This window comes from Pinus tabuliformis, chromosome J (genome assembly GCF_031772625.1).
Source record: "Pinus tabuliformis cultivar Carrire ecotype Pingquan chromosome J, CPIR1, whole genome shotgun sequence".
Taxonomy (NCBI): domain Eukaryota; kingdom Viridiplantae; phylum Streptophyta; class Pinopsida; order Pinales; family Pinaceae; genus Pinus; species Pinus tabuliformis.
Window position 1 is genome coordinate 1,158,770,601 of NC_142295.1, and position 72,089 is coordinate 1,158,842,689.

The 72,089-nt window shown below is 39.2% G+C and overlaps 1 protein-coding gene across 1 annotated transcript; it reads left to right on the top strand.

The window, feature by feature from the left end:
- The first annotated feature begins 5,145 nt into the window (after positions 1 to 5,145).
- Positions 5,146 to 40,909, top strand: LOC149231201 (GTP-binding nuclear protein Ran1B-like). The gene is made up of 5 exons (XM_089381571.1): positions 5,146 to 5,336; positions 40,187 to 40,276; positions 40,386 to 40,565; positions 40,655 to 40,732; positions 40,804 to 40,909. Exons 1-5 carry the CDS (start codon positions 5,146 to 5,148, stop codon positions 40,907 to 40,909), a joined length of 645 nt encoding a protein of 214 aa, XP_089237697.1.
- Positions 40,910 to 72,089: the final 31,180 nt, after the last annotated feature.

Sequence of the window (72,089 nt, forward strand, 5' to 3'; positions counted from 1 at the left end):
AAAAGCGGAATGTTCATCATACATATCCTCGTGAAATGCATCAACAAACGGACATGGTACGCATAGAGACGCGAGAATCTGCCCTCGCAACTGAAATATCGAATGATGAGTTTCATCAATGGTGCATACTCATCCCTTAGGAATCTGAAAGGAAAAACTGCGCTCAAGTGTCTCATATACCCGGGTTTGATATATGGCTCATAGTAGAATTTGTCTAACAGCTGGCGTTTACTCCATTCCTCCCCTACATTTGGTATCCTGGTGGCCTGAGCAACAGTCTCGGGTGACAAGGTGAAATTCACTCCAACAAGGTTTACATGACCATCCTGTAAATGTAGAACAAATAAACGGACTAGTTCCCGATGATGCTGGATTTGTGAGATCATCTCACAGTATTGGAAACATGATTGACGCCGAAAACAATCCATTGCAAGTGGGCAAGCTTGCAATTGGGCCAAAGAAGTAGGCTCCTCCCTGACATGCTGACCACTTTTGCCACTTCTGCGAGACCTCCGTGGCACATTTGGCACATTTACCTCCGGTGTAGAATCACTATCATACTCCTGCTCATAGACTGACTCGGTCTCTGACATGTCTTTGAAAACAAGATAGCTGGAATATATATGCTGATGTATAAACTGCGTGCACAATTGCCTGTAAACTGTTCTTTTGCTCTAAAAATGTTGTGACCAAGGGGACACAAATGCACAAGAGAATATTAGGAAAGGGGAAGCATTAGGGAATTTGGAAATAAAAACAAGGGACTTAGAGAAGGGAAGGGAAATGATAAGGATAACGTGTTTTGTAATAGAGGTGAGGGACTAGGATTTGAGGGATTATAGTGTAGGATGAAGGAGGGAATTAATGGGGAAAAATAAGGGTGAATTTGGCAATGGGAACAAAGGGAAATGGAGAAATAATGACAACCTTGGTTACACTCTGTTTTTGAAACCCTTACAGCAATTTCATTGACAAGGAGGGCTTTCCACCTGGATTTCTAAGGCAAACATATCATGAACTCATTACATTTATCTTTCAAAAACCAAGCACAAGTGGTGGATGTGAGCCTACCTGCAATTTTGTGTGGAGAGGAGGCCATGTGTTTCCAAGAAAATTTTGGGCTTAAACCCCAGTGCACCGTGCACCTCACCCAACGCGCTGCGCGCCTCTGATGCACCGCGCACATGTATTTTTACACTGCGATTTTTTGCCTGATGCGCCACGCGCCGCTGATGTGCCGCGTGCCTAGTCCAATGCGTCGCGCACCCCTGAAACTGCTCCAACTTCCTCACAAACTCACAATTTCGCTTTTGAATGATGTTCTTCACTCTTGGCATGCAAAATGAGTTGAAATTGTCATGAAATATCTTTATAAAGACTCCCTTTTGATTTTTGCTTGGTCCATGACCCATTTTGTAATGTTTTTTCGTTGACACTTTTTCAGGATTAATAGACTTCTGACCTTTTTGGTTTCCTCCTTAAATTTGGTTGAAATAATGATTTTCCTTGCAATTCTTTGCAGGGATAGCTGTGATATGATCTGGCAAAGGAGACCAAGGCTGCGCTTGGATGATTCAAGAACTGAAATTTTTGAAGATTTTTACAAAAATGAGATGACGACTTATCTTCAAAACAGAGTTTTGAAGAGAAGTCCTTTATCTGTATAATGATGAAAATTATTGAAGTAACCACCTATCGAGGACATCCCTTTGGCCTGCTGGTCTTCTTAGACTTTGCAAAACAAGACTGACTCAACCCAAGACCTAATGAGCAAGAACCATTGTTATGACCCAGAAATTTGAATACATGACCTTTGAAGACTTGTTTTTATGAATAGACTTGAACCAGCAGTGCCAAGCACGAGGGGAATGAGTAACACAAACCATTATGTCTGAGTTATGGCATGCCTAACAAAATGCAACTAATCGAAACTGATGGGACACCTGAACATGAAATGCAAAAAAGAGCTTTGATCTCTGACGGAGGGATAACTACACTGACTCTAACATATACAACTCACCACTGGTGGATGGACTCCCTAGGTATGTTAGTGATGAAGAATTTACCAAAATATGATTTTGTTTCCTTAGGTACTACCTGGGTTACAACCATATCTGAAAAAAATTAAATATAGAATTCAATTGTACTCATAATGGCAAGTGGAAGAGAGTCCACTTCATTGGAATTTTAAGCTAAGAGTACTAAATTTAAAGTATTCATATTAGATGGGAGGGGGCACACGAAGTGTATCATTCTTTTCTTAATATAACACAATGTTTAATAGACACATAATGCTTATACTAGAGGAGAAATATCATTAGATGGAAACCATTTGAGTTGATATGAAAGTAAACTTTAGACAAGGAAATAAACCTGAACCTTAGGAAATTGAGTAAAGTTGAAATATTCAGAAATTAGGATAAAATAAGAACACATAGCGATGCGACAACAACTTTCAAACTCGGCGAAATAATAGAAATAAATAATCTCCTTCATTGTTATTGTGTTATATATATTAGACTTCCAGATGAGCTTAATTCAATTGAAATGATGCATGTTAAATAAATACATCGGTACATTGTTTCTTTCATATTATCACTAACGCAAAATATATTTCATACATAAGGAAAGGGAAAAATGACAGAGAATTAACGTTTTTCTTCCTCCTAGGAAAACATTATGAGTATGAGTACTTTCTAAATTCAAGCACTTGTCAAAATAAAACAATTAATTTAAATGTTATCATAACTATTATGAACGCTTTTGCTATTAAAACTATAAACTCATTAGATAATACAGAGGGAAGATATTTTCGTGACATCCTCAAGTATGGAATATAAAATAAATAGAAATGGGCTCTGATTTGAAATTAAACCAACCTTGGCATACAGAAAAAACACCCATAACATTAACTATCCTTTTCTAGTCACATGACAATTCTGGAAACAAAATTAACAAAATGTATGAGGAATCATCATAAAACATGGATTTAGTAAAATATTAAATGATATTGAAGCAACCACGACAAGGAAAATTTATGGAAACACTTTTCTTCAAAATCTTCATGTTCATAGACTAAAAAATTTACAGATAGTGCATACTACTTAAAAGAATTGTTGAGCATGGAATCCCCAAACAGCAGGTTTTGGAGCTCAAAGCCCAAGTTTTGGTCAAAGGTTTTGTAAGACTCTGCGAAATGCAGGCGCGAAGCGTGAAGTAGAGGTTAAGTCATAGGGTTGTCCACCCTAAAGTAATGTAATGTAATGTAAAGTAATGTCGACCTACCCATGGTCCGTGGACCATGGGATTATATAAATAGAGCGAGGCTCTAAGTTGTAAAGGTAGTTGATGATAGAGTAAGTAGCAAAGGAATGGGTCGAGCTTAGAGTAGATTTTATGTGTATTGGGTCGTAGTAGTAGGAAGAGGCTCTGCAGCTCAGTGCGCAGGGCGGTGTCGAGTCTGTAATCAGGATTGAAGATTAATAGCGAGAAGTTGGTTCTTATTTTTGTGTAGTTGTTGTGCATTATCTTCTTTATGTTTATATTGGTTTATGTATTGCACGCACTGATATGATTGCTAAATATGTTGTAATAATCATAAATCTTACACACAAAAGTTAAGTAATCAGTTAATTAGCAAGGAACTTGGGTATTATATGGGTCGCGCCCAGAGTAGGGTTGCGCGGAAACAATAGCACGGGTTGCAAAGGACTAGCAAGTGCGCATAACGACGGGTCAAACCACAAACCTCCAAAAGCCCGACAAACATCCCTAGGGTGTGGAAACCTAGTTCTAGCACCCTCCCATACTACTTCGGGTGAGATCAGTCTGGGCTCCGCAGACTGTTGCTGAAAGGGCCAGTAGTACCGGGATTTGCTTGGCTAAATCACCTTTGAAACTGGGTCAGGCCCATACAAGCCAACAAATGGTTCCGTTGCCGGGACCAAGATATGCATAAAGGAAGTTTGATGTCATGCCACTGAAATCCTACAAAGAAATAAACTGAAGAATGGTTGGACAAGAAGATTCACAAGTTCACAACACAGGAAAATAGAAATCTGCGAGTATCTAAGGAACAATGGTTGGATCGCCTCTTGTACATTGAAATCCACAACATTTTCTTTGCATGTTTTCCATCTGAGTTATATGAGTGGATCGTTAAGTTAGCAGACAACCACCACTACTACACCAAGGGCACTTTTGAGACATTTTTTTAAGACAAAAGAAATCTTTTGTCTCAAAAACTCATTTTTTATTTTAGTTATTTTACATTAAAAATTAATATCAATTGATTTGTCTTAAATATAGACTTTAAGACAAAAATAGGTTGAGACAAAAAGATTTTAAGACAAAACTTTATATTTAAGACAAAAATAGTTTAAGACAAAAATATTTTAAGAAAAAAGTAGTTTGAGACAAAAATTTAAAGACAAAACTTTATATTTAAGACAAAAATTGTTTAAGACTAAATTATTTTAAGACAAAAACAATTTAAAACAAAAAAATTTTAAGACAAAACTTTATATTTAAGACAAAAATAGTTTGAGACAAAAATTTAAAGACAAAACTTTATATTTAAGACAAAAATAGTTTAAGACAAAATTATTTTAAGACAAAAACAATTTAAGACAAAATAATTTTAAGAGAAAACTTTATATTTAAGACAAAAGTATTTTGAGACAAAAATATTTTAAGACAAAACTTTATCTTTAATACAATGACCACTTTAGATCAAACCTATGTTTAATACGATATTTCACTTCAAATGAAAATGGAAGGCAACGCTGAGTTTCAGGGTGATTTGCGCGCGTGTTCTAAACTGGAGCTCCCGTGCCCCTACTTCCTCGGCCCTTACAGCCTTCCACAGGCCCCCTCCCTGGCAGCCCCTACTGCTAGGCTCTCAATCCTTCCCGACATCCCCGCAATCAGGCTCTACCTCCCTCCTCCTGCCAGTGTTGCTGCTGGCACAGTGTCCGCATCTGGGTTTTGCGATCACAGAGGAGCGTAGCCGCCACCATGAGTGCGCCAAGGGGTGGGGAGCCTTCTCCCACCCCACCAATCTCTTGAGAAGAAGCATTTAGAAGATTTCTCTCGCAGAAAGGGAAGAAACATTTGATTCCAAAAGTCCCGAAATTCATCAAAAAAATGGAGGAAATTCCTGAGATCGCCCTGCCAGAAGAGCAACCAATAAAAATCGCCCTAGCCCCGGCTAACAGAGGGTTGGTAGGACAATTTATGGGATGCTGGCCCTCTACAAAATCAACAGATGATTGGATCCAACACAACTGGAGGCCCCAGCTAGAAAGCAATGTGTTCTGCTATGTTGTTGGAAGAGGGTATTTCATTTTCTAGTTCACCTCCAAAGAAGATCAAGATTTGGTTTTCAGAAACAGTTTGTACTTTATGGGAAATCAGGGTCTGTATCTTAATGAGTGGACCCCTGACTTCGATCCCTTAATCGATACCCCTAAAGAGGTCCCAGTCTCGGTCTAGCTTCCCAATATTTCGATCCATTGTTGGAGCTATCACATCTTGCAGAAGACTGGAAATGGCCTAGGCCATTTCATTGACAAAGAAAATAACAAGGGCCAATATACCTGCACAAGAATCTGTGTGGAAGTTGATCTAGAAGCTGGACTACCCGAAGTGGTAAAACTTATAGTTAGAGAATGGCATCACTATCAAAAATTGGATTACGAGCAACTTCCTTTCAAATGCAGAACCTGTCACGAACATGGACACTTCCAACGAAATTGCCCAAAAGCTCTTGTTAGCCGGATAAATTGTTCTTGCGGACAAGACCGATCTCCCTAGTATCAACTGATATCTAGCGACAAGAAAAACAAGCAAATCTACCTTTCTCTAAATATTGCGATTTATAAATAAAAACCAAGAGGTGTTTTAGACCCTACCTTAAGTCCAACGCTGGTTTGTGGAAGTCGCGTTGTGACTATCCAAATGAGTTTCCTTTTAAGAACCTACAAACACAAACAAGCACACATCAAATAACACCTGCATAGCCAATATAATAAATCATATTCATCACGGTGATCAAGGAATCCATGAAATAAACCATAAGAGACAGCTTATTGAGAAAAATAAACTTGATTTTATTTACTTTAAACAAAGAAGAAATTTACAACCTTGGTGCCTTGATGTTGTACAAGCTCCTCCCAGGGTCCAAGCAAGAATCTCCTCTACTTTGACAAGCTTCACACTCTTCCCAATAAGGTCAAAAGGTATGTAATCTCTCCTCTCAAGGTCAATTAGGAAGTCTAAATTCCAACAGCATTTACCCTCAAAAATATTCATCTTTCAACCTCCTTAGTAACCAGCTCGATGCCTCATTTTATAGTGCAGAGGAAGGAAGTTACCACGTCCATCTATGAAGGGATAGAGTCCTCCTTCAAAGGGATAAGCTCCTCACATCAAGGGGTTAGCTCCTTTAGTTATGGGTTGCATGAACCACCAAGGAGCGAACTTGCCACCTCAAGATTCCCTCTAGAAGCTTCTAGAAATAACCCAAAGTGAGTTTTTAAGAATGTACTTGCGCCTTTTTGACTTTTACAGGGGTCCGCAACCATTACACAGAAACAGAGCAGGCAGGTCCATAGGGGACATGACCAGGGTGTGCGGGACTGCAGGTAATGCTAAGAGAAAGTGCATAACCAGAGATTTAGAGATTTTTATTGACTTTCTCTCATTTTTCAAGGCTTGACATGAAGAGTTGAGGTTTAAGACTTGCATAGGAGGAAAGTATGAGTGATGATAGACTCACACTGACTGCAGAATGTCATGGTGACAATATTTTGTGCAACAGATTGCCCACTAAAGTGCGAAGTCTGTAATAGATGAGGATTTCATTATCATCTAAGAAGAGTGAAGTACTTTATCATTTTGAGGATCATCTTGTGGAGAGCCTGGTTGGAACCTGTAAAAACATTCAATACAAAATATATATATGTTATCATATCATCACTGAGGTAGACATTCCCATACTCAGATAAAAACTGACTAGAAAACTAACTAAACTTCTCTGATATAGGAATAATCTTGTAATACATCACAAGTATAGACATATGTAGACACAGTATGGGCGCAACCATCTATTTATGAATAGTTTCCTGTATAATGAATAACAAAATTCCTCACAGCCTGGATGGTGGAAAGTAGATCCAGGGTATTGATTTCCACTTCCCGAAATAGTACGATTCTATCCATGTGAATGAATGTGTCGAAGTCGAACATGGTAGAAACCACTTGATTACCAGTCAATGATGTAAACTGTTAACAAGTGTGAGAGAAACCACCAGTAATGTCAATGGCTCTCAAAGTACTCAGTACAATCCATGAAATGTGAATAGATGAGTTGATGTCGAACATGTCACGGAATCCTTTGATCGAAGGTCAATGATGCAACCTGTCGTTGAAGGCGAGAAACCTGCCATTGAGGCATGCAAATTTCAAGGTACTGACGATTTCTAGATCATCTTTCTAGATAATGAGCTGAAGTTAATAGAAAGCGATATGTCGTAGGCAAGCCCACAACACGAAATAATAGATCAAGTTTGAAGAAATATGTTTGCAAGGACTGACTCAGGGATGGTCAAGATGAATGACAGATATTTTGTAGATGAATGGTTTATTTGCACTAACCTCTTGAACACATAACGACACTGCAGATGGTTTGGTGACAATTGACCCAAAGCTAATACCCAGAAACTGGCTGAAGACTTTCCATATGGTTTGATTAACTATTTAGGCAAAGGATTTCCCAACCCAGGTGAACAAAAAGTGTTGTGTTCAAGAGTGGTTGAATGCTTTTCTGAGACACAAAGTATAACAAACAAGTTCATTTTTCTCTCTTTTCCCCCACCATTTCTGGCAAGTACCTCTTTATTTTTGACAAGCTTGAGGAGGATAACATTTGCTTGGTTATAATCTCATCCTTCAAATGAGTCCAAAATAGTTTAAAATTCGAACCCTAAGAAGGAGTGGTCTATTCCTGTTTATAATTGAACAGGTCCTTTACTGTTAAATTTTAACGAGTCCAGTATAGGAGAAACTCGGTGTTTTTCAATTTTAGGGAGTCAGAAGAAAAACTTAAGAAAACTCCATAGTTGTCCTTTTTCATAAATTTGTGTCTCCCAAGCCCGAAAAAGTATAAAATAATACTTGAGAGAACCACTTGACCATTACGATCAAGGAGTACTTTTCGTAATTGGTAGTCCTGATCCGAAAAAGTAAAAAAGCGATCAAGGACACATCGTTTTATAACCAATATCGAATTTGAAACGACAAAAATCTGGCAATCTTTTCATGTTTATGCGGTCAGAAAAGAGCTGTAGGTGGACCGTCTTTTTAATTCCGTTTTAATGAGCTTAAAAAGAAAAACTCACCAATCTTTTCATATTTTAGGAGTCAAAAAAGAGCTTAAAGATGACTATAATGTTTTTTGTTGAAAATGATCAATTTTGCCTGAAAAATCTGATATTCTGCACAAAAACTCAAACATTACTCATACCTGTTTAAAAATAAAAATGCATCAAAAAGTTACCTCTTTAAAGTGAAAAATAAACAAATTAAAAATTCATTTATTCAAAAAAACTTATAAAAATGGCTTTTGTAAATTCATTTTTATCGTTTGACTTCAGAGTGAGACAAGAGAGCTTTTGGGTAAGAAATTTCCTGTGAAGATTGCGGAAAATCCGTCTGTTGGAATCGAAAACTGTCACCTCCAGGTAATCCACATCACTTTAATCTTGCATTTCAACTGTTTGAATTTTGTTTTTAGGTTTCTATTTTGATTTTTGGGAAAAATTTAGTTTAAAATACCGCTCACGGGGGTCCACAGGTTCAGCATGCGAAACCTGCGGACCCCGACTTTTCCCTTCAGAGGAAAAAGCCAGGGGCCCGAACCTGCTGCTTGGGCAGAGTGCGGACCCACGCACTGTCCCTAACTGGAGAGTGCGGACCCTGCGACATAGATTTTATAGCTAAATTTCTTCAATTTCTGCCCAAAAACTTTGAATTAAAATGTTCTAATCCGCCTTTTCCTTCAATGTAGGATATACACAATGCTCAGTTGGTGGGAATGGGAGCACAAAGATGTGGACCTTGCAGCAATTAATCATCAACCTTCAATAGATGCATTGAAGGCATGTGGGTTATTTAAATTCTGGGCCATACCTGGCATGAGGGCCCAAGTAGACTTTTTGCAGTGGCTGGTGGACAGATGGAATATACAGGACCAGTGTTTCATTATTGGTGGCCACCAACTCGAAATGGAGCTAGAGGAAATTTAATTCTTGACTGGCTTGCCCAAGAGAGGTGAACATTTGACTCTATTCGGGACTAGGCCAGGTGGCCAATCTGTCGATAGTCTCCAGCTAGAGTTTTGTAATGACCAAACAAAGGACAAAGGGATTTACATCAAAACCATCTCCCGTCCTGAACTCAAAGTGATTTCATTTGCTACCACTAGAATCTGTGGAAGCGCAGCACTGCATGTAGCCACTAGATCACAAATGCGAATGGCAGTAGACTGCTATTAAGGCACCATCTTCAACTGGTGCAAAGCTGTGTTGGAGAATGTAAAATGCCAACTGACCAGAGCAAAGAACGGACAGCTAAAAAACTTTGGATATGGTTTCTTAGTTGTGAGCTTTGGTCTAGAGAGCGTCCCGATGTTGGTGCCACAGCATCTTTCCGTTGGAGTTGGACTTCCCCAAGAGCCCAAATTGATGCATTGGGTTGCAGTTATGGCCTGTCATCCCGAGGAGGGTTCAGAGGTTGTTTGATTTCCTCCTGAGTATTTTCATTGGTTGGAGAACCAAGTTTTTGCGATTCAGGATTTTCCTTATGCTAGGATAGATTATCGTGGTGACCCAGACATGGCTCTTCCACTAGGAGAGCAATGGGATGACTCAGGTAAAATCATTCTTAACATTTTCTAATTTTTTTTTTTTTTAAATCATCCAAAACTGATAGTAAAAAGTTTCAAATGCAGATGTGGGTCCACGGCGACTAGCCACTCTCCAGCCCTATGAGAGGAGACACCCAGCTGCAGCAGTACTAGCCCCATGGGACGAATCTATAGAGACCCTGGCCGAATTGGAAAACCATCTAGAGTGCTTGACAACAGATATTCCAGAGACTAGCATAGATGTCATTCCTCTTAGGTTACAGCGCTATGTGATTGGGGTCTCAGGACCTTTCAGGAGGTTCCTTTGTAGGGTGGCCCGAGCAGTGGTTTCTTATCATGATCATCACCAGTGATAGGATGATTGCCTGTTGTAGACTCATATGACATTTTTTCTTTTTTTACTATCATTTTTTCCGATCATAAGGTGATTTTCAACCTATGATCGAAGACGATGTATATTTGACACACTTCTATGCTATGCTATATCACTATTCTTGTCTATCCTATAAAACATGTTATGGAATGTTTTTAAATTTACTGTTTGATTATTGCAAATGTCTACTTAACATTCGAGAAGAAATTGCATCTGCTAATGTATTTAAATATCTTGGAATATGTTGATATTCAATATAGTAAAATTCACGTTCCAAGAGACGAACTCTAAAAAAAAATCTTAATAACACTGGATTTCTAATGGCATAAACTCTATTAAGCTGCAACACAACGAGTTCAGAATCTAACCTCACAACCAAACTCCGAATCCCAAATGAGATGGATTCAGATAATAACTCAATCACTACACTATACTCTACAATGTTGTTCGTTGTTTGACTGAGGCTTACCCCATGCATAGATACCAACTCATCAGAGGGTGAATAGATAACCCAAGCTGCGGAAGAAGTGTTCCATGTATTACGACAAGCACCATCAGTGAAACCAATGTATGTTTGAAGAGACGTCGACATCTACAATATCAAGAGTAAAATCAAGATAAGCAGGAATAATGACCAAATCACTCTCTAAACTAAGCACACTTTTCTAATCTAAAACACATCAGCTAGAAAGAAAAACTAATTTAACTAAAATCTCCACACCTAGATTTAAGCATAATATCTCTTCAGATAAAGACCATTTCTGGGTTTACCTAAAGAGACACTGTCAAAATCTACCAATTCATAGGCCCCTTTCGCCATATTTCACTTAAAAATATAAGGACCATGCCACATAGGTATGAATTTTCGAACCCCTAACTTATCATTTGCCTGATCGTATAGTAAGACTAGGTCTCCTTTCAAAAAATTACGAGGTGTAACATTTCGATCATACTAAGCTTTAATTCATTTGGCATGAGTTTTGATTGCTAGTGCAACATCACGTCGATTCTCATCTAGCTGAGCCAAGTACAACGAACATTTCTCCTCTTCGGAAGTGGCTAGAAGTAATTCTATGGCTATTTGCAATGACAGGATTTCGCATTCAATGGGTAACACAACTTCCAAACCGTAAAATAGTTGGAAAGGAGTGAAACCAGTTGATGTTTTTATTGAGGTTCGATATACCCAAAGCACTGAAAATAACGTGTTATGCCAATTCGACCTATGAATCCCAATGATTCATCGGATCATAATGACTAGAACTTTGTTGATGGCTTCAACCAGACCATTAGCCTGCGGGTAATATGGAGTAGAACTATCATGACGCAAGCCAAGTTGATACGTTAGTTCAATCATCATGATGTTTCGAAAATGACGCCAATGATTAATGATAATCGCTTGTGGAACACCGAATCTAGCAATTATATGATTGAAAACGAAAATTGCAGCAGTTTTTCCATCTGCTGAAAATGTAGGCATCGCCTCGGCCCACTTGGTAAAATAATCTACCACAAGGATGATATACGCATGCCCCCTGACCAAGTGAGGGCTACATGTAATAAAGTCGATACCCCACTTCGCAAAAGGACCAACGACAACTATAGGGTGGAGAGGAGCAGGTGGAGCACGCATCTTTCGATCAAAAATTTGACAATTGTGGCATTTTCAGACTGCATAAATACAATCTTTAAACAAAGACGACCAAAAATAGCCAGCGCGCAATATCTTTTGGGCTGTGGCATACCCAGACATATGACCGTCACACGCTCCAGAGTGATAGTCATTTAAAACCTTTTCAGTTTTTTCATGCATTAAACAACGTCAGAAAATAGAGTCCATCCCACGACGATAGAGTGTATGTCCAATAATGTTGTATTGTTGGGATTGGAAATGTATTTTCCATGGTTGAGATCATGAAATTTCAGGCCAAAAAGATTGATATCTCCATACCATGGATCAAGAGTGCTGATAAGAAACAAGGATTCGTCTACAATGGGCTCTTCCGCCACAGTTTTAGTATCAGCACGCAGGAAGTCACACATTAACTCCGCAAAAACTAAAGATTTCTTTGACTTGGATTTTTCAAATTCCAAGTCAAATTCCTACAGGATAACAATCCATTTGGAATACTTGCCCCCTAGCAATTGTTTGGTAAATATAGATCAGAGTGTTACAGTAAAAAATTACGGTAGTTTTGCGTAGTAAGATGTAATGATGAAATCTTTGGGCAGCTTGAACAGTTGGCAAGGCCAATTTCTCCACATGTGAATATTTTAACTCAGTCGGATTCAAAGTTTGACTAAGGTAGTAAATCACATGTTCATTACCGAATTCATCTTCCTGAACTAGCACCATTCCGATGGTGGAATGAGAGGCGGCGAGATACAAGAAGTAATCCTGGTTGTAGTTGGGAGGATGCAATAATGGTGCATGGGTTAACGCGTGTTTAAGTGCACCAAAAGATTTGTCAGCTATCTCATCCCAAAAGAATGGAGTATTCTGTTTCAACAACCTGGTAATACCCTTTGTTATCTCGGTGTAGTTAGGAAGGAATCGACGTAAAAAATTTTCTTTCCTTTGCAAACTTTGGAGTTGGTGAAGAGTCGAAGGAGGAGGCAATTCGACAATAGCTTCAACCTTTGAGGGATCGACATGAATTCCGACTTTCGAAACAAGACATCCCAGTAAACGACCCATTTCTATACAGAAAACACACTTGTGTGGATTCAACCTAATTCGGTAATGCCTATATCTCATAAAGATTGCTCGTAAATGAGTGAGATGATCGGATATGTGTAATGAATGAGCAGGTAAATCATCGAGATAAGGTTGCACAATGTGCTTGATGTCATGAAACACGTAAGACATAGCTCTTTGAAAAGTTGCTCTGGCGTTCTTGAGTCCAAATGGTAATTTGCAATAAGCAAATGTCCCCCATGGACAAATGAAAGCCGTTTTTGGTTGATCAGCGGGTAGAATGTTGATTTGATTGTAACCGGAAAAACCATCCATAAAGGAGAACATTTCACTGCCAGCACAATCATCAATGATTTGATTGATATAGGGAGTTGGGTAATTATCTTTGGGATAGGCTCGATTAATATCCCTATAATCGATACATATTCTTATTGTTCCTTGCTTTTTGTTAACAGGAACAATATTTGATACCCAATCCGTTAAGGGAATTGGATAAATGAAACCTGCTTTAAGTAATTTCTCAATTTATGCTTTAATAGCAACAGCTTTTCATGGGTGGATCTGACGCAAACATTGCGGACAGGTTTAGCATCCAGGTAAGTTTTGATTTCATGAACAACAATTTCTAGATCAATTCCTAGCATTTCTTCATATGACCAGGCAAACACGTCGCAGAATTCTTGAAATAGGGCCTTATAAGTTTGGAGTTCATTTTCCGTACAGGAGGCACCTATATGAATGTTTTCAATAATTTCAGGTTTAACTGAAATGTCAATAGGAACAGTTTGAGAAATATTTCCCAAATTTAATTTAGAATCAGGATTTTGCAATGGATTTTGTGGTTGCTTGACATAATCAGTAGTAAAAATAGATGAAAAATCATTCTCAAAATGATCAATCTCAGGTAAGAACGAAGATCTATGATGAAGATCTTCCCATGGTAAGTCATCAACAAACAAAATTTCACGAATCTGCTCATCAGTATGAACAAGTTCGGAAAAAATTGTTGAATCTGAGTTCGATGTTGAAAGTGATTCTCCATGGACCACATTCATTGGATCAATTTCGGTTGAAGAACGGTCGGAAAACGACTGTACAACCTGATACACAATTTCATAGGAACTCAAAGGCATCGCATCACCAAATGAATCCATCTCAAATTCAGAAGGTATGTTCCAGGGATCATCATAAACGATAGTGTCTGATGAAATCATATGAATGGTTGCAGTAGAAGGCGATACGTTAGGAGGAGGAAAGGAGAAATTCCCTAGTAAACTAGAATCTTTAACTAATCCTACTCCAACATCCTTGTAAGGGATATTTGTTTTGCCGACATGCTAGATACTTTCAGAAGAGGCTGGGTTGGATGAAAAGTATGTTATCTCGTCTATAGTTACAATCTTTCCATTATGAGGAAACTCTATAAGCCGCAAGACCAATGAAATAATAGCAGTCATAGCGTAAGACCAACTACGACCCAAGAGAAGGTTGTAATCTAGAGGGGCATCAACCACCTCCACATCTAGATTAACAGTTTTCCTCCAACCCTTATAGGTAAATATTGTAGAATGCCAAAAGGATGGAACCCACAGCCATCAAAATCCTTTAGAATCATCGGGGATTGATTAAGTGTAGGAGAACCAAGTGATCTCCAACACTGGATCGACATAATACACGTTGAAGCTCCCTCATTAGTTACAGTCTTAAAACAAGGTATGTTTTTGACTAACACTGGAATCTGGAAAGCCATTTGATGAGGTAAGCGAGGTGTATTATTTTCTAGATCGAAGATTATAAGGTTCGAGTCCTGAATATCAACAGCTCCTATAACCGACAATAGCAATTTACGCTATGCTGGACATGATTACAGCACCTCCAAAGACGACATTGCTGAAGGGGAAATAGCTAAATATTCAACAATGTTATAGTTCTGAGAAGCTCTCACATGCAGATTGAAATCTAACTTTCGAAGTATACCTTTAGCAGGTGGTTTGATTACTAAGTCTGGGTTCGGTTTCTCGATCTGTAGCGGATCAGAACCAGGAGTTGAAGTTGATGGGTTTGAATTAGAAGATTCTGCTTCCTTACCACCAACAGGACTTTTACTTCCATAATCTTGTGCTCACATTGCAATCCTAACATGGGACATCATCATTATGGGTTCTTCTGAGGCATTTGAGGAAGAGCCGATCATCTTACTATCTTGACTAGGGAAAGAATCCTTCAAGACAGCAGGCGTTTGAGAACCTTTGACGATTTTCGCAACCTCAGCATGATGAGGGCAGTCTCTTGTAAAATTCTCTTCATCACAAATGAGACAAGGATAGTGAGGTTTACGTTTCTCGTCAGTAGATTCTGTTTTATTTGATTTCTCTTTCGAATTTTGCTTATTTTTCTTCTTCCCTTTCTTTTTACCGTCGGATTTTTATTTGGCCGTAGATGATTCTACAACATGAATATCGGCAGGAATTTCAGCGGAAGAGTCTCCTATCAGGGAATCTGGTAAAGTTATGATAGGAGAAGAATTTTTTGAAGCTTTCTTCTTACTTTTGGTGTTAACTGAACCAATCATACCGTCAGCGGCATGAGACCCTGAAGGAGTTGCAGTTATTTGATTTTGTTTAGGAAGGTCGGGGATTTTTTCGTGTAAAGTACATGACTGCGTATAAATGAGGTCAAGGTATTGAGCTTGAGCAATTACTTGCTCTTCAGTAACAACTCCTGCCTTAGCTACATCCTTAGTGATTTTAGGTAATAATGATTTAACAAACCATTATGCTAAAATTTGATCCGGAATAAAAACTTTCACTAAACGTCGTCGACATCTCCATTCATGAATGTGATCTGACATATAACTGGATGTTGATTGTTTTAATGAAGTTAATAATTCCGTGCCATTGTAATATCTGACAGGCAACTGAAAATGAGTTAAAAACGAAGTGGCTAACTGACTAAAGTTATAAAAAGAGGCTCCTGGTAACTCAATGTACCACTTGGCCACAAGACCAATCAGAGTGCGTTGAAAAAGATGTAAATGAATTGAATCATCTATAATGGAGTTATATGCACACCAGAGGTGATAAGTCATCACATGGTTTGATGGATCCTCTCTTGATTTACCTTCAAACTTTGGGATATCACTGGGAAACTTATTCGGCATTGGCGGCCAAAACGAAAGATAATTAATCAGATCATTCGTAAGGCGTGACAAATCAGGCAAGTCCAAAGTTGTAATGAATGGTAACTGATGGTTAGGGTCTCGAAAGCCCTGGGTCATAAGACCAACCCCAGGAGGAGGATATCCAGGATAACTTGGAATTGGAATTGCATTTGGGATATTATATCCTCCTAGAAAACCAGGATTAACCGGACCGTACTGCGGTTGTTGAGGTTGCTAATAAGTATATCCAGGGTATAGTTGATACTGATAGACAGGGTTTTGCACAGCAGGACCGAATTGGTACTATCCTTGGTATGGTTGATAAGTAAATTGAGGTTGACTTGTGACAACCGTACTTGGACGAGGTTGTCCTATAGGCATCTGAACCAAAGTCTGAATTGTGGGTCCAGACTGAGGTAAAGATGCTTGAGGAGTAGATGTAGGAACAGTAGAAACCGGAGCTGCCGATACTCCGGAAGTAGGTGGGGTAGATTGAACAGAAGTTACAGTAGTTCCAGCAGTCGTTTGAAGCGGAGTTCGAGGCGAACAAGGCCCAGACTGATGAGCTACACTAGGTGCAGAAGTTTGAATAGTAGGCTGGATGGGTTGCTGGGTTGAACCAGAAACTAAAGCTTGTCTAGATTGAGATGACAACTACACATTAGGTTGCAAGATATGTTGAGATTGTGATGGATCCCACATGATGTTCATTCTGGGGTATGGACCCATAGAAGGTTGAGCATATTGAGGAACATAACCAGGTTGAGGGTAGGGTTGATAATTCAAAGGTACATTTCCAGTTCCTTGGACAAATGATTGACCTGAAGGTGCTTGGAAACCTTGGGTTGGGTACTGACCTTGAGGTTGATAACCTTGAGGCATGTACTGAAACTAGGGTTGACCTTGAGGTACATATTGATACTGGGGTTGACCTTGAGGTGCGTATTGAGTTTTGGGTTGACCTTGAGGAATGTACTGTCCCTGAGGTATGTACTATCCTTGAGGTTGCCGCCCAGGTGGTAACTAAGTAACTTGAGGTTGCCCCCCAGGCGATAATTGAGTACCCTGAGGTTACCCCCCAGGCAATAATTGAGTACCTTGAGGTTGCCCCCCAGGCGATAACTGACTACCTTGAGGTTGTGGATTTGGAATGGTACCTGACATCATAATAATGTCTTCTACACTCAACGGCTTAGTTCTGTTATTACCAGTCAACAACCCATGTTCAACAGGTTGAGGAGATGCTCCTGAAAAAGTACAAATGAGTGATTGATACCCAGAAGGAACAGAAGGACCGCCATACAAAAATGTTTCTGGTGATCAGGAAAACATGGATGATTGTCTCGACATATTCAAAGGAGGATAATAACCTCTAGGTGTTGGATGAAAAGGGACTAGAGGTGGTGAAAAACTGAGACCCGGATTTTCTAAAAAATTGGTCAATGAAAGATACCAAGCGTCCCTCCTAGGTGCACTGTGAAAGATTGATTCACACTCCCTAAGTTCTAGAGTTTGTTGATTTTCAGGGATAGTTATACCTTCTTCCGGATTAACAAGTTCTTCGATAGTAATAAGTCCAGAAGGAAGATTTTGGATAATGATCCTTCCTACCCTCGGTGAACTAGGACCACTGGAAGTTGGAGAAGCAAAAACTGACGATGGAGTAGAAGCAGGTTCAGTTTTAGGCTCAGAAATTTCAGGTTCTTCGGCTAACTCACTAGTAGAAGAAAAACTACCAGTAACTTCGGAAAATGAAATTGGTTCGGAAATATACTCTGTTGCTTGAACTTGATAATCAGGATGAACAACTAAAGAAGATTCTCTTTCTTCCAGTGACCCAAGTCTACTGTCACTAGGAGTTACAGGAGCTCATAGCCCTTCAAGCTAGCTTGGTGAATACTTGGGAGGTTGCCCCCGAAGTCTATGGGATTGTCTCAGTAATTCAGCCACGATTAAATATTTTAATTAATTCACACGCAAACAAAGAAAAATATCAATAAAACAACCTAAAGTCTCTAAAGAACCAAACAATTTGAATCACACGCCTAAAAAATCTACGAGTTCAAACCACACACAAACAGTAACTTTCCATACCAAAAACACTAGTTGGTGATGAAATCCAACATCCCATAATTCAATATAGAAATGGCGGTTGGAACAATTAACCCGACAACTTGCTTAATGAAACACACTGGCACAAGTTTCTTCAATAAACCATCTCGAGTGAAGAGAACCCCCCAGAGAGTCCAAGTTAGTCTAGTTGATGTCTGCTCCAGGTAGAGTGGGATCTTCCCTCCACCATCACCTTAGGAAAGAATCGTATAGATTATGGTCACTATGGTTACAAACAGAAACAAATATACCCGGGGGAACAGTCTGTGATCCGATACACACGCAAGGGCAGAGTAACAAAGCTCAATCCCCTTGAAGGCTCCTTGACATAATCCAAGGTTTACCAACAGGTGACCCCAGACTCCTCGACAATGGTCAATCCGAGGTTTACTGTTTTTAATACGTGTATATCTTCTATCATTCCCAATGAGGAAGGATTGATTACCCCACTGGTTCGGATATGATCTGGTGCTTGACTCCTCTAATAGGAGCTTCCCAGAGCATAGATGTAACAATTGGAATTTATCTCCTACCGCAAGATATAGCTACTTGTTTGTTTTAACTATCTTGGAGAGTTAATTACTCCCGACTCCAAGATACTATCCTAAGCTATGTTGGTGAAAAATATCCCTAGAAATAAAAATATTGCTAGATAAATTTTACTTTAAGCATTATTTTTATGGTTGTTTCTTAAGTCAAAAGGTGTGAAAATGAAACTTTATGGTGTGAAGACTCGACTCCAAAACACTAAAAATGCACCTAAGATGATAAACAATCCTTTTTCTTCAATGAATTTCTAGCTAAAGAAAGAGTTGAGAATGCAATTGCTTGAAAAACAAATCTTTCCTTAACAAATAAATGAAAAGAAAAACTTTTGTCTTTTTCAATAAACTAAAAAACGAGACTACTAATTATGCTCACGAAAATATCCCTTTCTTTTCAACACTCAAAAACTACAAAAAACAAGTTCTTTGCAAAAGAGATTTTAAAGTTTCTAGAAAACGCTCAAAACTATAAAAAATCTAATCTTGAGATCTAGAACTTCTAAAAACCTAATTGAAGCAAAAGCTTACAAAATATCTTTTCGGGGACGTTTTACTTAGTTATTCAGCAAACTAAGGACTAATTCATTCAGAATAACAAATTAATCAACAAACACCTATCTTATGTTTTCTTTTTTAAAAATGAAATTCAAAACTTTCAAAACAAGTTCTTTCAAAGCTTTACAAAGAGAAAACGAGAACTATTGCTCACCAAAAGCAGATTTTACAAATCAATCAAACTCATTAAGAAGACCAGCAAAAACCAGGGTAATCTGAGGTTTCTTAGGCTTCTAAACTCTAAGTTACTATAAAGACCAAATGAAAATCAAACAAAGCACACAACACTTCTAGAAAATCACCTAAAACCAAAATGCGAATGGAACTCGCCTACAAGAAATTTCTGACAAGACACATGCAGATCTGGGCAGAGGCTAAAAAACATAAACAAATCCTAAGCTTAACTGGATGAATAGATTTTAGGTTTTTCAAAAATTTGATAGGGTCCACAGGCGTCTGGTATAACCAGGTGTGGTACCGCTCTGTGTAGTAAAGCAACAGTGCAGGGATGTCCGCACTGTGTTAAAAATAGAACGTGCGGTCCTCTTTCAAAAGCATGAAAAACAAAAACAATTCAAAATCTAAAATAACTACCCAATCCCACACACATCAAGCAAAAACCAGAAACAGAGAAAAAGTTTCTCAAGTCAAAGTAAAAGTAAAGGCAAAAACCAAAATTCAAGTCCCCAGCGGAGTCGCCATTTTGTCGGCCGGATAAATCGTTCCTGCAGACAAGGCCGATCTCCCTAATATCAATTGATATCGAGCGATAAGAAAAACAAGCAAATCTACCTTTCTCTAAATATTGCAATTTATAAATAAAAACCAATAGGTGTTTTAGACCCTATCTTAAGTCCAACGCTAGTTTGTGGAAGCTGCATTTCGACCGTCCAAATGAGTTTCCTTTTAAGAACCTGCAAACACAAACAAGCACACATCAAATAACACCTACATAGCCAATATAATAAATCATATTCATCATGGTGATCAAGGAATCCATGAAATAAACCATAAGAGACAGCTTATTGAGAAAAATAAACTTGATTGTATTAACTTTAAACAAAGAAGAACTTTACAACCTTGGTACCTTGATGTTGTACAAGCTCCTCCGAGGGTCCAAGCAAGAATCTCCTCTACTTTGACAAGCTTCACACTCTTCCCAATGAGGTCAAAAGGTATGTAATCTCTCCTCTCAAGCTCAATTAGGAAGCCTAAATTCCAACAGCATTTACCCTAAAAAATATTCATCTTTCAACCTCCTTAGTAACCAGCCCAATGCCTCATTTTATAGTGCAGAGGAAGGAAGTTACTAGGTCCACCTATGAAGGGATAGAGTCCTCCTTCAAAGGGATAAGCTCCTCACATCAAGGGGTTAGCTCCTTTAGTTATCAGATGCATGAACCACCAAGGAGAGAACTTGCCACCTCAAGTTTCCCTCTAGAAGCTTCCAGAAATAACCCAATGTGAATTTTTATGAATGTACTTGCGGCTTTTTGACTTTTACAAGGGTCCGCACCCATTACACAGAAACAGAGTGGGCAGGTCCGCAGGGGACATGACCAGGGGGTGCGTGACCGCAGGTAATGCTAAGAGAACATGCAGAACTAGAGTTTTAGAGATTTTTAAGGACCTTCTCTCATTTTTCAAGGCTTGACACGAAGTGCTGAGGTTTAAGACTTGCATAGGAGGAAAGTATGAGTGATGATAGACTCACATTGACTGCAGAATGTCATGGTGACAATATTTTGTGCAACACTCCAACCGGGGACAAAGTGGACGAAGAAGGATGGAAAGAAATAAAAAAGGGCAAGGCAGTCCCAAAACCAACTAAGAAGAAAACTTCAGGGCCATTGGTGAAGCCCCGACCTAAAAAAAAAGCCAAAGAAGTTCCAAAAGAGGGTTCTTCCTCTGGGGTAAAGACAGATGCCATTGGAACCCAAGAGGAACTAGAAGACCCGTCGAAGAAAGTGAAAGAAGTAGAGGCAAAGTCAACCCTTCCTCCATCAGAGGATGAACAAGGGGAAAAAGAAGAAAATAAGGAGCGCATCATTCTGGGATCCAATTCTGAGGGAGATTCAGAAGATGGAGTCTCAGATTCAGATAGCTCACAAGTCACTCCTATCAAGTTGGCCAGGGGTCGAAAGTCCAAGAAGAAACAGAGAGAGGTACAAACTTATCTGGATGTTCTCCAAGGATCTTAGAAAACTCTCAAAGGAATGATGAATACCAGATCTAGGCGCAAGCATGGTTAGGCTCCAAGAGGAGCCACAACCTTCCAATCCAGTAAATAATGAAATACGTCTCCTGGAATTGCAGAGGGTTAGGCAACAGGTTGAAAGAATAAGCTCTGAAAGACATTGTAAGGATGTACTCGCCTGAAATCCTTCTCATCCAGGATACAAAACTGGAGGACCTTCAACTCCTCCAAGTAAGCAAAGCATTCTGGCATAAAGGCCAAGGGAGAGTAGTCAGCGCTAGAGGCGCCTCTGGAGGGATTTCCTCCTTTTGGGACAGCTCCAAATATGATATGGTTCACGAATAATGTTGCCCCCATTGGCTACTCACTAAGCTCCTCCATAAAGAATCTGGCCACCAAGTAAGTATGTTCAATCTTCATGCTCTGGTCTTACCATCTGAGAAAAAAATTTGTTGGGACTCACTCCAGTCCTATCTTTTCTTGCACAACCCAGAAAATATTATTATTGTAGGTGATATAAATGTTATGCTAGCTGCAGAAGAGAAAAAGGGGGGCTCGCTGGTCAGGGACCCAGATATAGAATGGGTTGAAGACCTCATTTTACATTGGAAATTGGAGGATATAAAGCCCACATCTGGGAAATTCACCTGGTCAAACAATATGATAGGCCCCAGCCACATTGCTGCTCATATGGATAGATTTCTAGTCCAATCCTCCTTCTTGACTTGTGGTCTAATGGCCACCTCTAAAATTCTGCCGAACTACACCTCTGACCATAAACCCATTCTGCTTGAGCTCTCCTTGGATGGAAATCTTGGCCCCATTCCCTTTAGATTCAGTTCTCTATGGATTCATCAAGAAGGATTCCAGGAGGTGGTCCCCAAGGCCTACAACCGGCAAGTTCATGAAGGATCCCCTTTCTTTGTGTGGGAAGAAAAAATGAGGAGACTTAAAAGGGAGCTCAAGGAGTGGACCAAAAGGTTGAAAATGCCCACCACCAAAAGAAAGGAGATGCATGACAGTTTAGCAGGCCATCAATTAAATATGGAAAATTCTTATGTAACTCAAATCCTTCTTCAAAAAGAAGTAGAGCTGCAAAAAGATCTCCATAGAGCAATTTGGGATGAAGAAGAGTTTTGGAGATAGAAGTCCAGAAATCTTTGGATACAGGCCGGAGACAAAAATACAAGCTACTTCCATAAGTAAGCTGAAGCACGCAAGCACTTCAAAACAGTAAATGAAATTCACTATCAAAACATTGTGGTTAAAGATTCTAAAGGCATAAAGCGAGCAACCCACTCCTTCTTCAAAGATCTTTACTCTGCCCCGAAAGACCCTCCTATCGATTCTCAAGCCTATCTCATTGATATTATTCCTCACTGTGTTCAAGATTCTGACAATATTATGCTGACTGCTCTGATCAGTATGAATGATATTAAAGAAGCTTTGGATTACATGGATCTGGATAAAGCCTCGGGCCCTGATGGGCTCACTGCAAGGTTCTACCTGACTTGCTGGCCTACAATTAAAAAATACCTTCTGAGAATGATCCGTAAATCTCAGACCTGCACCAAGATTGGAGGCAGTACCAACTCAACCTTCCTTGCCTTGATTCCGAAAGACAAAGGCGCCACCGATTTCAGCAGATTCAGGCCCATCCCTTTGTGTAATACAAGTTATAATCTAATTACAAAAATAATAGCCAACCATATTAAGAAAATTCTATCGGTCATCATCCCTGAAAACCAAGGAGGATTCATAAAAGGGAGAAAGATTCTTGACAATATTGTGCCGATTCAAGAAACAATTCATTCAAGCTGTCATCGAAAAGAGAAAGGCATGGTGATTAAGCTAGATTTGACAAATGCCTTTGACAGGGTGAGACATGATTTCCTGTTTTCTGTGATGGAGAAATTTGGCTTCTCAAAAGTTCTCATAACTTGGGTGAAAGCCTGCATTGCCTCCCCTTGGATAGCGCCTCTGGTTAATGGTCGTTCAATGGAATTTTTCCAGGCCTCGAGGGGGCTAAGACAAGGTTTCCCTTTGTCCCTGTTTCTTTATGCCATTCAAGCTTCGGTGCTCAGCTTCCAGCTAGACTACTGTCAACAGATCCAAACTATGCCAGGCCTGAGAATGGCTCACAATGTTAAAGACATAAATCATGCCCAGTTTGCTGATGATACATTATTGCTTGGAGGAGCTAGCATAAATTCTGCTAGAACCTTCAAGAGGGAGCTCGACATTTATAGGGAGGTTTCGGGCAGCAAGATTAACTATCTAAAAGGCACGATCTATGGCTAGAATTGCTCGATCAAAGATTTGATAGACATAACAAGGTTATTAGAAATGGAAAAGAACCCTGACCTGGGAGTCATTTAAGTATCTTGGGATCCCAATCTTCAAATCAAATCCTAAGGTAGCTCACTGGATACCCCTGCTAGACAAGCTAAAACTTAGAATACAAGCTTGGGGAGCCTCATGGTTGAATAATGCTCGGAAGGTAATCCTTATGAAATCTGTTCTCATAAGTCTCCCAGTTTATTAGAACTCCATTCTACTAGCCCCTAAAACCTTTATTAGTAAAGTGGATGGTCTCCTGAGAAGATTTCTGTGGGAGGGAGGGAAAAATAATGAAAGAAGGCTCCATTTAGTTAATTGGGACACTATTAAGAAGCCATTCTTCGAAGGAGGTCTCCAAATGTGGGATCTGGCAACCCAAAATCTTGCTCTGGGCTCCAAGCTCCTTTGGAACATTGTTTCTGGGAATCCTAGTTGGAGCAAGAGAGTTCTGTGGAAAAAATATTTTCATGGGCAGCATTTGAGGTGCTTGGACCAGCCTCCTAGAATTTCCAAAGGATCACCAGTTTTCAAACGCTGTCTCATAGCTTTGAAACTTTTCAATCATAAGCTTTATTGGATCCCAAGTAATGGGAAAAAAATAAAAATTTGGGAAGATTCGATTCTTGGAGATCAGCCCTTGAATCAGATGGCAGAACTGGAAAATATCAGAGCATGGCTTCAGGCTAGCAATCTGGAAACCCTTTGGGACATGTCCAATTGGACAAATGATGCAGAAAGTCTATGGGATGGTTGGAATTTCGGAGGTCCCTCATTGGCTGGATGGTGAAGCCAATTTATTGTTGGATTTTCTCCAAGGAAAATCTCCCTTAAAGGCCTCTTCTAAGGACAAAAGAGGGTGGGGTTCTCTTTCAGGCTCTTACTCAGTAGCAGAAGGTTACAAAAGTATGATGGCTATCCCTAGCATCCCCCCAGAGCCAACTCAATGGAAATTTATTTGGTATTTTCTTGCTCTCCCAAAAATTGACTTCTTTTGCTGGACTCTGGCACATAAAAGTATCCTCACTAGAGATAACCTGAGGAAGCGTGGAATGGAAGGTCCCTCCAGGTGCCCTCTTTGTGCATCAGATGAAGAAACAACTAACCACCTGTTCTTATTGTGCCCCTTTGCTCAAGAAGTTTGGAAGGGTGTCCTGATGTTAGGACCTGACAAAATAGAGCTTCCAGGAAATATTCAGGACCTGCTAAGAAACTGGGCCAAGTTATCCCCATTCTGTCTCTCCAAAAAAAGCCTTCTCAAGACTGGCTAGATGTGGATCCCCAAATTCACATGCTGGAAACTGTGGTTGGAGAGGAACAACAGAATATTTAGGGAGGAGAGTTGTAACCCAGTCAGAATTATCACTAAGATCAAAGCTCTGTTGGGGGAGGCCTTAGAAACCAAACCCACCATAAGAAATGGCATGATTCTGGACAGCGAGGAAGATCAATGGTTAAAAGAGCTTGTTCCAAATCATCAGAATAGATCCATTCCTCCTGCTAAAGCCCCTTCTCATTGGGAAATTCGTCTAGAAGAACAAGAATTCATCAAATGGAGATCTACTTTGGATGATCACTGCCTATTCTTCGATGGGGCCTCTAAAGGTAACCCAGGAAAGGCGGGTGGCGAGGGAGTTATCTTAAGCCCAGGTGGCTGAACTGAGTTGTGCTTTTCTTGGGGTCTGGGTTATGAAACAAACAATAGAGCAGAGGCTCTTGCTCTATGGCAGGGTCTAAATCTGGCTATCAAGAGGAGTCTCCTCTCCATCTCAGTCTTTGGAGACTCCAAACTAATTATACAGGCTATGAACTCTCAAAAGATCCCTTCTCAGGTGTAGTTAGCCCCAATCCTCAAAAAAATCAGACTACTATTGCCCAAGTTCTACAAAATATCCTTCTATCATGTTCTAAGGAAGTTAAACTCACAGGCGGACTTGCCAGCCCACCTAGGCTCTCTCAGGAGCTGGAGATCTCTGTTAGTAAATGATGTTGAATTGGACTGCAGCATTCCTTAATTTTGGAGTTGTCTGGGCCTTTGTTCCTTTGAGCATTTCACTGATTCAGATTCTCCAGACTTCAAGACCGAACCATTTTGAGCTGGCTGCTGTTAGGAAACGCGGACTCATCCACAAGGGAAAATTCAGAATGCAACTGTGGCATTTTCAATCTCTGTTCATCGTTGGAACTCACTGCTGCATCTGGGTAGGTGCTGGGGAGTTCACTGTTGGGTACACAACCAAAGTCCCACATTGACTAGAAGTGGGGAGGATCATGGGTATATAAGGATGGACAAATATCTCCATTGGTATGAGGCCTTTTGGGGTAAAGCCCAAAAACAAATCCATGAGGGCTTAGGCCCAAAGTGGACAATATCATACCATTGTGGAGATATGTGGTGTCCAAAGTCCTTACAAGTGGTATCAGAGCCAAGTTCGAAGTTAGCCAAGTGGATGAATCCTCGGAATGCCGAACGAAGGTGGTGGGCCCCGGTAATATCACGATGGGATCCGTGGATGAGCTCGGTTAGACAGGCGGTGTGCTCCGGATTCTTCATGGACGTGTCCTGGTCCCAACACGGTGAAGAGGAGTTGACCTGGGATAGAGCAAGCTCTCGAGACAGGTGGTGCTCCATGTAAGGCGTGTGCTTCCAACGCATTGGAGCGGAGAATCATGGTTGGTAGAGAGTGGACGGATGGATAATCATTTGAGGGGAGGCTTGATGGTCCTTTGTTCGAGGGGAGGATTGTTGGGTATACGACCAAAGTCCCACATTGACTAGAAGTGGGGAGGATCATGGGTATATAAGGATGGACAAATATCTCCATTGGTATGAGGCCTTTTGGGGTAAAGCCCAAAAACAAATCCATGAGGGCTTAGGCCCAAAGTGGACAATATCATACCATTGTGGAGATATGTGGTGTCCAAAGTCCTTACATTCACGAGGGCCTCTTCAAGGCCAATTTACTACTCTTGGCATTCTTGAACACTATATAACACTCCGCCAGACATTTCGAAAAGAAAATGTAGTGATTCTTGGGATGATGCGGCACTCCGGCGCATTGGATCTCCTCTCTGCAAGCTAGGAAGCAGAGCTACGTCATGGAAAGCAAAAGCAGCGGAATTTCAAGGCACCATTCTGAAACCAAATCAAGTTCTTTTTCAAGCCTCTATCTGCATTCACAATGTAACTCATTCAGCGGACTATTCAAAAGAAAAATCTTCTTTCCCTACGACTGTAACAAGGAAATATAGGGTTTTAGTGTTAAAGTCCTGGACAACTGATTTGCCGAATTTTAAATAAAAACTAACTGTTTATGTCAAAAAAAAGAAAATGGAGAGTGGAGCGCTTAGGGTTTGACGCTTCTCTGCAACTGGCAGACCTTCACAGACTGTGTTGTTCTTCCATTAACCTTCAACCATAAGGCAGCTACAGCACAATAAGGAACAACTATCATGCAATGGAATCCCCTCAAGGGGAGGACATGATGCCTCCCCCCGCTGATACGGAAAACGGCCTGCGATAGAATTAAAATGTTAGGATGGACCATCCAGAAGATACATCGATAGAGAATGAAAATATGCCAACGAATAACAACACAAATGAATAACCATGAGTGATGTCAAACACCTGCAAGCCAGTAGCAGTTGACAGACCCAAAATCGAGCTCCCAAGTTAGCACATCAAGACTCAGATCCAGTTTATGAGGGATCATGCTTTGCTAGGAAGGTTCATTGGCCTTTGGCCAATGGAGAAAGCTTTGCACGGCTGGATCACAGCCAAATGGAAGCCAAAAAGGCATATAACACTACAGTTAGGGCCTAAGGGCTTCTTTACTGCCATTTTCAATTGTCTGGAGGACTGAAACAGGGTATTGGATGGAGGACCATATTTATTCAATGCAGCATGGTTATACCTAAGAGGATGGATCGAACGCTTTAACCTGAAAAAAGAATATCTAAGCTAGGACTCGGTGTGGTTGCGCCTTTATTCTCTCCCTCTGGAGTATTGGGACGTAGACTCTTTGCGAGACATTGGGAGTGGTTTAGGCGAATTCATTAAAGTGGCAGAGGAGACAAAGCTGAAGCGATACACCTCCTATTCATGGATCTGTGTATACATGCACCTCAGCAAAGCTCTCCCGGACGCGGTAAGCCTCTACCATGACGATTATGAATGGTTACAAACAATAGATTATGAGCATGTACCATTCCGCTATCGAAAATGCCACGCCCTAGGCCATTTATTCTCAGACTGTCGCTCCAATATGAAATCCACAACCACCCCTTCAATGGACAAATCTGACCCAGATGGGTTCACAAAAGTTCCCAATCGCAAAAAGACCCATAAAAAGCCCTCTACCTCAGTCAAAAAACCTGTCACCAGCACCTCCTTGCCTTCAACAAGCAACAGCTTTGAAATCCTGCTCCAGCCAAAGGTTCATATTTTAGATAATCAGAAACAACCTGAAGCCATTCCTAAGACATTCACCCATTCTACTCCATCAAGCTCAAAGAAAGCCCTCACTTCTAAGCAACCTGCAGACACCAAAACACCCTCTCCTAGTAACATGCAGAAAAGGACTACTCAAGGTATGGAGGTAGATAGCACCCAGATGCAGTTCATGATTGTAGATGATTCATAGGCAAAGCATGAAATATTACAACACATGGACGAGGAACCGGAGAGCTTCGACATCGGAGATCTAGATATACTGTGACTTGAACAGGCTTGTGAGAAAAAGGAATATGACAAAATTCCTAAGCGACAACTAGAGAACTTAGAAGTAATTATCCCAAGAGCACAGAAGCAAAGATCATTAGGCGTCCAAACTAGTAGTCAATGGGATGGAAGAAATATCTTCAAAGACAACAAGAAACGAGGACAGAAAACCGATCTTCAGAGAACCATCCACATAGGGGAGATGCTGTTGGAATTTGGAAGATACTCCAAGCTCACCAAATACTATAATCCCCTTCCCAATGGTGAATCATGAAGCTTATCTCATGGAACATCAGAGGGCTCAACAGCCTGAGGAAGGGACGATTAATAAAGAACATGCTACAACAGGAAAAGCCTAAAATTCTCTTCTTGCAGAAGACCAAGTGTAATTCCACAATGTTGGATCAGATTCTTGCCAAAGCGTGGCCAGGAAGCAAAGAAGTGGCAGTGGAAGCCATGGGAGCCTCAGGAGGGCTAGCCATCATTTGGGATGATAGAGCTATAACACTTACCAACATACATGCCAGTAAGCACTTTATTCAAACCAAGTTTCATTTAACAGGGACAAATGTTCATGGAAACTTAACTAATGTCTACTTCCCCCAGGAGGCAACAAACAAAGTAGACACACTGAACACCCTAACTCAAATCAACTCAGAAAGATCCCAACCACATTGGATCACAGGAGGGGACTTCAACATGATTACAAGATTGGAGGAAAAAAGAGGAGGACAGATCAAGCTGGATTGTGAAAGCACGCACTTCAAAAACTACATTCATAACAACAGGCTTCTAGATATGGAATTCAACAATGGAGCTTATACTTGGAACAACAAGCATGCAAATGCCCACCAAATTGTATCTCGATTAGACAGATTCTTGATCTCTGATAATGCAATACATCTTGGTAGGGATCTCTTGGCCTCTATATTGCCACTCTCTGGCTTGGACCATTGGCCTATTAGGCTTCACTGGCAAAGACTGGGAGACAATGTTCGGAGGTCCTTTCTCTTTGAAGCCTTTTGGCTGAATCACCCTGATTTTCATAACTCGATAACAGAGACATGGAGAAATTTCACACCGCTAGAAGGTTCAAAAATGTATAAGCTCCAATGTTGACCTTCTGATCGCGCGCGAGATTTTGAACTGAAGCTCCCACGCCCCTGCAACCCCACCTCCTGCGGCCCTCCGCAGGCCTCCCACCTGGCAGCCCCTACTGCTAGGCCTCTAGTCTTCCTCCTCGGCACCCCTGCAGTCGGGCTCTACCCTCCTCCTCTGGCCAGTGCTATGACCGGCTCCCTTCTGGCATTTCCATGGTTGGGATCGACCCCTCCTAGATGCAAGACAATGAAGACCAGGCTGAGATCTTCACCTCTCTCATTTTTGAAAATTCTACCATCCGAAACAAACCCACAGCTTCAAAGTTCATCAAGAAACTCGCTGACATCCCAGAAATCTCCCTTCCCTGTAGTCTCCTAAGGAAGGTAGTGATCTCTCTAGGAGAGAGAGGTCTAGTTGGACAATTTACTGGCCTGTGGTCCTCTCCCAGAGTTGTACAGAAATGGATGGAGCGCAATAAGAACGCGAACATCCAAGGAAAAATCGTAATAAGATTCTGTGGAAGGGGTTACTACACATTCCTCTTTGAAACCAAAGAATAACGGAATCTAATCTTCAAAAATGGTCCCTACTTCATGGATTCGAGAGGTCTCTATCTGAATAGATAGTCCCCTGACTTCGACCCAGAAATGGATATACCTAATGCAGTCCCGGTTTGGGTTCGCTTGCCCCATCTCCCTCTTCATTGCTGGGGAGATGAATCGGTCAAAGCCATTGGGAACGCTGTCGGAAAATACATCGACAGATGTGAACCAAAGGACAACATGCACGCATGTGCAAGGATCTGTGTTGAAGTCGACTTAGGAAAGGGCCTTTCGGAAGCAATCAAGATCAAAGTGGACCAATGGACCCATATTCAGCAGCTGGACTACGAACAAATCCCATTCAAATGTAAGGTATGCCATGAATATGGTCATTTTGCTAATAGGTGTAGTAAACTAAAAGAAAATGAAATGAATGAAAATGCTGAAGCCAGTGAAGAGACATGGGAACAAGTCAAAAAATAGAAAGAAAACCCCAAACAGCCTGGCCCAAAACCAAAGCCTCCCCGAGAAATCCAAGCTGCATCCTTCTCCCCCACTCCCATCTTGACTCATCCATTACCCTCTACATCAAACCCCTTCAAATCTTTGGAGGAAGAAGACCCCTCATCCCCCCACTCTCCTCTTGATCCCCAGGAGCCCCCTCTCCCTGAAAGCCAACGCCAAGACACTATCGAATCCTCATTGCCTCTTACTATTTCCTCTCAGCCTCTTCTTAATCCTCCCCTCAACAGAATCACCAGAAGCTCATCCAATGATCACGAGGGTTCTAGTGAACCCTCTGAGAAACTTGGCCCAGGCACGAAATCTGCTAAGCAGCACAGGGATGAGAACTGCAAAAGGACATAGCAATGGGAACGCAGACACCCATAGAAACTTATATCCTGGGGCAGCATGACAAAAAAGCAATCAACAAGGACCAAGGGGGGCAAGCAGCTCCCCGCATACCATATATCCAATGATGAAAATATGATCTTGGAACATCAGGGGACTTGGGCACCCATCTAAGGTAGCAGCCCTAAGGGATCTTATCATTTCTAAGAAGCCAGGAATTATTATGTTACAAGAAACAAAACAAAATGACAAGGAAATGAATAAAGTCATTGAGCAGTAGAGACAATATAGAGGAAGCATTAGTGAGGCAAGAGGAGCCTCAAGAGGAATAGCGACAATTTGGAATCAAGGTATATGGAACTCGCCTCTCTAAAGGAGCACTTAAGCAATAGTATATATGCAAAGGATGTACATTACAAAAGTACATAAAATCCACATTCCATGATTAGGACAACAAAGCACATGCAGTCCTAGAAAGGATCCACTATGATGTTTATGGACCTTTCTCGACAACCTACACTTTCAAATGCAAATATTTTGTCACTTTTATTGATGACTTCTCACGGAAGTGTTGGATCTTATTCACGTGGAATAAAGATGAGACATTCTCCGAGTTCATAGAATTCAAGACACTAGTTGAAAACGAAGCTAGCAAGAAGGTGAAGGCTCTGTTGTAGAGGCTGCAACACCCTCCAAAATTTTGGCCTGCACTTAAATTTTAGAGCCTACTATGGATATTGTGATCAATCGTTCCTTAGTCACTTATTGGTAAGTTGATGATCTCAAGCTCCCCTTTTCGATCTTAAGAGTCATTTATGCTTTTATCTTTACATAGAATGTGTCATCTTTGGGCATGGGGGTAATCGCTTGTCATGCAAAGGGAGGTTTGTTTTGCTTCAAGGGGAAATATTTATGAGAATGAGACATGTTTAACACTCATTTCACACACTCTTACACAAGTGTCACCTTTATCCTCCCAAAGTCTATAATCGAAGCCGCACTTGCCTTAAGTTGCCACAAAGGTTGTTGCATTAAGTGAAGTATGTGTTATATATTCTGGATGGTCTATATTGTATTGATAAGTTTTCATGTGTGTGATCGTAGTGAAGTTTTATCACTATTAACATAAGTTCCACTGATCCCACACTTAGCTAAATTTTGGAGTTTCCTTAGCAACCTAGCCTCATCCAACTTTCTGAACTACACACTTCACATATGTAACCCTCAAGCTTTTATGTTGCTTGTTTGAACCGTGCAATGCACAGAAATCCCAACCTCCCTTACCATTCAAAAATGCGCAGTGGTTTCCTCCAATGTCCTTCCCTCAGCCAGAACCGTCTCCAAAAATTGTGCAGTTTTGTCCCTTGACTACCCAGTCTGCCTTGCAGCCTAAAATTGCACAGATGTGTCCTCCTAGGTCCTCGTCCCAAGTAGGGCCACGAAGAAAGATGACATGATAGATGACTCTCAAGGAGCTGAGGAGAAAAATAAGTAGACCAAGAAACCCAAGGTATGATAGAATATTAGGACCGCATGAAGACTCCATCCGATGCATAACCCTTTGGAGGCTAGGTATGGAAAACAAAGCACATCTTTTGAAATACACCTCTTAATGTAGGTTAAAAGTTTGCTTATCATTGTCGTATCATTCCGTCTTCAATGACATTCATGGTTGCAAGAACTGAAATTCATTCCATGTGTTTGATCTACGTGTCTTGCTCCCTTTCACTTGTTTATTACATAGCTTAGAAGATGAAGAGTATTACCACTTTTTTATTTAAGCTTTTGAGGTTGTGACCAACATGATCTTATGACTAACTAGGCACGATGCAAGGCATCCTAAGTGGGATGAAAGATGTTTGATGATATGTATGTAGTCAGTACACTCCTCTGCATTACTCCTTTGCATTAATCCTTGCTTTGTATCTTGCATGTACCCTCACCGCTTGTCAGATTTGGCTACCTATTGCTAATAGTCTCTTAGCTCTTTCCTGACAAAGCAGGTGAAGGAATTTCCTTCAACCTGATTTCTTCAAGGCTCTTCATAGAAATTATAGAGCTAACAGAAGGAGATGTGGAATCTCACTATCAAACTCTTGAAAATACTTTGCATGTTCGAATATATCCAAACAATTAAGCTACCACTCAACAACATTGTCAATCTTGGAAGACTCAAGAAAGATCACATCTCTAGATATTATAAAATTTTCATTCACTTCATCATAGAGATGGTATGCTTTGGAGGTATGAGTGCCCAAAGAAGATACATTTGTGACTCCTTGCACTGAGTTTTTTTATCTGTTCCTTCGGTGCGAAGGAATAATATGAGGAACCAAAAACCCTGGGATGCCTCACCGAAGGAATGTGTCCATACCACATTTCATAGGGAGTCTTGTTTCTAATAGCAAGAGTTGGACACCTATGATTTATATACACAACACATAGAACCACATCAGCCCAAAACCTTATGAACTTAACATGTGAACTATGCCAAGTTCATAGTGAAAGTAATACATTCCAATGAACTATGTGTTGAAAAATGCAGCACGAAATTCTCAATTTGATTTTTCCTTGATTAAATTGAAAAAATTCAAATTTCCACATCAACAGAGAACTTGGATGATGTTAACTTCTGTGACATGGCTTGTGTCACCTAGTTTATTGAATAAATTCGAGTTGGAGGAGTTAGAGCTCAGTTCTGCATATGCGATTGCTAACTTGTGGCAATAAAGGTCAACTATCTCAGGTTGTTGTTAGTTAAACTAGTTCTAACTTTTGGAGGAACTAGTGGAAGGTCATTTAAGTAGTGGGACTTGAGACAGACTCGGTGATCATCTAGTTAACTGATCAATCAAACCAAAATAGTTGGGGCATGAAGAGAAGTCAAGTCCCCTAAAATTGGTGGAGATTCGAAGGTAGTTTTAATTTCTTGTAGCTCACACAGTTGCAAGAACTTACTATAACCATAGTGGAGGAGGTAGCTTGATTAGGAGCTTCTTGTGAAATTAGAGAGCAAATGATTATTGGTAGCATTAATAGCCTACCAGCAATTTGTTTTGCACCACACTTCAATGTTTTGGGCATGGTTTTTGAGGGTGGATATATTTTTTTTATGCTTTTTGGTCGTGCACATCCTCACTAGGTATCTTGTCAGGTCTGTAATAGTTCCTTGCATGCAGATCCTCACTAAATATCTTTTGGGATGTCTGTACTAGGTCCTTGTAAATTTCTGTTTGCCAAGGCTTAACTACTTATGATCTTAGGTGCTCACAACAATTCGACAGTTTATGGCACTTTCCATATCACCATTCCTAAAAGGATCCAACAAAACGACTTCAGAGGAAGATGAGAAGGGAAAACTCTTATTGGAAATAGCCTAGAACTAGTGGAATTGGTTGGTCCCAATGGTTTTAGAGTTGTACTAGTCTAGTTTGGTGGTTTAGATTGGCTAAGGTTGCTCTTGTATTGAACTGCCCTTAAAACATCAAATTCACTAGTTCTCTAATAAACTGACCAATTCTGAAGAATGTAGTGCAACATAGCTAATGACCACCAAATAATAATTGTTTAATAAAAAAAATACTGAAGAGGAGAAAAAAAATTATTAACTCAAGGGCCCTACAAAACCTAACCCTAGTAATTAATGGTAATATTTAATTTTTAAAGTTAAAGTAAAAGTTGACATTCTCCTTATATTTCCTTTTTGAAAAGGAAAGATAAGGATAATGTCAGATTTTAATTAAATTTTTAATATTAAAATTAATTGTTTCGAGTTGTTTCAGAGTGGTTCCAACTTCATTCAATTTTGAAAAAGTCAAATTTTAGATCCAATTCAAAACTTAGTGGTTATTGTTTGAACCGCTTCTTTATAATGAGTCCTAGACTTTGACTTCCAATTCTTCAAGTGCAGTTATTGCATAATCATATTCCTCGTGAGACTTTGCAGCAGAAGTTGATCTTTAATCCATTACAAGCACTTGACCTAGGATAGGGAACCATCAGCTACCCCTGTCAAGATGGTCCCATAGCCCCTCAAGAGCTATCCATCAAGAGCTATACAATACAAAAGAACCACTAGCATATGTAGTGTTGATTTCAGTTGTCCCCGGTTCATATCATGTTACATATTCTCCCTCGCAGGTATGGGCGCCCATGAGATCATCAAATAAATTGGCCTCTCATCCCATTTGTGGATTTCATGTCAATCACCACATCTCAACATGCAATCAATGCATTAGTTATAATCATAGTATCAGAGAAATAGTCCAGATGCCAACACTTTCATTTCATCCTAATAACATAAAGTGATTGTTATCACAACATTTTGAATAGTAAAGATCTGCATACTCTTGAATGTCATAAAATTTTCATGCAAATACCCTATGTTTCACATCATAAAATACTCTCATAAGTTATAGCATCAACATATCAGCATCAAGGATATATTATGACATCTCATAATAAATTAACCACATGCCAATTTACACCATGATCCCTATGCATATCATATCCATCATGAGAATTCAACATCATTATCATAACAAATAAATAAATAAGCACCACATATACATCGTTAACCTCTCATTAGAACTATATACATTTACCACATACCATCATATCACGAAACATCGTTAATATGAGAATCATCTCAATACTTATCAAATATAGAACAATAATACACTATAAGCATTCTTATCATGAATTAATTTCATTTACTTGTATAAACAGTTCAACATCCCTCTAGGATCTATGTGAGGATGTGGTCCAACCCTGAACAGGATTATGTTATCCCATGAGTACTATTAGTGTCATGTTTTCATCAAGGTACCAATTACTTTTTCAATATACATTTCTTGTTCTTTCTATTAGGAAGTTAACCATTACATCATAGGTATACTCATCTAACTACATCATTAAATTTCAAATGAGTCTCATCATCTTGAGACTTAACCTCTTGTCGAATATTATTCCTTCCCCAAGGACATTTGAGTCAAATTCAATGTTAAGATATTATCGTTTGTACAATCATTTAAATCATCAATATCATGTTAAAATACCATGATCACTATACATATTGTGCCTATCCAAATGGAACACATACATGAGGTCATCCTTATTTAAGTCTTAGGTTATGCTTAATCCACCTGCATGAAGGCTTAATCCATTGTTATGTTTCCATTGTAGCCCAGTAGGTCAAGATACTTGGCTCTTACTAGAGAAGCTTGGGTTCAAGTACCCACAATTGAAATGATGTGTTTGTTGTCCCCTAGTGATTTATCCATCACTTGCATGATTTTCATTGTGAATCTTGGCTTATCTCATCAAGTTCCCACTTGATATCTTTTATCATATATTCATCCATCTTCAAGTTAGACTAGGGATTCTTCCAGCTTAATTTTCACTCATTAAATCTTTAGTTTATAGTTTGAAATGCTTGGAACCACTACCACCATTACCATCCATGAATTATTTGGTATGCCTAATATGTTTGACAATAAATTCTTTATCGATAATCAATTCACACTTAAATTTTTTATTAACTCAAAATACCACACACACAATATATTAAAAATAATAATAATATAAATATTCACACTTCCAATAAATAATAAAGTAAAATAACAACTTATCAATTTCAACATAATATTTTAATATTAAATAAAAAAAATTCAATTTTTATTACTCATTTCAACATAATACTTTAATAATAATCAAACAAATTTAAGCTCTATTATCTAATTTATTAAATGACTAAATCCACATTATATAAATTCCTTCTCATTCCTTAAAACTTGGTGAGTCATTTTTATACTATACTTAATACATGCTTTATATAATATAAAATAACACTCATTATATATATATATATATATATATATATATATATAAATCTTTACTTATAATTTTAAAATTTAATTTAAATATGTTTTCATAATACCACATCCTATAAATCCTATTTTTTCTAATAAAAAATTATAGTCATCCATAAATATTAATTATAACCTCAACCCATTATATACTTTATGTTAACGAGTTATATGAATTACATGGTGTCCATTATATTGTTTTAATATTAATGTATATTTATATTATCACTTCTGTTAAATGTAAGCACTAATTTTAATAACCTTAATGCATTAAGGTTAACACATGCAACCTATTAAGTTTCTTTCTTTAAAAACTTGTCTTGCCTTAAAGCAGCCTCTCCGTCTCTTGTCTTTCACATTCTCCCGTGTGCCCGACACCTCTTTTCTCTCTGCCTTATTATCATATATCTCTTGTATTGTTCTACGTGGAGAATTCACCAATATGGTAGATAAATAATTTGGCATTTAGCAAATTGGCGAGGTTTATAAAACAACAAATTTTTTTTATCACTAGCTTTGTCTCTCTTATTTACTTTTTCTTAGCGAATTCCTATAAGTGGTTTTGTTGAGTCTATTTCTGACGCTCACGATGATTTTGATTCAACTTTTGGAAGTACTATGGACTTTGACTAAATTGCATTTTGGGGCTCGTCTTACCATAAACATCATGCATATGATGCTTCTGAGGTTTCGTCGATCTTGAGGATGCGACAATGTTCACCGTTGATTGCTTTAAGCATATGGAGGAGGATTAACTAGATTTTCCTTCATAAGTGAATATTTGCCACTAATGCAACCAATGTTTTCGCCAATGTAATAAACAAAACACTCCAAGAGAGGGTATAAGGATTATTTCCATGTAGAAAATCTTAGTCAGCACAATATGAAGTATGTAATTCCCCAATGCCACAACCTAAACAACGAGTGATGATACATAGCAAAACATGTATTGCAATAAAATTTATTATGAAAGTGTAAGCTCCCCAGGAAAATATCATATAGAAGTAGGATAAAGCATTTAATGTTTACGTTTCCTTATTCACATTGGCTTTTGGAAAACCTACAGTCAAGGCATTTGGATTTCTTTTCTGGCCTCTAAAGAAGTTACGAGGCAAACGAGCCCCTGGCCTCACCAGACATCTGGTTAAGACCACAATCTCATGATGTACTGTCATAACCCCATTTCTAAAGAATAAATTATATCTATATATATATATATATATATATATAGTCATAAGGTTTTACATACCCAGGATTACCCTTTGGAATTATATATACAATTTCCTATGATTCATTTACCTTATGTCACTTTATGCATGTCAATTGTCATATGGGTATGGTTTAAGGGATGGGTCTACTGATTTTTAACTTTAATAAAAATCTCTGTAATATGGTTTGGACGCATGTTAACCACGCGGAAATGGTTCTGGGGGTAACTTTACGTTTTCCCTTTAGCCATCATGTGGCACTCCTTATCCATTACTGTGAGAATTATCTCCTGCTCTACTTTGTACTGTCCAAGGCCAGCAGGTTGTTCAGTCTTTTCGCCTTGCATCAATGGTGGAGGGCACACTTCGTAATCCAACGGTAGCAGATTGTCTCCGCGGGCTGCCGCCTAAACTAACTCTTCCCTTGGGTGATGGGATCATTTTTTGGGAACTTTCTCTACGGCCTTGCTCTGGTTCAGTCCATGTCCTCCATCTCGGAGAGCCTAGCTCACAGACCCTATTCAAATGCTTGAGGATTTGTTTCGAAACCCTTCAGGTAGATAACCGCACAATGTCTTATTCCTTCTATAACCTTTTGGCTATGCGTTCTTTTCGATTTACTGACAAACTTCTCGATTATGCTCATGCATCATGCGTCTGTAGGGTTATTCGGCAATGGGGTCCTCCTACAGCACTAGAACGAGTGTTTTTCATTCGTTGGCCGGAGTTTTCTTTAGTGGTAAGTGTCTTGGCAAGCACGAGGATAAATTCCTTGATTTTTTGTTTTACTGTGGTTTGCATTACTTCTATTGTTGTCTAACATGTGCTATTCAGGTTGCTCCTTGTACAGATTAGGCACCCATTCCTCACATGGCCTAAAGACTAAGGAAAACCCCACCCCCATTTTGTTCTGAGTTCCAGGTATGGGGAATCCTACTGACCGCGGCTATGTTTGTTTTGCTTCAGAGTTTTTCTTGTGTTTAGAGGAGGGTAACCCTCTAGGTCACCTTTATTTTTTATTGAACCAGGGTGGGGAGGGTTATTCGTTCCCTCCAGGCTCCAGTTACCATGGACATGACAAATGTAATTTTAGACTCTTGAATTTGGATGTTCGACTGCAATTCCTCTACTCTGACAATTGTAACTGTATATATATTTTAACGCACACATGTGCTTATTTTTCTCATGACATATTAGGCTCCTTGGTTACTGGACTATAATTTATTGTGAGGGTATACTTCTTTTAACCACATAATATTTTTTCCTCGTTTTTTCTTGTTTAAAGGTTACTGCACCACGGCCTTTCTGAGGAATTTGTACTCGTTTTTGTTTTATGAGTTCATATCATTGCACAACTTTTATCTATGTCACGTTTTTTGTTTGGTTTAGCTACACATTTCTACAGAATTCATATGATGTTTTATGTAATTGACTGAAGAGGGTCTTATCCCCTAAGCTTACAACCTCCCTTGTTCAGAGGGTCCGATCCCTGCCCCTCAATTACAATGTTCTTTTGAATTAATTCCTGATTGCTTCCAGGTTATTAATACTTGTATGCTAGAAAGAGTTAAAACTTGGACAAGATAATAACCCTACCAACCTGCTGTTCCATTCTATTCCAAACCCAGTTCTCCTTTTTGGGTGTTCCATTTGGCTTAGATAATGTCCACAGATGGGGTCTCCAGTTGCGCCACTCCAGTTTCTCGCCTTCCTTATTACAGAGGAAATGCTCTACCGCATCTTAACACAACCTGCAATAATATCTGCCTTAGATTAGGTTCAATACAGTTTGCAGCAATCAGACGTTGTTTTATTTTTTTTTCTAATTATATACACCTATGTCTCTTAAAGAAAGGGGCTCAGCCCAAAGGCTACAAGCCATTACTGAGTAATGTTGGTCTTGAGTTGATTCCATTCACTCGTTTAATTTCGAGTTTGCCTAAGCATTTATTTGTTTCCTTCTTATTTACTGATTGGGATTTTGTTTGTTGTAGTATTCATGGGCAATTTGAAGTTATCATGTTTGATGTTACTGCACGATTGACTTACAAGAATGTCCCAACATGGCACAGAGATCTTTGCAGGTATCTCTTTTACAGAGGGGTTGGATCTCTAAGTAGAAATGAAAGTTCCTTAATTATGTGGTGGCACAATTGCCTGAACCGATTAGCTAAATATCTTTGTGAATTTCAGGGTGTGTGAGAACATTCCTACTGTTATTTGTGTAAACAAGGTTGATGTGAAGAATAGGCAAGTGAAAGCTAAGCAAGTTACTTTTCATAGAAAGAAGAATCTTTACTACTATGACATATCTACAAAAAGTAACTACAACTTTGAGAAGCCATTCCTGTACTTGGCACGGAAGCTCTCAGGGTGAGCCTTTAATCTAGTTTCTGATGCTCCCTAATATGAATGTTATATTAAAAAATTTGCATTGATTCTATAATGGGTTATTTTTATAGGGATCCAAACCTTGATTTTGTGGAGTCACCTACTCTTGCTCCTCCTGAGGCTCAAATAGACCTTGCAACCCAGCAAAAGTAAGCAGAATGCTATTTTCTTATTATTTTTTGTTAGCTTTTATTGAAATAATTTGTTCCATTTCTAAAAGAGTGAAACTTTGGCTTACAATATTTTATGTTGTCAAGTACGAGGTAGAACTTATAGCAGCTATGGCCCAACCCCTTCCAGATGACGATGATGATGCTTTTGAATAACTTTGTTAAGATGCTTTTGCATATTCAGGGATTGGCGAATTCAATTAGTTTTGTATCATTGGAGTTTTCTCTTGAGTTCCGACATCTAATTCTAATTTGTATTTGGGGCTTAGAATAGCATTATCGCATCTCTCTATATGTGATTTGGGTATTGTGCAGATGTTTTCATCAGTGGAGTTGGCTAAGCTATCTTAGTTCAATTTCATTACAGAGCTATTTTTATATGCTAAGACAGTTTTTTCCATTATATAGTCTTACACATTTTGCACAAGAGCTTTTTGTACTCTTCAAATATTTCAAGAATGCTCAATTGCCTTTCGTTGTGTACTATTGGGGGAAATGCTAGTTGCGATGATTGTTGCTTGTAATATATTATGGCTTGTTAAAACTTTCTCTAAAAATTCTAGCTATGTCTGAGGATTTATTTTAACTCTGAAATTGGTTTACATATTTGATAACTGTGGCTATCAAGTCTGCTTGGGTATTCTTGTGGGTATGTTGTCTGTCGAACACATAAAGGTATCGCCATTTCATTAATTGGGCTCTCGATTGATTTCTGCATAAAGATTCGCATTGTCTAAATCTAAAGTCGTTTCCATTCAACAGTCTACAGATTCTTCTTTAACTATAATAAAACTAGGAGATGGAATGCTTATCAAAGCTAAGGAAGCATCTTAAATCCAAACTTCTGACTCCCATTTGAAGTAGATATTAAAGCTTTATAAGATGGCACACTGTTGAAAAGTTGACAGTAATTAAATATGCTGGCTGGACATTGCATTTATATATGGGTGGCCATGTTAAGCTCATGTCATATATCCCACTGCAATTTTTTTTTTTAATATATACATATACAAGCTATATAATTACTAACACATAGACGTGCTTTATAAGGTTGACAGTCCTGTATCATGTGTACATAATTGTTAACACATGAGTTATTCTCTATACGGTTGACAGGTCTGAAATTCCTATTCTTATGTACGCTCACATAATGGCTCACTTTAAAACTTGCATGAAACAAGTCCTATGGCTGTATAACTACCCAACCGGTTGGACAGGACTACAATGATTCACACGCAGTTCTCCATGACTCGAACCTGTTAGCAATTGACACGATATCCACCCAATGATTCGTGTAATCCCCCAGGGCTATGAAATTAGCGATGCTGTGGTTCTTGTGTTGTTTGATACACATTGATTTTGGTTAACATTAATTGAGCATTAACTTGTCTGTCCCACCCCGGGTGCGTGGCGTGGGCAGTCTCCAGCTGCTGCCTGGGGATCCTTCATGTATCGACGGCTAAGAGACGAGAAAGGTGATCCTACGCTGCTATGGATGCTTGCTGACTTACACTACTATTGGCACCGGGTTGTAGTCCCATTCTTCTGTGGGAAGACCTTGAACTTGTTCCGCCTCCTACCTCAGCTGAGGGATTGACAGTCTCGGCTCTATGGTTTGGTTGCAGAGAACATGTGCACGAGGTTTCGGAACCTAATCCCCCCACTAGAATTTATTGACCGGGTAATTATTTAACAGTTTCCTTTCCTAGTTCGTTGATTTACAATCATTTGATTTGCATATAGACCCATCATATACAGGATAAGTATTTACAATTCTTTAACCACAGTGTTTTGCTTGCATGTAGGTACCCCCAGTCCTTCTGTCTGGGTTGTGGATGGCATTGGACGAAGTGGTGAGCGGATAACCATCTTGGCTTCCACCGGTATGATGAAAGTCCACTTGCTTTTGTTTGTAAGAATGGGATTTGGACTTGGTCTATAGGCTATTGCTCCCGATTTATGTCTACCGCTTGCCAGAGCTCACAGATATGTGGCTCGATTTCGGGTTCTGGTGAAGTTATCCCTGAGAGGGCTTCTGTTGTTTCAGTTAAATGAATATGAGGCTTCATTCCTCGTGGTTTGCTTTCTCTGAGCCGCGCTCACCGTGCATGTTGTTCTAATAGTTTACTTATACTAGGTCTGCCTGGAATTAACTTATGTCCCTGGGCGGCTTCTCCATTTTCATGGCCCAGCTTTTGATAATGTAATATGTATTGTGCGCTCCATTTATTTGTCTACTATACTTGGAACTGAACATGGAATTTTTTGTTGAAATCTTGACATGTATTATGGCTTCACTGAAATGATTTATTTCTTAGATTCTAGTTCTATTTGATTGTTTAGAGCTGTTTTCGACTCCCTAAATTTGTGGCTCTGTACAATAGTATATATATATTTATTCGGTTTCCAGCTTTACGTTTCATCCTGAAGAATTTATTTTTGGTGTTAACTATGTCATTTGTTGTGCTTTCTGCTTAATACAACTAGATGTATTTATTGTTTTTAATCAGTTTGGGTGTTTGGCCCCGCATGATGGTTTTCGAGGGTTACGACCCTGCCACTCACAACCACTGTAACCTATCTTCCGGTTACCATGTATCAATGCGGCCAAGACCCGAGACCCCCTGCCCATGAGTTCAACACTCTCCTAGACCCAACGGTTTCTAATGTGGGTGCATGCAGTGTAAACCACAGAACTGGGACCTCACCCGTTCCTGGTAGTGGAGATTTCCCTTTTCCGTTTGGAGGAATTGTTCCACTGGAATTACGAATTATTAAACATCACTTATTTTGTAGGTAGAATGTTTACTATTCGTCCTAATTTGGAGAGGATTTATCTTTTTGTTTTACTCCCCATTCCCAGGGCTTATACTCTCAGAGTCCACGAATTTCCAATCTAACACGTCTCACAAGGGTTCCAATGCTCAAGCTGTCAAACCTAGGGTAGATTCCATGAAGGAATCAAACTGACTTTCTTTCCTTTTTTTTGTTTTGGAAACCTTAGTGCTTAACTCCATTTTCGTTCCTAATAAGGAGCTTATAACATTCTATGAAACCTGTACTTCTATTAATTATTGCACTAAATCTTGCATGACTCGTTTGCTAATGGTGTTTAAAAAGGATGCTGTAACAGTTCTTTTCCCAACATAACCTCTACTATACAATCCCCCTATATTTAGGAATAGTCCGACAACAGTTGTCAACTACAACGACTCGGTAGTGTCCATAGCACTCGCCCACCTTCGTGGAGGTTTCGATTATCACTGCTACTATGATTTTTTTTTTAAACAAACATTTATTAAACAATAGGGGAATACATCCTATGTATTTTTTTTCAGTTATCACCACCTGGGTGGCAACAGCAAGTTCTTGAGTTTTCTAACAGTAGTTGTTAATTCTATACAATACATTTTCCTTTTTCTAATGTCCTTACAGAATTACTTATAAATGTTTACTCACTTACCTGAACTATTGTAACTTACAAGTACTCCGGAGTTGGGCCTCCTCTGTTTCTCCCACTTCCAATATGCCACCCAGCCTTGAGATTCGTCCTCCAGGACCAAAATCTCCCCCCTAGCTCCCTTGCCGAACCACTTCCCTCAGCAAGTTGCTGCACCTTTGTGCGTGGCTATCTGGTCCTCACCAGACTTAGCTTCTTTTTGTTTGTGTGTATCTTTCCCTCTGCCTGTCCCTACAGCGTAGAACCCACTTCCTGCCTCCTTTCCTCCAGAAAAAACCCTGGTAGGAAAGTAGTTAGGGTATATCAGGACACACAGCAACCACCTTCTTGGGAAGTTGCCAGCTTTTCAAGAAACATTTTCTTTTTAAGAAAAAAGAACCACAGGAAATATTATTAAATCAAACAGATAATAATAGTCAATTCAGTTTACCAATTACCACAGTAAAATCAAATATTTACATTTATCTCGGGGCATCACAGCTCACGTGGTCTTGGAGGAAAGCATTTTCTGCTCTGTATTAATGCTGGCATGATTTAGATTTTATAGGAGTGTTCCGACATCAATTGTCAGTCCTCACTTTTATATATTTATCACTTATATTCATGCCAATTGTAATGTATCCACGGTAAATCTACATCTAAGATACTATTGCATGCACCTTATTCATAAAAAGGCTAACCCCATTAACACCTACACACGGAATTCACATTCACGAAGGTCATGGATTGGATATCTTGTCCTTATGTGAGCAAACAGGAAGTATTCTATGGGGCAGAGCATTATCTGCCAGATTAATCGTTGATTGCACTGGTTCGATACACCTAGCTCTGGGCATTTACTCCTGTCCACGTTGTCACGTGATGGAGGTAAGGTTTTGGTATCCTCTACTTCTGCACCCTCGGGTGTACCCCTGCATCGAAGGTGGAAAAGAGGGAATGCCCATCCGAGGGCAGAGCTATCGCGGTGCGCACCATACTGGATGAAACATAGTATCAATGGTTCCAGATACATTTCCCCCTCAAACCTATTACAGTTCCCTCCTCCTTTGAGCACCGCATTCATACCAAACCTTTTTTGGTTGATGCATGGTCGTGGTTCTCATGTCTACTACTGATTCGGAGTGAGATGGACTGAGCCTTTTACAGTGGCTACCTTGCGGTAAGGCTTAATGTGCTAGCTATAAGGTTTATATGTTATGTTTTTTTTTTTTTTTCTATGCCCTTGCCATATTCAGACGTGTTATAAACAATCCGAAGTTTCTAACTTACCCTCAGAATTTTTTTGTTGTCTGTGGCGAGGTATGAAGGTCTCTTCCTAAAGTACGCTATGCACAGGCGCGGTGAAGCTACCTATGTTCAGGGTCTTGCCTTCTCAGAGCTGCGGCAAACAGGTGAGTTCACACCCGATTGTATCCGCTTACTATTATTTAACATAAGTGTGTTACTACAGGAATTGATGATTTAATCGCTCTGAGTATAGGGCTCTATTGGTTTTTAATGACAGATAGATTCGGCCCTCTGGCCCAAACCCCTTACAGATTCTCCTCTTGGTTACTGTATAGGGGTTTTGGCAGGGTTTAAGCCTGACAAGTCAGCCTGGCGAACACAAGGATTGGGAATCCTTCGCGCGATGTGGCTGTGAACTGATAAATCTGTTTTCTTTTGTTGAAATTTCCGGGCCTTCGAGCTCCCTGATGCATGCATATATGTAATTTATTTCCACAGTTATCAAACTATGCGGGTTGTATCCCCGAACTGTTTTATTGTGACTTCCTACAGTTTTTTGAGGTTGTCTAAGTACAATTTGTATATTCATGCTTTTGTTCTTCTATGGAGGGTCAGGGTCTTTACGACCCAAGCTCGGCTGGTTTGAAGAGGTGAGCGCCTCCCTTGCGGCGCCTGACTGTATGGCTTAATCACTCTTTTGCATTTGCCCTGGTTAGGGTTCATGAACTGTGGAGGGAGTCACTTATAATCATGACAGTGTTTTTCCATAATTTTATCTGAATATATATACTACTTTGCACAATGCTCAGTTTTCCTGTTCGTTTTCTTATCACCATTATACAGTAAGATGCTTACCGCATGTTAATTACGATTTTTATGCCTTACTGTTTTAAGTATTTGGGCAAAGAATATTCGTCTGGCATCTCACTACAGGGTTATTGTTCACATGAGTCACAGGAGTACTACCTGAACTCGATTCCAGGCCCACACTTGTATGTATTCTTTGTTTTTCTTGTTCCCTTGTGGAGCCGCGACTTCTGTATAACTGCCTGGCTATGTTATATATATAAATATTTATGGTTATAGTGCTGACTTAAAGATTCTTTTACCTGCATGCTAATATGAATGTGTAACTATGGTCCTAGAGCGGACATACCCTCGCGGTTACAGCGTTGTTCCTTAGTGTTTTTCTTTGAGACTGTCTATAATTTTGACTCTATATATGTTTCGGGTTTGAGTTTACGGAAATGAGCTTTCTTGTTTTGCTACATTTCACGGCTTATATAGGAATTGGACATAGAATAGATAACTGTTGAACTCTCTGATGATTTATGAAATATAATCGTTTTCATTGCAATGACATTTTAGTTCCAAGAATTCTGTAATTATAATGAGTCTCTGCATTAACTGTTTTCCGTTTTCCGTAATCTTTGAAAGGGTTTTCCCAGCAGCCCTCGCTCACACTTAACTTCCTGAACCATATGTATTTTTTTTAAGAGAAAAGAAAAATGAAAGACAGAAATAAAATCTTGCCCTCCCTGTTATACCCTCGCACAGTCCAATTCCCTGTAGGAATTCTCTCACCCTCCTTTCATAATATAACAGGAAAGAGGAAAACTAAGAATAACCTTATAAAATTACCAAGTTAGTATCAATTCTAGGGATTACTTCGTACCTGAAATTCTTCTGGTTGAAATGTCGTTTCTGGCTGACTCCCGAAACAAAACACGGGGTCTGGAGTTCCTTGGATAGAATGTCGTCTTCTAACAGTCACCCAAAACTGGGTCTGTCATCTGTCAAACCACCCAACCACGAGATTCATCCTTCAAGACCAGAATCTCCCCCCTTGCTTCTTGCCAGACCTCAGTCTTGCGCAAGTTGCTCGTACAGCGAGCAGGGCTATCTGGTCATCACCAGACTTAGCCACTTTTCTTTTTTTCCTGGAGTCTCTTCTTCTGCCTGTCACTACAACACAAAATTTTTCCTCCCTTCTCCCCTTTTCCCTAGAAACCCTCCAGTTAGGGAAGGTAGTTAGGGTTTCTTCCTCAGCAACCATTTTTTTTCCCACCTCAAGAGGAAAACTTCCTCCTTGAGGATTTACCTTCTTTCAGGAAACACTTTCACATTTTCACAATTCACCAAATTATATTTAACCTTTAATCAAATACTAATACCAAGTTCAGTTTGTTTCTACCATAGTAATTCAAATATTTACATCGTTTTCCCGGGGCATTACACCAATGTTGGGTAACTTTGGCTTTGAAGGAAATAGTTCTATGTCGTTTTAATGCTTAAGAATCACATTTTATCTGTTGTTGGTTTGACATGGTTAATGCTCGAGCAATATTTTTTGAAGTGTTGCTTATCTTCATGTCTGTTGGAAGAAAACCATGTCAGGCATGGAATGTTGCATTGTGATGTTGGTAATTACTGGTGTGGAAATGTGAATGTTGGACTGAGCGCTCCACACACATAGCTTGTTATTATTTAATTGGCAGAGTACACCTACATATTTACAGGGGTGCCAGGTTTTGTTGGAACACAAAGTAAAACTTGGGCGTAAATTTAGTAATGAATTGAATCCCCTCTTGCTAAACAAAGGTAATACTAGCATTTGCACCACAAGTTGCAAAAGAAATGTCGTAAGGTAATGGCATAAGAAACAATAACATAGAAGGAAAAAGTCAAAATTTTATGCAATTTTGTTTCTTTACTGGTGTTTATTTTTTATCATATGTTATTTTTCAAGAAAAAAAATTGGCTCCAACCCCCCATCCCAACGGGCCCAGGGGGTGAGGGTCAATTCCCAGAATCGACCCTTACACGTCGGGCCAACTGCGCTATGGCGGTGGGGGCTGGAGGGGGGTTGCACGTAGTTAAATCAACAATGAAACACCGAATACGTCATATATTGTAGGCTAATGTGTTTGGTCATATATTTGTCCCATTTTCATTTTCTCCTTGAAATTTTTTTTGGGATGTCTCTGCAAAATTAATAAAATGATATGGTTTTGAGTAAGAAAAATATTTTTTATAAATAATAAAATTTATTATAATTAAAAATGATGAAATATTATAATTAAATAGTTTTTTATTAATTTTCCATAACAATTAATTGGTATTCATAATTAATAATTATTTATTTATGCATATGTTGATTTATCATTATTAAAATAAAATAATAATAATGTATGAATTGAATAATGTTATGAGAATCTTCTTTATTTTAAAGTTTAACCAAATAATTTGAAAAAAAAAAAAATTGAAAAGAAAAATAATTTTGTGAATTTAAAATTTGATATTATAATAAAATTGATTCTCTTAATACCAAGAATCTTGTTAGATAACTTCCCACTTTATCGTCAGAAGAGTTTAGATTTCTTAAAAATTAATGAACCAAACACATGATTATGGGTGTATGGATTATTATTAGTATTAAATTAAGCATAGTTATCAAGTTTGAATTCGGATTAAAAACTAATATGGGAAATTATTTGGGAGTATACATCCTATAAATATTCAAAAAAAAATTGTTTGGAAGTGAAAAAAAACACAAATTCTTCAACATTGATCTATAGTACTTAAAATGTTATAACCATTTTTAATTTAAAATAGTCATAAAAAAAAATATTGAAAAAAATAATATATGAAATTTGTTATTATTACATGATGGACAAAAATATAATATAAAATTTGTTATTATTTACAATAACAAAATCTCAAAAATCTAAATATAAAAAAAATGTTTCAAGTATCTTGCTCCCTAAATGTCCACATATCCATTTATTTATTTCTCAAATATTAAATATAAATTCATATAAGAGTAAAACTATCTACAAACTTTAAAACCATTTTGAATATGATAAATTTATTTAACAATAATATCAAAATGCTTTTTTTTTTTAAATATGATCAATTAAAAATAGATTTCTATTTTTAATATTAACGGGAAATATATTATGCATTATATAAGAAAATTAAGTTTTATCTATTTATTTATTACAATGTGTGAGTTGGCGATTTTATGTAAGTGAAAGAATAATTAAATGTATAATTTACATCATATGCTGAATGATAATAGCTACGGGAAGTTTGTATAACACCGTTTGTTAGCGTACTGCACCTATTTAGCTGTATTATATTCCCTAACCAAGGCGTGTGAACAGTAAGTGTGATAAATGCACTCAGACTTCAAGCAGCCTCCCCGATTCCATACTGCAGCATTGAATTATATTAAGTTTTGAAAGGACATTGATATTCATGTGTTAGACACATATTGGCTCCATAAGCAAAGATGTGATTGTTTTATTTTAGTGTTTAAACTTTGGTTTTTATTGTATTGATTTATTTAAATATTAAAACGTTGGTTTTTATTGCGTTCACAGTCTAATATGAATGTTGTATTAACCCTTATTGTACTAGGTGAACCTTGCACCTTGAGGCTTGCTTATCCCTAGGTGTGCACCTCTGTTACCGCCACACGGAGATGATCCAACGATGGCCTCATTCTACCTTCATCTGATGACTAGGACCATTCGCAAAGGAGTTACAGTCTTGGCTGCCGGGTCACTGCGCACAAGGTTCATTTCCTCAATTCCTCACTGCGTATTGAGGCTCTGCAACCTGCTTGTCACATTGTGGTTTTCCTCCGGCGAGAGGAACGTGAGGCCTCTGTTCGTTTGATACACCATGATCCCTCCACTCCTCCTCACTCCGGATAGCACTTGAGTGCCAATTTGTGGTCCCTCATACATTGTCTTCCTATATGGGGTTTCTTCAAATACCGCTTGTCACAAGTAATGGGGTTAGCGCAGTTCCCTTCATCGGTATCTTCTTATCTAGATTTTTTTGTTATTTTATTTATTTTTGGATATATCTCTAGTATCTAACTTGCAACCCTTCTTGCATCTTCAGGTGAGCAGGGCAACTACCAACTTCGCTGGCCCAGACAATCATCCGGTCAAGCTGCTTCTAGACTCCCAGGGTGGCATCCGTATGGATTTTTTTTATTGTTACAGTTCGAGTGATTGACAACCCTCAGAAGCTATGGGCCTGTGTCAGTTTCATGGGAGAATTCTCTCCAATCCTTTTGACTTGTATCTAGTTAAATCTTTTGCTGCGCTTTGTTTTTTTTTAACCCTACAGCTCCACACACATGGTGTCTAATGAGGGTTTGTACCAAAACTATCTGAGCTAAAATGTATTAAGGACTTTTATGCCCTTTGGTCATAATTGAATGAACACTTGAATTGTTTGAGTGATAGTGCCACTATTTGTCACAAGGGTTGTTCAGATGTGTATATATGTTTCCTAATTTCATAAATTATGTTGCTGGGTAAAGCCACCAATTGCTTGGTAAATTCATAGAGGATGAATGGCGTTCTACTACCAACTTAGGATGGTATTGTGTGATGGCTAGTATCTAACTTGCAACCCTTCTTACATCTTCAGGTTAGAAGAGCGACCACCAACTTCGCTAGCTCGAGCAGTCATCCGGTCAAGCTGCTTCTACACTCCCAGGGTGGCATTCGTATGGATTTGTTTTGCTGTTACAGTTCGAGTGATTGAGGCCTTCAGAAGCTATGGGCCTGTGTCGGTTTCATGGGAGAATTCTCTCCAATCCTTTTGACTTGTATCTAGTTAATTCCTTTGCTGCGCTTTGTTTTTTTTTAACCCTACAGCTCCACACACATGGTGTTTGATGAGGGTTTGTACTAGAACTGTCTGAGGTCAAATGTATTAAGGACTTTTATGCCCTTTGGTCATAATTGAATGAACACTTGAATTTTTGACTGATAGTGCCACTATTTGTCACAAGGGTTGTTCAGATGTGTATATATGTTTCCTAATTTCATAAATTATGTTGCTAGGTAAAGCTGTCGGTTGCTTGGTAAATTCGTAAAGGATGAATGGCATTTTGCTACCACCTTAGGATGGTATTGTGTGATGGCTAGTATCTAACTTGCAACCCTTATTGCATCTTCAGGTTAGTAGGGCAACCACCAACTTCGCTGGCTCGGGCAGTCATCCGGTCAAGCTACTTCTACACTCCCAGGGTGGCATCCGTATGGATTTGTTTTGCTATTACAGTTAGAGTGATTGATGGCCTTCAGAAGCTATGGGCCTATGTTGGTTTCATGGGAGAATTCTCTCCAATCCTTTTGACTTATATCTAGTTAATTCTTTTATTGCGCTTTGTTTTTTTTTTTAACCCTACAGCTCCACACACATGGTGTTTGATGAGGGTTTGTACCAGAATTGTCTGAGGTCAAATGTATTAAGGACTTTTATGCCCTTTGGTCATAATTGAATGAACACTTGAATTGTTTGAGTGATAGTGCCACTATTTGTCACAAGGGTTATTCATATATGTATATATGTTTCCTAATTTCATAAATTATGTTGTTGGGTAAAGCCACTGGTTGCTTGGTAAATTCATAGAGGATGAATGGCATTCTGCTACCACCTTAGGATGGTATTTTGTAACGACTTCCCTTAGACTATTTCTTTCTCTTTTGGGTTTCCATTTGATGGCAGTTTTTCCCTTCCTATTAGGGTCGAGTTTGCTAACCCTCCGTCTTGATACCTCTGGATCGGCTTGAGATAGTTCACCCAGGTTTCCCCATTCAAGGTAACAAATACCTCCCTAACTACTATGCTTTCAACACTGTTTTAGTTTAGTGGTCATTAAAGGACTCAACCCCAAAGTGCGGGTTGCTGCCATGAGTCGCACCCTCGCCAGATGTGGGTTTGACCTCCAGTTTGGGTCCATTCCCAATAGATACTCTGCTTGAAATGGAATTAAGACTGCTCCTGAGAGTTTCGAATGATGTTCCATCCAAAATACCAACACCCATTGAATGATGTTCCATCCAAAATACCAAGACCCTCTTGCCCGAATTCCTCAGTTAGGTTTCCTAAGAGGATGTTGTTTCAGCAATTTGATGCTTTCTTTGAAATGTTCTTGTTTAGCGGTCTTTGAGGTTCTGTTATTGTCTGTGTTAATACATCTACAATTAAGTTGACACTTAATTACATACACATTGGTTCTCCATTCTTAATGCAATAACATTTATCTTCCTATTGTCATGCAAGAGATTTGTTGTAATAAATTTAACACTAATTCTTGAAGGAATCTTTTCTTTTCAGAGTTCCTTGCTCTAACTAAGTCATTTAATCTAAATTTTATTAGAATCAGGCATCTTCTAAATTCTACATCTCATTAAACATAAATTAGCAATTTCATCGTCCTCTAATTGTGCACCAAATGGATTTCTAGCGGATACCTGTTTCAATTCCAAACTGTTGAGCAACCGTGTAAATTGCAGAGTATAATCTAGTGTAGCAATGATCGAAAATAGGATTTTCAGATTGTACTACTCTCCATTGATCGATAGTGTACTCCATCCGGTGGTGCCAATGGCATTGATACATTGTGAAGCTTTTCATATGCAAATGACATTGATTTAGTATGCGTCTTTCAACATTTATCTAACTGTTGGGTATTCCATCCTGTTCACCTAATGCAACACAACCATAGGTGTAAGATGAATCGAATGCAACAGAACTATAGGTGTAAGAGTGAATCGAATGCAAAGAACCATAGGTGTAAGAGTGAATCATCATGAAACCTCTATAGATGGCAAAAGCTATAAAAGAAAGATGCATTAGTAACCATGATGTCGTGGCCCTTGTTGATGAAGGTTGCAAGTGCAAGGTCATAGCTTCTCTGTAGCGGGCTGATCTCCCGACAAAATGTAGTGTTTCTCTTCACAACATCGATCAGATACTGAGAGCAACATCGATTGGAGACTGCTACATCTCGTGACCACAGGGCCAACATTCATCATTGAGCTTCCACTAGCTTTCAAGCCCCTTGGGACCCTCTTTGTACTCGAACTTTGCTGCATCATGACCGCAGGGCCAACAAAATGGAGTTTCTGATTAAATAACATGAGGACAGCGAATATAAAGATGAAATAACATAAGCTCAGTCGGCTACCTAGGCTATAACAACCCTTACAGTATGAGCCATTATAACAACTTTCCCTTATTGAACAAATAATTAACTAATTAACTACTTTCCCTGATCGAATGGTTGAACCTCTTTCAATCGTCTAACACATAATCTTATGGTCCAAAATAATGACAGGTGGGCAAGAGGAGAGTTGATTTCAAGGGGAATGCCTTACGGTGTAATTAATAACCCATATGCGATGGTTTCTATTAGACAACAATTTCTATGGTGGTTTCTCTCATACACAGTACTATTTGTGAACTTTGAATGTGAAACTACTTTGAAAGAACATTCAAAATGATTTTATTTATTTATTTTAAAATAATCTTTTATATTGTCTCTAGAGAGACAATAGTTTGAATTATGGACATTTTTTTTTTGAAATAATTTTTTATTTTGTCTGTAGAGAGACAATTATGGATATTTATTTTTTTTAAATAATTTTTTATATTGTCTCTAGAGAGACAATAGTTTGAATTATGGGCATTTATTTTTTTCTAAATAACTTTTTATATTGTCTCTAGAGAGACAATTATGGACATTTATTTATTTTTAAATAATTTTTTATATTGTCTCTAGAGTGACAATTATGGACATTTAATTTTTTTTAAATAATTTTTTATATTGTCTCTAGAGAGACAATAGTTTGAATTATGGACATATTGTCTCTATAGAGACAATATGTTTTTAATCTCAGCTATTGTCTCTAAAAAACAAAAATGCAATTGTCTCTAAAGAGACACAAATGAAGTTGTCTCTAGAGAGACAAATGAAATTGTCTCTAGAGAGACAAATCAAATTGTCTCTTAATAGACAATAATTCTTGTCTTTATAGAGACAATAATAATATGTGTTCTATATTGTCTTAATAGAGACAAAGTTTTGAGACATTATATTTTGAGACACCCACTTAGAGACAATATTTAAGACAATACACAAGTTTCTTTTTATCTTAAGTTAAGACAATTGACTCAAATATTGTCTTAAATATTGTCTTAAAACCCCCCTACATGTAGTAGTGCACAGAAGGTGTAGGCTCGACAAACCAATAGTGTGGACTCCGGAATTAGTGCGTAGACTAGAAGCGTCATAAGATAATATCGTGCGAGCTGTGGACCATTGGGTCCACTAGATAATAGGAGGATTTATTGCTGAGTTTGCAGTAGACACAACCGTTAGCTACATTGAGGCAGAACGACATTTTTTCAAGGGACCGCGAGGTAAGTATATTAAATCTTTGAACACTTGGATTAAGATGCTATTGTGTGAAAAGTGGTTTATGCAAATAAATTAATGTTTGGGACTAAACGGAGCAGGAAGATCTACACAAATGGAAGTAGTGAAGAATTAGAAAACAATCCCTTAATTTCACCCTCGTAGGAGAGCGAGAACGAGCTCACGAAGGTTTCTTCGAGAAGCGCGGTCAATTTGATAAGGCAACGAATTCCGCGTTTACCACCCCCACCCACACTGCCACCCACTTCACCCCCCTCACCTCCATCTCCATCCACCCCACCACCACCACCTCCACAGTTCAGTATGGCGAGCGTGATCAAACTACCAGTATTCAGAGGAGTAGGAAATGAAGATTCGGACCAATTCTAGTTCGTGGTAAGAGCAGTATGGGAAGCACAAGGTGTCACGGATGACAATATTAAGACAGCCACACTGGTAAGTGCACTATAGGATCTCGCATTGAAATGGTATATCAAGCATTCTAATGACTACCCAAACGCAGAAATAGTAGAAATTCAAGCTGCGCTGAATAAGGAATTTAGCAGGCCAAAGTCATAAACACAATCAATCATCGGGTTTAAGGAGATTGTGATGCTCCTGGGCTAGATCCCCTGGGATCTAGACCAAAGGCTAAAGAGTGCGATCCGCGAAGCCAATATGTCATTAACAAATTCACAACATCGTGCATGGTTTGTGACCTCACTTACACCACACTTAAGGATGGTGTTGTCACAACAAAAACTTTCCACCCAGGCTGAAGCGTTGGAGATGGAAATGAGGCTGCATGAGACCCATATACAAGACCCTAGGTTGGGAGTCCAACAAATCCACACACAACTACAGAATCTGTGTCTAGAGATGCAAAGTTTGAAACAGGACAGGACAACTCGGCCAGAGGTGCACAAGGAAGTATGGTGCATAAAATGCAAAGGCCAAGGGCACGATAAGGACCACTGTCCAGTGTTCGCGAACTACTTGGCAGGGGGAGGGCCAATTCCATTAAGATTGAAGGCACAGGCGGGGCCGATCACGGCGTCTGCATTATGGTGCGCGATCTGCGAGATAGGGCGAAAACATACCACGTATAATTGTCATCTGTTGTAGAAGTATACACAGACGTCCCAACAATTATTTTGTAATTTCTGCAGGTCGATAGGCCATGATGAATGCACCTACCGAAGCTATGAACTAATGAAGGATCGGACTCTTGCCTACAAGGTGCAGACTGAAATGCGAGCCCTCGACCAAAATGCAGGGATGGAGCACACTGGGTTTCAGGGTCGTGATCAGGGTCAAGGTGGAATGGGACAAGGAAGGGGTCGTAGACAGATAATTTGTTACAATTGCGGAGGGTCAGGGCATTATGCATGTGATTGTACGAACCCAACTAGGATATCATGTTGGTACTATAATCAGTTTGATCATAAGGTAGAAGATTTCCCTTCGCTGATAGCGAAGATGCGCGAAAAGGGGGTATTCCGGCCCCCTTCGACCTAGAATTAACAAATGATGAGGTATGAACCACACGAAGAAGACCCAAATGTAAACATGATGCTAAGGAATGGTATGGGCAGGGGAGATGCTAAAGGGAAGCAGCCATAAGACAACACATGGGTTCACAAGGCTCCTACAAAGGAACTCAAGTTTGACTTAGAAAGAGCGAAGGAGACATTCATGGAAGCTAAGAAAAGCTTCATGGAGGCCTCCACTTCAGGTAGTAAGGATCAACTAGAACTAGGGATGGATCCTTCAGTGCTCGCTACCTTTTTGGACACATGCATGAAACTACTATGTGACAACAAAGTAGTTAGGGGACCATAGGAACTGATCACCAAGTACGTGGGGTCAGGAGAACCACGCATGGTTCAGAAACTAGGGAAGCATGCATTGTGCATTGGAAGAGAAATTAGGTTGACTGCATAGATTAGTGAGTATGAAAAGGATCAGGTAATCCTAGATCTAGGTTTGGATGCAAATGTACTACCAAAACAAACAAGGGAATGCATGGGCAGACTCGTGATACAATGGTCCCCTATTCAGTTATGAATGGTGAACCAACAGAAGATTTTGCCCATGGGAAGATTGCAAGGGGTGATAGTCGATATTGAAGGCGTGAGCACGCAGGCGAATTTTGAAGTGATAAAGACTGTCGATGACATCAATCCCTATCCTGTGCTACTAGGAATAGACTGGGCTACCGATATGAATGGGGTCATAAATCTGAAGAAGTGCAAAATGATCTTTGAGAAAAAGTCATTACGTGTAGTAGTACCACTAGATCCAGCCGAAGGAGCGTGATACATTGAACCAGTGCACGACAATGATAGTGATGATGATCTCGAATGTATTTACAAGATAACTGCGCAAGGAGAGGATTGGGTGAATCCAACTGCAGATGGAAGGATTTCATGGGAGCGTGGAAGCTCTTGCACTTCTAATTTAGACAAAGAGATAGAGCGATGGCACAATCGGCTACACGAAGCAACAACGCTAAAATGCAACATGATGATCAGGTCATTGCATTGCGTAACAACAGAGGCAAGGGAACTACCGACGTATGATGGATTGTCATCGGTGGATGAATTTTTGAGCAAATTCGAAAGCGCAGTAACAAAATAGGAACGATTCGATCCGTTGAAATGCGCACTGTGTGCAACACCCGTACGATGGTGGGGTACACAGTAAGGAAATTTTGATTACTGGCATGGGTGCAGAAGGATGATGCGCCTGCGTTTTGGAAAACCACAAATATGACTAGTAGACAAATATGACAGACGAGATGATCCACGCACGCACCTCGTGAAATGGACCAAGGTCTACGGGGAAGAGCCATAGCCTGAATGGGTGCATTTATTCTACCATACCCTGGACTTCATACCCATGAATTGGTATACTGAGACGGAACTACACCATGGTACGGGCGAATGGGATGTCTTGCGTGAGGGATTTTTGCTAACATTCACATTTGAAGATCGTTGGTCGGATACTATTGATGATGCGCTACAAGCAGTAAAAGCCGTTATCTTCGAAATACCATAGAAGCTAATGGGAGCACTCCAGCGATACTGGGCAATACAATTAAGAGACGCACCGTAGTGTTATAACGTAAATGTCAAAGAGGATGATGAGGACCCATGAAACATTAACATTTCAGAAATGGAAGGCTCTCGCAAGATTCACAGACCATCACTTGAAGACCCCGACATCACCGTGCCGCTAAAGACAAAGCAGGTCAACATTGGAACGGAGGCAGAGCCGAAGCATGCAATTCTTGGGGACTATTGCAACGATGCCATGGTCGATAAAGTCATTGAGTTACTCCATGAATACCAAGACATGTTCCCAACGAAAATTACAGACTTAAAAGGGATCATAGGTGATTTAGGGATGATGAAGATCCCCCTGAAACCAGACACAAAGCCAGTTAAGCAACAGCTACACCGCTTGAACCGAAAGTACAAAGAAAAGGTCTGCGACGAATTAGACAAAATGCTCGCATCGGGAATTATTGAAGCAGTGGAAGAATTCCACTGGGTGAGTCCTATGGTAATACAGGAGAAAAAACAGAAGAGTGAAATAAGAATATGTGTGGACCTCAGCAAGTTGAACAACGCTTGTGTACAAGATCCATTTCCAACACCATTTATAGATGAAGTACTGAGAATGTTGGCGGTCAGGAAGCATACTCGTTCATAGATGGGTTCTCAGGGTACCACAAGATCAAGATCATGCCAGAAGATATGAGAAAGACGACCTTCGTAATAGAATGGGGCTGCTTTTAATACATCGTGATGCCGTTTGGACTGAAGAACGTGCCAGCTATATTTTCGCACATCGTGGTAGCAGTGTTCAAAGAATACATCCACAAGTTTTTGGAGGTCTATCTGGATGACTAGATTGTTTCTGGATTAGTTAAGCACCGTGTAACAAGCTTACGTTTGATGCTGGATACTTGCCATCAGAACCAAATTGCATTGAACCTGAAGAAGTGCACATTCCTCATTCCCTTTGGAAACCTACTGGGACATGTAGTCTGCAAACAATGATTGTTGGTGGACCCTACGAATATTTCCATTGTCCTAAACTTGGAAGCACCGTGAAGTGTCAAATAATTGCGCGCTACCTTGGGACACACTAGATACTATAGGAAGTTCATCAAACGCTATGCCCAAATAACCACGCCAATGGAAAAGCTATTAAAAAAAGATGTTACATATTGTTGGAATGATTATTGTATGAAGAGTTTGGATGTCCTGACGGGGAAACTGGCCTCTGCGCCAATCCTGGTCTTCTCAAAATGGGACGTCGAATTTCATGTACATGTTGATGCGTCATGTATCGTGTTGGGAGTCGTACTCACATAGGAAGGCACAAAGGGTGTATATCACCCGATCGTGTTTGCGAGCCAAAAAATTTCCAAAGAAGAAAAGAACTACTCTACCACCAAGCATGAGGGGTTGGAAATGGTGTACGCGCTCCAAAAATATCGACACTATTTACTTAGAGGACATTTCAAGATGTATACTGACCATTCCGCGTTGAAATACTTGGTGAAAAAGCCTGTGTTGGGGGGCGAATATGCAGATGGCTTTTACTATTTCAAGAGTATGATTTTGAGGTCATAGTTAAGCCGAGATGCTTAAACGCAGGACAAGACCACTTGTCACGAATTGAGATGGGTGAGGAACCAAAAAATTTGGAGGAGGGACTACCTGATGCACAACTCTTTGTAGTACACGTTGCGGATGGACACTTCGAAGATATAATCTAGTTTCTAACAACAGAGACTGCGCCAAAGGAGTACTCAATCCAACAGAAGAAGGAATTGGTGGTGCGCGCGACAGAGTTTTCTATCATCTCGGGGCACCTCTACAATATGGGCAATGATGAGTTATTGAGAAGATATGTACCTGAATTTGAACGAGGTCAGATCCTCACCGAAGCACATGGGGATGCTGCAAGAGGACACTACGCAGGACACGCTACCACACAGAAGATTATTCGTGCAAGGTTATGGTGGCTGACCTTGCACCAGGATTCGAAAACACACTGTAAGGCCTGTGATATATGTCAAGGGACGGGGAAACCATCACGAAGAGAGGAGATGCCACTAAATACCCAAATGACACTACAACCATTTGAGAAATGGACAATCGACTTTGTGGGCATGATCAAACCCTAGGGAAAGATGGGGGCACACTACATCATCACCGCGATGGAGTACTTGACACGATGGGTGGAAGTGCAGCTGGTTAAGGACTGCATGATCGCCACGACTATAAAGTTTTTGTTCGAAAAGGTGTTGACACGATTTGGCTGTCCAAAAATCTTAATGAGCGATCATGGAACATATTTCCTGAATGAAACCATCAGTGTGCTCAAAGAAGAGTTCCAGGTGTATCATCAGAAAAGTACACCGTACCACCCACAGGCCAACGGCATAGTAGAGGCATTCAATAAAATACTGGAGATTGCATTGAGCAAAGTATGTAACACGCAGTGGACTGACTGGGACCTGCATGTAACTGTTGTGTTATGGGCGTACATGACAACATGCAAGAAATTGATGGGACATAGACCCTTTTGGTTGTTCTATGGCACAAAAGCGGTCATGCCGATGGAATACATCGTACCTAGTCTACGAATAGCAGCGTTCACAAGCATGACGGACCGCGAAGCTCTAGAAGAAAGGCTCACATAAATAGAAAAACTTGAGGAAGAATGGTTTTTGGCTGGATTTCATCAACAGATACAAAAGAAACATGAAAAAGCATGGCACGACTGCCATATCAAGTTGCACACCTTCAAGGTAAATGACTTAGTGCTACTGTATGACAGTAAGTTTGAAAAAATTCTGGGAAAATTTAGAATGCACTGGTTGGGACCATACGTAGTAAAAGAGGTCACAGACGGAGGAGCGGTCCAGCTAGTCAAACTTAATGGAGAACCCTTCCCAAGAAAAGTTAATGGCAGTCACCTGAAGCCCTACATGGGTTTGTCGGTTATCTGACTAATCGGCTAAAGCCTATTCTTCACGACCCAAGGAGCCGAACAAAGGTGCGGGACTATAAACACATGGCCCAAAAGTCGGTACCAAGGAAAGGATGTGATTCAGACGCGGATGATTCGGAAGCACGAATGAAGCAAGTCCAGCAAACAGCAAAACAATATGTCGTGGACCTCCGGGCAGTACGGGAATAGTTGGAGGGGCTCCATGCTAAGATCGCCACACCAGCAGAGTGACTTGAGACGAGTCACGATGATTGTGTTGTGGGCCTGTTGGGCATGGAATCCCCCCACAATAGGTTTTGGGGCTCAAAGCCCAAGTTTTGTTCAAAGGTTTTGTAAGACTCCGCGAATTACGAGTGCGGAGCGTGAAGTAGAGGTTAAGTCATAGAATTGTCCACCCTAAAGTAATGTAATGTAATGTAATGTCATGTCGCCCTACCCATGGTCCGTGGACCATGGGATTGTATAAATAGAGCGAGGCTCTAAGTTGTAAAGATAGTTGATGATAGAGTAAATAGCAAAGGCATGGGTCGATCTTAGAGTAGATTCTACGTGTATTGGGTCGTAGTAGTAGGAAAAGGCTATACAACTAAGTGCGGAGAGGTGTAGGAGAGTCCATAGCTGAGTGCGGGGACCTCTGCAGCTGAGTATGCACAGTGGTGTGGAGTCTGTAATCAGGATTAAAGATTAATAAAGTGAAGTTGGTTCTTATTTCTGTGTAGTTGTTGTGCATTATCTTCTTTATCTTTATGTTCGTTTATGTATCACGCGCACTAATATGATTGCTAAATATGTTGTAATAACCATAAATCTTACACACACAAGTTAAGTAATCAGTTAATTAGCAAGGAACTTTGGTTTTATATGGGTCACGCCTCGAGTAGGGCTGCGCGGGAACAATAGCACAGGTTGCAAAGGACTAACAAGTGCGCATAGGAATGGGTTGGACCGCGAACCTCCAGAAGCCCATCAGACATCTTGAGGGTGCGGAAACCTGGTTCTAACACCCTCCCATACTACTTCGGGTGAGACCTCATTTCGCTCTCCATGGAATGTTGCTGAAAGGGCCAGTAGTACCGGCATTTGCTTGGCTAAGTCACCTCTGAACCTGCGTCAGGCCCATACAAACCAACAAGAATGTGTTCCCAAAAGGATAATGTAGGTATCCTATTCTGAAAAAATTCAAAAATACCCCTTCTGGGTTACAAACGTTATGCTTACAATAAGTTCAGTGTACATGCCTTGCTGCATTTCCTCCAATGTCGGCTATTAAAACCACATGCAAGGGAAAAACTAATGAAAAGAAAAACAATAAAAAAAATTCCACGCTTTGTGGAAACAGAGTAAGAATTTTTTGGTTCTGCCTCACATATTGACAATATCTCTGCACCAGAAAGAGAACCCCTTTAGGAGTTTTTATAGAACACCAACCTGGTGAGGAACAAGGAAGTGAGATTCAATGACCGATAACAAGTGAAGTTTGGCCGAAGTAAAAGAAATGAGGAATGAACATACCTATAGCTGGAAACCGAAAAATATAACATGGCGTCATCAGAAATTGTGTATTTGAGAAAACGAAAAACAAACAAGAGCAAAACACCAAATTCAGAACCCATTTCCTATCAATAAAAATCAGGGCGGTTGAGGAAAAAAAAACAAGAAAGAAACTGACCTAAGGAAAAGGACTGGCAGAGTCACAAATTCCCTTGTCCACCTCACCACTAACTTTTCTAACTAAACCTGAAAACAAAAATGAGAGGATTAGCATTAGAGGAATGAAATCAACCAATATGAAATGCAAATGTACCAAACTATATTTATACCAGAGTGCCTGTAACGAGTACTCTTACCATAAGTATTGTCTCAACGACAAGGGGTAATTCCCCCTCCAGGGAAACAAAAGAAAAGCTCGGCAGAATATGTGCAAAGAGAGACACCTCAAACGAATGTCCAGAGAGACACCTCCAACAGAAATGGAAAGAGACACCACAAACGGTATTCGCCACCCAAATGAGTCAAGAGAAAGAGCTAAAGGAATTTAGGGTTTGAAGAATCATTTTCTCTACCATTTGATCCTTGGATTAGAACTACACCGTCCAACCCAAACGAGGCTAACAATGCATGTGAATATCACGTGGGCAATGCCAACGTGGCTAACCGCGATTAGAACTCAAATTCCAAACACATTAATGAAATTACTATGGCTCCCGCCACGAAATCTTACCCATATACATAAAATATCTTGAAACGTGACTATTTAATCAACAAGGTGTTCAAAGTATGGGTGTGAAGGTAAAACACTAATAGATACGACAATAAACCATAGTGATGCTTGTGAGGTATCATCACCCAAATATAAGATATGTGCAAACATTGATGTATAGTGTGCTAGTGCTATCTCGCCCAACATTGGAGTATACCATAAATGCCAAACAAGGAACCTTGAATTCAATACGCGTTAGAGTTAAGGTTTAGAAAAAGGTTTAACCTTACAAGCATCTATACATATATAATAATTAGAATAGAGAAATAACTTTTGCACTAAAAGGTAAGAGCCTAAGAAGAATACATATAATTATTAACATGCGAAGAAAAACATATCTTAAGTATACAATTTTCCATATAGTACTTTTTGCTAAAAGAAAATGTATTGGTAGGAATTCAGTATGGGTAATTATATTAATAATTAATAAATAAATAAATAAATTATGTTGGTGAAAGAGGGATATGATTTAAGAGGTTTTTACTGTTTGGTTTTTGTGTACTTGTGTATGTGATCATGCATGTTGGCTAATATTATTTTAAATTATAAATTAATTTTTGCATAATAGTAAAGTAAAATTGTGTATTTCTATCGCCATATTTCTACGATACAACCCATGTCACAACTTATTTATATACATGGCAAGTAGGATAAGCATCTGAATTTGAGTATCAGTCTGCCCGTGCCTTCATGGCCTAAACCTACATCTTAAGCGCCATGATGTTTTACATAAACTCTTTTAGGAAAATGAGTGTGTCCAATCTGTGGCTTCCTGACACACGTGCCGTCAGAGTCTGCATATGAAAACCAACCGTGACTCCTGGTTCGTTATCGCAATCATCATGTGAAAATAGGCTTTTGATCCCCGTAATCCCAATGTCCAGTCTGAGCAGCTGAGTGCAAATATTCTTGTGGGCAACATTTGTTTTTCCAGGTTTGCCTTTGATAGGCGTTGATTTCCTTTTTCCTTGGGAGTTCCCTCAGGAATTCTACTCGTCGTTGGCAGCGGGTTTCACTATGCCTCAAAGGGTATTTGCAGAGAATGACCCGACACCACGTGCTTCAATCGCTTGTCACCATGGCTAGTGACAAATATGCAGCCAATTTCACGGCTCGAGTTCGAGCGGAGAGCTTGGTAGGGCATCGATCGATTCTGAAAAGACGCAGCATGGCCACCACGTAGCTCATATTCATTGGAAATCGACCGTCGATGTCGCCTCTTTCCCTATTCCAGAACGTTGTTCCATTTGATAAGTAGATCAGCAAAACACGAAACCATAATCACTAATCAGAACAAAAGTTTTAATTCCCAAATAAAATGATTATTTTAAGTTACAATTTTGATAGCATATCTGATAGAAAATTGTTATCTTGATACAAGATTTTTGTATGTTACCCAAAATTCAGATTAAGAAAATATCAGTTTCAATTTTTCTCTTTGAAAAAAATAAATACCCTCTCAGACTACTGAAAAGATTCCTCAAATGTTTCCAAATTTCACAACCTCCATAAATTTCTTATTAGATGTTTTCACATAAGTTATCCTTATACTAGCCAGCAAATCATATGAATTTCCCAACATACCCTCTCAGACTACCGAAAAGATTCCTCAAATGTTTCCAAATTTCACAACCTCCATAAATTTCTTATTAGATGTTTTCACATAAGTTATCCTTATACTAGCCAGCAAACCATATGAATTTCCCAACATTGCAATAGATGTCATGTATACAGTATATTTGTATTTAAAAATATTTAAATAAAACATTATATCAAAAATATATAAAAAATTTCTCAACAATTCAATAAATGTCATATACATTTATATTTAAAAATGGAGTAGTCTAACTAGGCGGAGGAATTGCCCGGTTTTTGTCACTACCCGGAAAATTGTCTGGCTCCGGCCACCGGCAATCCCTCTGCCCTCCGCCACCCTCTCCCCTCCGCCACCCTCTCCTAGCTTCGCCACGCTCCGCATTCACTTCCTGATTTTTCCATGCAGATCGAATCAAAGCTGGCAATCTTGAAAAATCCTGACAGATCACCATCGCGGAGGAATAATGCCATTGCCAATTCAAAATGGAGGAATTGCCAGATCGCGCGCTGCTCACTCACCTTCCTCCTAGACTCACGCCTCCCACTCTACAATTCCTCACTCACCTTCCTCCACTCTGCTGCTCGCCACCTAGGTACACTGGACTAACACACCATACCCAAAAAATGTCATTTGTTATTGAAGTATCAGGTTTGTTCAGTTGTTTAAATCTCCTCAGTCATATTAATCGCCAGTTTGGAGCCATTAAAACCCTGAATTACTTGTAAAAGTTCAACAGTTTGCATGGAAAAATCAGGAACGATTTCGGATTATTTTGCAGAATTGCAAATGTCAGTTTTGGATTTATTTCTTTCTTTCTTGTTCTTTTATGGATAAAGTGCTTGAAATCTCCCAGATTTTCCAATCTTCTGTGGGGATCAACAATGTGTATAGATGCAAGGGGGTTTTCCAGTTGAAACATCAGAGTTACCGCAGCCAGTCCAAATACCAGAATTTCAGTAGACTACTAAACCTTTCTTAATGGAAACAGAGCCAATGTCTGCGGTCCCTAATGATGAAAAAACACTCGTGCTTTACAAGCCTGTTAATTATGACAGTATGCATTTAGGAGTAGTGTGATAAATTTACCGAGAAGAATAAGAAAATTGGACAAGAAACATTCACACTCCGACTATGACAGGATTCACTGTACGCTGCAACTAATATTCTATTTCCTCTACAACTGCATTTGCATGCTTGTGGCATTTTGCATAGCCTTCACTTTGACCTTGAAGCTGGGTGGATCTTTAGCCCTCACTGATTGTCATTCTAATTAGTTTCTCTTTGAAAGCACTCGTGCTTTACAAGCCCGTAAATCCACCAGTATTTCCAGGTGGTCTAGCCGCTGGATCACTAGATCTTCCTATCAAATGTAACACAAACTCCTTATGGAATCAGAAGGCTTGGCAGATACAGGCCAATTTGCCTGATCTTTTCCGCTTTGCGATAAAATATGAAAAATTCTTGATCTGGAAAATATCTTGAAAGGGAATTTGTGTGGAAATATAATACTTGAATTTCAACGAACAATGGAGCAAAAGATTGGTACCGCTGAAGTTATTGTTCTCTATATTCTTGAAACAAAAAATAAATAACATTTCATTACAAATATTATAAATTTATTTTATAATAACAGAATTGCAGCAGAATACTGAACCTTTGTTAATGGCAACAGAGCTAATGTTTGCAGTCCCTCAGAAGAATTATGTTCTATGATAAAAAATAGTTCTGTGATAAAAAATTCATGTCCCCAGACTTCGAAGACATCTTCATTGCACAAAAATAAATTAAATGATAATTGTAAGAACGGAAATAGCGACTATAAATGAGAGGGCACTGTGCAGAAAAAATGAGCTTAAATGGGTTGCATCACTAGTGGAATTAGGATTAGCTGGTAGAGCATCAGGGGATATGGATTGCTTTGGAGGTGAACCTCAAGAACTACTTGTATAAGATGTGTTTGGGCTGCCAACTGAGGAAGGGCCAAGGGGAGACTGAAGTGGTGTACTATTTGATGGTGCTGGTGCTGATGCTAAACTGTTTCTATACTCCAAATCATAACCTGAAACCATAAAGGATGTGAGACAATTAGTCAAAGCATGTTCCTGAAACTCACCATCACAGAAGGCATGGAGAAGATATTCAATTAATATATAAATATGCTTTACTCTGCAAAAAACACATTTAACAATCACCACTTTATATAGATGAAATGCTCATTATAGGACCCAAATACATCTATGAGTTTTAAAATAAATGATACTAAATTAGGCTTCTCTCGTTTTTGAATGCCATATGCAAACTCTAAAAATATTTATCCTTACCAACTGTCCATATACCAAAAACCACATGACCCTAGACTAACAGAGCATATGCTTATATCTTCCCTTTATTAATATCATATTGATATTAATATATCAATATGCTTTACTCCCCATTATGTTTAATCCCATCATTAAACATCATCATAAACTCAGAAGAATTAGCATTCGCCATTTTAGTACTGGAAAAAATGGAACTTGGTACTTTTGCACTTGCCAATGAAGTGCAACGCACAGTTCCTCTAAAGTTATCTGTAATTTTCACCCTTCTATACCCAATCTGTTTATTTCTCAAATTTTGAAAATTGGCATTAGACGCTTTCCAGGATTCATCAATAGTTGAATGAGGAATTTCTATCTCCGAGGGAGCCAAACCAACTGTCTGCATCCTTTAACGCAGATCTGCTAGGGATTAACCCTCCAGCCTATTTACTAGTAGTCTCTTGTTATCAATTGTGCAGCTCTGAACCTCCTATATCTCGATCCGGGTCTCCAGATCCCGCGGTTTTGCAGCTAGAACATACCAGTTTTGATCAATCTATGACCCAGGGTTTGGGTAATGGGGTTTGCCTCATTTTAGATTTTAAATAACTCAGAATGTAGTTATTGAGTGCCAAATATAAATCAAATTTGAAAGGGTGAATTGAGAATTAATTTGAAATGGAGAATATAAAGAGAGGCTCCCAAGGTGAAAAGGAAAATGATGTGTCCCAGACTCTAGTTCCCTACATTCTCATGCAATGGGGATGAAAGGTATTGATAACTGTTTGGGAAAGGTGGGCAAGAATAGCATTCTTACAACAATGTGGGTGGCATGCTCTGATCACAATATATTACTCTCTGTTTCTCTCACACACAGAATCAGTCTCTCCCTGTCAGAAACTCACCAATAGAGATGGAACTTATTTTATCTGGCTGATGAGTTTTTTCTTTTTTAGAAGTAGGAGGTAGTACCTGAGACATTAGAAGATTCAGAACCAGAATCCTCATTGGAGGGTAAATGATTTTGGTGAGAATGCTTTAGCAGTATTAAAGCTTCCACATCCAATGAAATTTATGTTGGAACCTAAAACTACAGAGAGGAATCATGTGAAGAAAAAATCAGAGAGTTTCTGCACCAAATCCTTAATGATTGAAACTGTGCATTCTACATGCAGGGGACCTTAAACATCCTTATTGATCAAGTCTTCGTCTAAATTAGTTTTTCAACTTTGATTCTAAGAGAAGAGGTCCTATAGACCAAGGGGGTCTCAACAGACCTCAAAGAACCAACCAATCAACCAATCAACCAAATAAACCAATAAACAAACATATTGTCAAATGCATATCAAATCCTTGGACAAATACCTCTGCAATCTAGAAATCAACAGTAATAAGAGAGATAAGACAGAAGGAAGCATAAACTATTCCAACAACACTTCTCTAAAAGAGAAATTGAAGGCTTCCAAGATGCTTACACAGGTGTAGGTTGAGACCGTGGTGTGAAAACATCCCAGTTGAAGAAGCCTTATACTCTGCACTAGGCCTCTCAGACCCCACATTGTCAAGTAGAGGGTTGCAGGAACTCACTTGTGCAAATCAGCATATCAAAACATCCATGAAACTTGCTCAAAACACTTGAAAACAAGGTCTGAAAATCAGATCATAATAACAGAATTTAGGACAGTAATGATGCAAGTCCTTTTTATTACAATATGAAGATAGTGTACAATACGGTAGCATTGCAAAAGATGGTGCACCAAGTCTTCCTGCTTTATCTCAAGCAAGAACTTCTCCAAAGCTTCCCAAGCACTGCCCAGAGCAATCACACTCTCTGCAAACTCTAACGAGCAACAATGCTTACCAAGGCATCCCACCAAGCTATACTGACCTTTCCATAACCTCAACAATGAGCTAGCATCACATGAACTGTCCAACCCTTAGCTTAGATCCACACTTGCATCTCACAAGCTTTACTCTTCACTTGCGGCACACAAGCCCAGGATCTCCTGTGCATGCCTCTCACAAGCACTTCCCTATTACATGAGTAAATAATTGTTCTTCCGAGATCCTCCAATAGCCAGCATCACACCATCACATCTCTAAGATGCAATACAAGTGATAACAAAGACAATCTCCTCCCTTTATATATACTGAGGTGAGAGAGGCTAACAATAAAACATGGACTAAGTCCACAAGCAACACTATTGCTTAGTCAACAACAATGCCTCCAGTGGAGAGCTGCTTTAAGCATGAATGCCACAGGGCACAATAGGGTTTCTACCATAGATGAAGATCTTCATCTAATCTTGATACAGTTAACGAAACAATTATTTTGAAATCATCTTGATTATTTTGTGGAACAGTACAGGTGTGTGCCAAGATTGGTCAATTTTCCCTAATTATTTCCCAATTATTGTTGATTTAATCTTTTCAGGACTTTTTGTCCATTAATTTGTCCATTATCTCAGAGTTGATGGATTACCCGCACTAATGTTCAAAGAAATTCGAAAGATCAAGTTTTGTTCTGGCTTTGGGTAGCTGATGAAATAATGATGATCTAGACACTAAATTCACCGGTGAATGAGACTTCTTTGTGTGTGAACTAAAGATTAGTATAATAATTTGAATCATATAATCATATAACAATTTGATTAAATACTGTTAAATAATGGTATTTAATAACTATAATTAGGTACAACATTTGAATCATATAATCATATAACAATTATTTCCAACCAATCTTCTCTAGTTCACCCATCCAGTTGAAGAAGCCTTATACTTTGCACTAGGCCTCTCGAACCCTACATTGTCAAGTAGAGGGTTGCGGGAGCTCACTTGTGCAAACAAGTGAAGTTCACTCCAAAATTGCACTGAAATGACTTGTGATCATTACATAATTATATACATGAAACAATCTCATTGGATGAAGTTTTGACTAAGCTAACCTGTGATATAAAGGACTTATTTTCATGTTCTCTCTGTAGCTAGAGAGGCAGGGGATGTGTCCTTATTTCCTCATGATAATGCAATTTTTACAAAGGAAAGCATTGAAGAAGAAGAAATTCATATTGTGGTATGTGGAGAAGATGAAGCATGTAGCATTACTCATGCTATCCCTAAAGAACAGCTGTATGGAGGATATTCTAGGGAGAATCCTAAAGTAATTCAAGAAGACGTTTTAGATTTGGAAGGAAAGGTTTTCATTTCAAATTCAAGAAATTTGCTTTCTTGCTTCCAGGATTTGGTAACTTTTCTTCCTCCCCTTGAATTTTCCTGAGAAGGTCTTGGTTTCTTGGAATTCGATCATTGCAGGATATGTAAACACTAGGGATGGGGAGAAGGCACTTGGTTATTTTGTCTAAGTGTTGAGGGCAAGGATGAGGCTGGACCGGATCACTTTCACTAGTGCTCTTGGTGTTTGTGTTGGTATTGTAGATTTCATTGCCTTTTCATTGTTCTAACACATCTCTTTTGCCATGAGTAGAGGAATGTGAGTGTATTGATTTCCTACTATAAATTTCACATATATTATGGCAGCACCAAGAATCTTTGAGGACAGACTACTAGTAGAGTTGTGATGTAAACATACATTGTAGAAAACCCTTTCATTCAAGTCTACTCCTGCTTAGAAAATGGTAAAAAAACATGGCCAACATTCATTGGATTGCATCTGTTCATGTTGTCAAAGGAATCTTTCCTTTAAGGAATGCCTTGTTCAAAGCGAATGAGGCAAGAAGCAACATGTTAAAGGAAATGCTTGCATCCCAAATTTTTTGCATCCTTTTGTGCTATTTATTTTTGTCATTATTGAGAGGTTGATGTTTTAGACATCAAAAAAAGCATAAAAGAGATTTTATATTTATATATATATATGTTGGATAACTTGCTAAGATTGCAATTTTGGTTTTGATGTCCTTGCATATTGTTTGACCAGATCAGTTCAAAATGGGCAAGTGAAGCAAATGGCAATATATCATGGTCTTGAGGTGCAAGACCTCAAAGTCAAAATGACGTTCTCTAGTAAAGACCTAGTTTGGACAGAAATAAATAGAAAAAACAATAGTATTGATCGAGTTGTTGTAATCCCATTACGAGGAGTTGCTGACTTTATCAAAGGAGAGGAAGAAAATATTATTGCTCCATGTAAATTCATACAAAAAACAAAAAAAAACCAAAAGAAAGAGCTACCGCTGCATTGCAATATGATATGTGAGTATTTAAAATATATATTGTTTAGATCTTTTGAAACCAAGGTTATCTTTCTTTGTATGTACTAACAATTTAAATTTTTGGTGTAGTTATCATTGTTCATTTGGCCCAGAGGACAAAAGAGGAAATCTTTCAGCTAAACGAAGGACCTAATTTGTGCAGAAGAGGGGTTGCTAATGCCACTTTATTATGAAAGTTATGCATGAAATTCTTGATAGAGCAATATTAGCTTTCAATATGTCTGAACATGAAGATGGGGAAGGTTGGGCTTGTCATGGTCAATGTGACACTTCAGGTGAGACCAGGGCCTTGCATAGGCCAAAGCTTTCAAGGGACATTGTTTCATATGTAGAGAGTTGTTTCTTTTTGGGAGTGGCTATTGATGTAGTGTATAGAACCCACATTAAAAGACATGTTGACATTGATGTGGAAGCTCGAGATAGAGATTTTTTCTTATGCAGGAAAGATATTGAACATCTATAATAGGTTGGTGAAAGGAAAATTATCAACTTTACAAAAAGGATGAAATGAGTGTAAACCTTTGGTATCAAAAGCATCGGGAATATTTTTTCTTTTACCAAAATCCCAATGGTGTGGAGGTCCCTTTTATAATAGGGATTCAAACAATTTGGATGTTGGAGACAATGGTCAAGCTATCGCACAATAGCTTAATAGCCATGGATTCAACATTTAACACCAATAAATATAGGGTAAGTCAGATGCCAATGATTTATTGAATATATTTATTTAAGTTGTATACATTCAAAATGATTAATAACTTGTATTTGAATTTATGTAATGTTGAAAATGACAGTATCAGTTGTATACACTCGTGGAATTTGATGAACAACAAAGTGGGGTGCCTCTTGCATGGGTAGTGGCATCACGAAACACATCAAATGATATTGCAATATGGCTGGAGCAGCTCATGCACAAGTGTTTCCAAACCCGTCCTGATTGGAAAGTTAATGATTTCATGGTTGATGATGCACTGGCTGAAATCAGTGCCTTGAGGTAA

What these genes read in the sequence shown, in the direction of transcription:
- LOC149231201 (XM_089381571.1), top strand. Translation starts at nt 5,146, where the DNA reads ATGGAGGAAATTCCTGAGATCGCCCTGCCAGAAGAGCAACCAATAAAA. An exon ending in TGGCACAGAGATCTTTGCAG is followed by an intron (nt 40,277 to 40,385) that starts GTATCTCTTTTA and finishes TGTGAATTTCAG; the next exon opens with GGTGTGTGAGAACATTCCTA. An exon ending in TTGGCACGGAAGCTCTCAGG is followed by an intron (nt 40,566 to 40,654) that starts GTGAGCCTTTAA and finishes TTATTTTTATAG; the next exon opens with GGATCCAAACCTTGATTTTG.